The 72,089-nt window shown below is 37.4% G+C and overlaps 1 pseudogene; it reads right to left on the reverse strand.

Annotated features, from left to right (window-relative positions):
* Nucleotides 1-31,167: 31,167 nt before the first annotated feature.
* On the reverse strand, nucleotides 31,168-31,398 carry LOC118539017 (small nuclear ribonucleoprotein G pseudogene; annotated as a pseudogene).
* Between the last annotated feature and the right edge of the window lie 40,691 nt (nucleotides 31,399-72,089).

Below are 72,089 nucleotides of genomic sequence, written 5' to 3' on the forward strand. Positions count from 1 at the left end.
GAGGTACAGGTCTGTGATTCAACAGTCTTACACAATTCACAGCACTCACCATAGCACATACCCTCCCCAATGTCTATCACCCAGCCACCCCATCCCTCCCACCCCCTACCACTCCAGCAATCCTCAGTTTGTTTCCTGAGATTAAGAATTCCTCATATCAGTGAGATCATATGATACATGTCTTTCTCTGATTGACTTATTTCGCTCAGCATAATACCCTCCAGTTCCATCTACGTCATTGCAAATGGCAAGATTTCATTCCTTTTGATGGCTGCATAATATTCCATTGTATATATAGACCACATCTTCTTTATCCATTCATCTGTCAATGGACATCTTGGCTCTTTCCACAGTTTGGCTATTGTGGACATTGCTGCTATGAACATTGGGGTGCACGTACCCCTTCAGATAATCCTCATAAGTTTTTAAAACTATCACATTGTATGTATATTTTGTCCTAAAGTCATGTAAAAGACCTACTTTCTGGACCTTTTAATGATTACTTAAAGATAATTTTTGTAAACGTGTAATGATTTTTCTTTGGAATGATACTAAGGATTATATTGTTATAATTTGTATGCTATATTTGAAATAAGATAAATTTTAGAATATAAAAAAAATCCTCATTTTAATCTCATACTGTAAAGAGCTGGTACAAACCTCAAACAATTCAGAGGAAGGAAGGAAGGAAGGAAGGAAAGAAGGAAGGGTGAGAGAGAGGGAAAGAGAAAGAAAGAAAGAAAGAAAGAAAAAGAAAGAAAGAAAGAAAGAAAGAAAGAGAGAGAGAGAGGGAGAGAGGGAGGAAGGGAGAAAGAAGGGGAAGGAAGGAAGGAAGGAAGGAAGGAAGGAAGGAAGGAAGGAAGGAAGGAAGGAAGGAAGGAAGGAAGGAAGGAAAGGAGGGAGGAAGGAAAAATATCTATTTTATTTTAAGTGACTGATTTGATCATCTTCAAAAGTTCCTGCCTATAATTTACTGGAGGTGGGGAAAAACTTTTAATCTTAGATTTCAAATGTGGCCCAATCTTGTCACCTAAACTTTTCTGACAGGCATTGTTCAGTGTATTATGGAAAACAAATGTTCAGCCACTCAGTCTCCTTAGATGGCTTCCTGCACACGTTTATCTCCCCTAAATGACAGGTTGAAGTAGGGAGTAGAGAAGGTTTATTTATCTTCATTACAGCAGAAGAGAGGGGACCTCTACCTCCCTGTCTCCTCCTGCTGTCCCTTGTCCACCTGAGTTGCTCTGTGCAGCTGAATCTCTAGCTGCTGTAACTCTGACCTGGTTATGAGCTTCGCCAATCAAAGACAGATGGCCTTCCTCAAAACCCAGCTCTTGCGAATGCCACAGACCCTGGAATCTGGCTGCCACTCTCCTCTGCCCTAGCTCTCATGGTCAGCTCTGCAGATGCAGGCACAAAGTCAGCTCACCTCATCATCACACCCTCACTTGGAATCCCTGAGCCAAAATGCCTGCTACTCCTTGTCTAAAACCCATGAAATGAAAGGAGACAGGAGATTGCTAAACCTCAAGGTTTCCCTCTGCCACCAGTAATACACCATGAAGTTGGTAACCCCACCTCCCAAGCTGGTACAGGGGCTACTTTGTGATCACATCCTTTCAGAATTCTTAGAATCAAGTGGACACAATCCTTCAACTCCAACACTTGTCTAACACAATTCTGTCTTGTTTGGGGTAAAATTGAGACACATATCTGATCATTTTGCTCTCCAGTATTTTTCTTCCCTACCCCCTTTTCTATCTGACCATCCTACAGTTCAGCCCATTGCCCTTGCAACAAATCTTCTTTCAATCAGATACCTTAATCATGGACAGGGGTCTCTTTAAGGTCAGATAGAGATACAAAAGTTGGGGGAGAAATTTTCTTTACATGGCACCCTAGCTTGAGGGTCTCTATCCAGTCTTATAATCTAAATTTGAATATGAAAAATCACATTTTACTAGTTGTTTTTCTCTATTTCACCAAATCCTTGTTCCTGCTCTGGCAAACAGTTACCTCAAGCGTACTAGGATTAAGGTCTTATGTATAAAAAGGTTAAAAGAGAAAAGCACAACAAAATATGAAACTCTTACTCCTTTTCTCTTGTTCATTATAATAGACCGTTTTTGAACACCCTTTATCAGGTACAGCAGGGGAGCAGTGACTTAGAATTTCACTGTGATAATTTGCAGTTCTTATTTTTTGCTACAGTGATTTATGAGTAGACAATAAAATGTTGTTTGTCTCTTGTCTTTTATATGAGCACATAGCATAAACATCTTTTAATGGATAAATTCTTTTCCCACAACCAAATATTTTAAAAGATTATTTTTTCTAAATTTTATGTTTAGCATATTGAAGAGAAATGACAAAAATCAGAGAACCATGGAAATTTTAGAGCTGACAGAGACCTAAGACATAATTAAATTTAATCTCCCTCCCAAATATTTTATTATCATGTAAACATCATGGATAAAGTCCAAATTTCTGGGTTGTTAGCCAGAACTTTTTTTTAAAGATTTATTTATGCCAGAACTTTTAAAATGTAAGCCCAGAGAATATTAACAAACTTAACTCATCAGCCAGCTATACTGAGTATGAGATTCCTGTTAATATTTTGCTATATTTAATATTTTGCTATATAAAATCTATATAAATATAAATATTTTACTATAAATTCTAGACTACATAGAATATGTGATGGATACAGTAAGATCCGTTGAAAAGGGAATAAAGAAAAATTAATATAAAGTAGCATTGAAAGGAATGCACCTACCTGATTTCTTTTAAGAATACCTCTGATGAACACTGGGTGTTATACGCAACTAATGGATCATTGAACACTACAACAAAAACTAATGATGTACTATATGTTGGCTAATTGAACTTAATAAAAAAATTTTTTTAATTAAAAAAAAGAATATCTCTGTATTGAGATGCCTGGGTGGTTCAGTTGGTTAAGCGTCTGCCTTGCTCAGCGGGGAGACTGCTTCTCCCTCTGTCTGCCACTCCCCTGCTTGTAAGCTCTCTCTCTCTCACTCTTTCCCTCTTTCTCTCTGGCAAATAAATAAAATCTTTTTTTTAAAAAAAAAGAATACCTCTGTATTTACTAGTGGCAGTGAAAAAAATTTCAGTTGTACTAGTTCAGAATCTAAACAAATGTCATTCCATAAAATATGTGATCACTTATAATTGTGGGTGAGAAAAGGACAAAATTCTGGAAAGAGTCTTACTCATTGGAAAATGAAGGAAGGCACAGCTAGCAATAAAAGATAATCATATATCATAGGTTGATTGTACCACATTTGCAATAAAAGAAATTATAAGGAAGTTATTTTCCATTTTCCTATAAAATATAAAATAAATACTGAAACTGAATTCTAAGCCTTTATCTAAGTCATAAGTGCAAATCAGAAATATAAAAAGAAATTTGCTGATGAATTTACAGTTTTAAATTTATAACATTGCTTTCAATAGAAAAAAGTGCAGGAAAATATGTCAATATATCTCCAAGCATATATCTATGTTATATGTTATATACTTTAATAGGTTCCAAATATAGATTATGTAATGACAACACAAATTGCAAATCTCATTGATCATATCAATAATGTTATTTAATCCTCTAGTTCCATCCACGTCATTGCACACTAGAGGGTATTATGTTAAGCGAAATAAGTCAATCAGAGAAAGACATGTATCATATGATCTCACTGATATGAGGAATTCTTAATCTCAGGAAACAAACTGAGGATTGCTGGAGTGGTGGGGGGTGGGAGGGCTGGGGTGGCTGGGTGATAGACATTGGGGAGGGTATGTGCTATGGTGAGTGCTGTGAATTGTGTAAGACTGTTGAATCACAGACCTGTACCTCTGAAACAAATAATACATTATATGTTAAAAAAAAAAAAAAAGAAGAAGAAGAAGGTAATAGGAAGGGAAAAATGAAGGGCAGAAAATCGGAGGGGGAGATGAACCATGAGAGACTCTGGACTCTGAGAAACAAACTGAGGGTTCTAGAGGGGAGTGGTGTGAGGGGATGGGTTAGCCTGGTGATGGGTATTAAAGAGGGCACGTATTGAATGGAGTACTGGGTGTTATACGCAAACGATGAATCGTGGAACACTACATCAAAAACTAATGATGTAATGTATGGTGATTAACATAATAAAATAAAGTTTAAAAAAAGTAAAATTAAAAAAGAAAATAATTAATGTAACATACTGCATTAACAGAATAAACAAAAACCACATGATCAGATAAAGAAATGTTGAACAGTCATTTGGAAAATGACCATACATTTCCTGTAAAAACCCTCAATGAACTAGGAATAAAAGGATTTTTCTCCAAAAAAAAAAAAAAAAACAATAATAATAATGTTATTTAATCAATTTTTTAAATTCATAGTATTTGTCATAAATGGTATTAAAGCCTGGGTCTAGATCTATGTCCTCATGGAGTTTATGAAATAATAATAATGCAATGTAATAAGTATACTGAGCAGTTAATCATTTAAACTAATGATCTACCTAAAATGTTGTCTTTGAAATCTCAGAGTTACATCAGTAAGAAAATAATTTAGATTTGCTAAAAAGTTGGACAAATCAAATTGGCTACGAAAACTTTTTTTAAAAATGAAAGCAAGTATATCAAATCATCACATTATACACTTTAGGTATGCACAATTTTGTTTGTCAATTATATGTCAATAAAGCTGAGAAAAAATAAATAAAAACATTTCTGTGGTAAGTGTTTCACTGATGTTTTCTATTCTTTTCTCAAACCCAGTGAGTATACTTACAATTGTTACTTTAAATTCTCCATCAAGCATGTTACTTATTTCTTACTTTTTCAGACTTTCTTATTCTTTCATTTGGGACAAACCCAAAAATGAATAATCCAATTTAAAAATGGGCAGAAGACATGAACAGACATTTTTTCAAAGATGACATACAGATAGTCAACAAGCACATGAAAAGATGCTCAACATCACTCATCATTTTAGGGAAATACAAATCAAAACTACAATGAGATATCACCTCATACCTGTCAGAATGGCTAAAATCAAAAACACAAAAAACAACAGGTGTTAGCAAGGATGTGGAAAAGAGGAACCCTCTTGCACTGTTGGTGGGAATGCAAACTGGTGCAGCTACTCTGGAAAACAGTATGGAGATTCTTCAAAAAGTTAAAATAGAACTACCCTATGATCCAGCAATTGCACTACTAGATACTTACCCAAAAAATTCAAAAATACTAATTCAAAGGGATACCTGCACCCCAAATGTTTATAGCAGCATTATGTACAATGGTCAAATTGTGGAAACAACCCATGTCCATCAACTGATGAATAGATAAAGAAGAGGTGGTAGGTATATACAATGGAATATTACTCAGCCATAAAAAAGAATGAAACCTTGCCATTTGCCACAACATGGATGGAGCTAGAGAGTATTATGTTAAGTGAAATAAATCAATCAGAGAAAGACAAATACCATATTTTTTCACTCATATGTGGAATTTAAGAAACAAAACAAACAAGTAAAGGGGAAAAAGCGCACGAGAGAGAAGCAAACCAAGAAACAGAGTCTTAACCAGAGAATAAACTGATGGTTACCAGAAGGGAGGTGGGTGGATTGATGGGTTAAATAGGTGATGGGGATTAATAGAGTACTTGTTATGAGCACTGGGTGTCATATGGAAATGTTGAATCACTATATTGTACATCTGAAATTAATATTACACTGTATGTTAACTAACTGGAATTTAAATAAAAACTTTTAAAAAAACAAATATTAAGGGTGTTCCTTGACCCTCTCTATGGTGTCACATGAACAGGCACCAGGTACAAGGAATGATAAGGCTCTCAGAAACATGTTCCACATGCATTTCAACAAGATGCCATATTATATTATTTTCCTCCTTAAAGACATAAAATATTACATAAGAATACAAAAAACAGCACCTGCTTTCTGCTAGAATCCTACTTGCAATAAATCTGAATCTGACAGATGAAGACTAGGGACAAGTGTAAAGTCTCCAGGAAATACGAACCACCAGATGTGCTGGTTGCCAACACTTCTATCCCACAAAACTCTTCTCTGACTGCTGAAATCACCATCCTCTGAAAACAATGGCTCACTAAGCATCTGCTTGGAAATTAAAATTATAATCATACAAATATTACTTATTCTAGTCTTCTAAATATTGAGAAATTAATTGGCTGACAACTGTTCAAATATAACTATATATTATCCCCATAAGAGAGTTCTGTAGATGAAAGGTGAAAAGTTTGATTTCTGCAATTACAGACATGATCTCAGAAAGATTTAATTTTTGAATATTCCTATTTAAAAATCACTGATTGGATCTTAAACCCTAAATTTGTTGTTACATTCCTAGTTTTCCACTTGTAAGTCCATTCTTTGGTATAGAATTAAAACTTCCAGCAGGTAGTAACATGACATGAAAGATAGTACTGGTTGGAATTTCTCAGGCAAACAAATGCTGAAAGTTTTGCTGATACTGCTCTTCAGTCTTCTACTTTTTCCTATGTGAGTATTCAAATAAATGTAGAACAAAATTAAGTCAATACTTCAGGTCTTTATTAAGAATGTCTAAAATGGGATATATTCTGTATTGACTGCAGAAACACTGTAATTGATTTGCATCTCGACATTCATATTGAAAAAAATTTCTTTTCTAATGTTACACAATAGAGTGTTGAACATGAACTTCTCTTGAAGAGACATAATTATTTCCATATGCAACATACATCTGGTTAGGAAATAGAATCTTTCTATGCACATTTATCAAGACCAAGGCCTTCTATCGACTGGCTCCTGAATTTTTCCACGTTCATCTCTCGTTACCACCCAACATGCCCATTGTCTTCTACTTACTATTCAACCAAAGGGAATGAGTAGTTACTGAGTATGATTGACTGGGGCTTGGCCTATGGCTGTAAGGCATGTTATGTCTGTGATGATTTGCCTGCCCTCATTTCCTCTTGGGAATAAATGCTAGAGAATAAAATTAGCCTAAGAGTGCTATGTCTGTATGATTCAGAGTACAGTTTTGCCTTTCATGAAACTTGTTTAGAAGTCCAATTTCTTGAAATTTTCACATCCTATAATTTTAGTATTTTCAGTGTCCTAGCAGCATCTGATACTGAGAAATGATATTAACCACCTCCAGACTCACACAGGATAGACTACATTAGTTTAGCATCTGGAACAGGAAATAACAACAATAATACTACCATTAAATATTTCTGCATGATCATAATATATGAGACACCATGCTAAGATCTTTAAATACATTTTATTTTTATAATTTGTATGTGAAATAGGTAATGGTTATTTGCATATTATATGGAAGGAAACAGGCATAACTGAGGCAGTAAGTGTATAAATAATTTAATTAAGGGTATATTGTTCAGAAACAGAAATACCCAGATACAACCTCAGATCTTTCTGTCATCAAATCCAGACTTTTAATCATTTTACTATACTACCATCCCTACCTTATAACCTCCATCTCAAACCCAACATATAGAATTACATTTTCTTATGCTTATTTAAAAGTTATTCATTGCTAGTTAACATTATTTTAATATTTAACAGGTTTTTTAGTGTCTTGAGGATTATATTTTCATTTTCTATTGTATTAACTTTTATTTTATTCTTTTTTTCTTCTATACTAGAATTCTATTGTGTCATTACTACTGAGACTTAGTAAAAATGTCTTAGCTAATGCATTTTACTTCTAATTACTTTTATATTTTAATCTTTTTATATTTAATAATTCAATTAATTTAGCTTCACTTTTTCTTATAATTACATTATTTTTCCTGGTGATTTTAGATAACTAATGACTATCAGGTAATGGGCACACTAAAAGGGGCAATGACTTTATCGATGTATCTGTTCCATCATTATCCACAAAGCCCAAGTAATCTAATATTAATTATTTTAGCTTCATAAGTTCTTTAACAAAAGGTAGCTATAATTTGTTGAATGTTTAGCAGTATTAATTATATCAAAAGGCTTTATTTTCATTGAATCCATTGCTTATAATTAAATAGCAATTAAGTAGTAACAACTCATTTATCATATGAGGAAAGAGGGGCCATAGCGTTTAAATAACTCATCCAAAGGCATTTAGCCAGTAAGGACCCAACCTAGAATTGAACCTAGATGGATTTAAATACAAAATGTATATCTTTTCCAATACATGGAACTGTCGTCCTGGTATCATGATAGACAATATTTTCTACACGGAAAGATTTTAACTTTCAGGCTAAGAAGGTACAAAATTTAAAGAAGTTGTCTGTCACTTTATAGAAGTCATTCTGATACCTGATATTATGATATTTAATCCTGAATATTAACAAATTATGATATTATAAAATCTGACTACAAGTGTCCAAAGGTGTTATAATGCATGCAATAATGCATCACTATTCAGATGGTAGATTAAGCAAAAGAGGCCCTAACTTAGATCTGCATTAAGAAGTGAGAACTTCTTTGAAATTGACATCAGCAGTCCCACAGTTTGGCTAAAGCTCACTGGATACCTCATTCTTTTCTTTGGTGTGTGAGACCATTTGAAGACCCATGACACTAAAGACTAACAAAGTGAAAGCCATCAAAAATTCTCTGACTTTCACAAATCACAAGGATAATCACAAAGCAGAGTAAAAAATAGTAGAAAAATAAATTTTGTTATCTTATAAGTATCAAACTGTCCTGATGTTCATATTGAAGGTATTGCTCTGGAACTTACAAATAAATGCTAAATATGAAAATGTTGTGAAAAGAAGGGGCACATGCACCCCAATGTTCATAGCAGCAATGTCCACAATAGCCAAACTGTGGAAGGAGCCAAGATGTCCTTCATCTGATAAATGGATAAAGAAGATGTGGTTCATATATACAATGGAATATTACTCAGCCATCAGAAAGGATGGATATCTACCATTTACATCGACATGGATGGAACTGAAGGGTATTATGCTAAGTGAAATAAGTTAATCAGAGTAACACAGTTATATGGTTTCACTCATATATGGAACATAAGGAATAGTGCAGAGGACAATAGGGGTTGGGGGGTGAACTGAATGGGAAGAAATCAGAGAGGGAGACAAACCATATGAGACTCTTGACTCTGGGAAACAAACTGAGGGTTGTGGAAAGGAGGCGGGTGGGGGGGATGGGGTAACTGGGTGATGGGTATTAAGGAGGACACGTGTTGTGATGAGCACTGGGTGTTATACTGAACTGATGAATCATTGAACATTTTATCAAAAACCAATGACGTACTATACCTTGGCTAATTGAATTTAAATTAAAAAAATCAAAAAATAATAATAATAAAAAGAAAATGTTGTACAATAGTTGTCCACATAAACCTGAAAGGAAAAGAGCATTTTCATTTTTCTCCCTAAAAGAAAAAAAAAATGTAAGTACTTCTTGATATTATTTATCTGTCTATAACTATAAAATGTAGTAAATTAATAAGTTAATAAGGAAATAGAAACAGTTGCTCAATTAAAAACATATATACCCACTGTATACCTGCTAGAATGACTTAAAGCCAAAACACTCACAACACCTAATGCTGACAATATTGAGTAACAAGAAATCTCATTCATTGCTGGTGGGCATGCAAATTATACAGCCACTTTGGAAGACAGTTTGGCAATTTCTTACAAAACCAAACACACTTTGGGGTGCCTGGGTGGCTCAGTTGTTAAGTGTCTGCCTTCAGCTCAAGTCATGATCCCAGGGTCCTGGGATCGAGCCCTGCATTGGGCTCCCTGCTCCGAGGGAAGCCTGCTTCTCCCTCTCCCACTCCCCCTGCTTGTGTTCCCTCTCTCTCTCTGTCTATGTCAAATAAACAAATAAAATCTTTAAAAAAAACCACACACACAATTTTAGCATATAATCCGGCAATTGTGCTCCTTGATATTTACCCAAATTAGTTGAAAACTTAGGTCCACACAAAACACAAAAAAACCTGCACGGGATGTTTGTAGCAGCTTTATTCATAACTGCCAACCTTTAGAAGCAATCAATATGTCCTTCAGTAAATGAATGGATAAATAAACTCTGGTAACTCCATACCATCAGTACGTACCTCAGAGTTAAAAAGGAATGAGCTATCAAGCCATAGAAAGACATGGAGGAAACTTAAATGAACATTACTATGCGAAGGAAGCCAATCCTAAAGGCTGCATGCTGTATGATTTCAACTATTTGACACTGGAAAAAGCAAAACAATGAAGGCAGTAAAAAGATCAATGGTTGCCAGAGGTTGGGAGATTGGGTGGGAAGAGGGATAAATAAGTGAAGCACAAGGGATTTTTAGGGCAGTGAAACTATTCTGTATGATAGTATAATGATGGATACATGTCATTATACATTTGTCAAAGCCCACAGAATGTACAACACAAGGAGTGAACCCCAGTGTAAACTGTGGACTTTGTTTGATAATGGGTCAATGTTGATTCACCAGACTGTAACAAATATGCCACACTAGCTCAGGATGTTGTGAGCAAGACTATATTTGTCTGGGGCGGGGGGTATGTGGGAACTTTCCACACTTCTTAATCAATTTTGCCGTGAACCCAAAGTTGTTCCAAAATATAAAGTTTATTAATTTGGGGGCACCAGGGTGGCTCAGATGGTTAAGCATCTGTCTTTGGCTCGCGTCATGATCTCCAAGTCCTGGAATCAAGCCTAGCATCGGGCTCCCTCTGTCTCCCCCGCTGCTCATTCTCTCTCACTCTCTTTCTCTGTCTCAGTCTCTCTCTCAAATGAATAAATAAAATCTTTAAAAAATATATAAAGATACAAATGAGCTAAAAGCAAAATGTGTATCATATGAATACTAATCAAAAGAACACTGGAGTGACTATATTAATAACTCCAAATCATGGGGCACCTGGGTGGCTCAGTCAGTTAAGTGGTTGCCTTCAGCTCAGGTCATGATCCCAGGGTCCTGGGATTGAGCTCCATGTCTGGCTCCCTGCTCAGCAGGGAGTCTGCTTCTCCCTCTCCCTTTGCCCCTCCCCCCACTCATGCTCTCTTTCTCTCACTCCACTCTCTCTCTCAAATAAATAAATAAATAAATAATCTTAAAAAAAGAAACTCCAAATCAGTGTTCAAAACAAACACTATCACCACGGATAAAGAGTTTCAATTCATAATGATATGGAAGACATAACAATCCTAAGTGTTTATACATGTAAAACAAAATACTATTAGAAAAACAAGGAGAAATAGACAAAATTTCAATTCCAGTAGGGAGATTTTGACACCCCCTTTCAATAATTTAAAGAACAATTAAAGACAAATTCTTTAAGGATAGCATTGGATGTTATACACAACTAACGAATCATTGAACACTACACCAAAAACTAATGATGTACTATACGTGTGCTAATTGAATTTAAATTAAAAAAAAAGATTGCCATTTGCAACAACATAGATGGAACTGGAGGGTATTATGCTGAGCGAAATAAGTCAATCAGAGAAAGACATGTATCATATGATCTCACCGATATGAGGAATTCTTAATCTCAGGAAACACACTGAAGGTTGCTGGAGTGGTGGGGGGTGGGAGGCATGGGGTAGCTGGGCGATAGACATTGGGGAGGGTATGTGCTATGGTGAGTGCTGTGAATTGTGTAAGACTGTTGAACCACAGACCTGTACCTCTGAAACAAATAATACATTATATGTTAAAAAAAAAGAAGAAGATAGTAGGAAGTGTAAAATGAAGGGGGGGGAGATCGGGGATGAGAAGAACCATGAGAGACTATGGACTCTGAGAAACAAACTGAGGATTCTAAAGGGGAGGGGGTGGGGGGATGGGCTAGCCTGGTGATGGGTATTAAAGAGGGCACGTTCTGCATGGAGCACTGGGTGTTATACGCAAACAATGAATCATGGAACACTACATCAAAAACTAAAGATGTAATGTATGGTGATTAACATAACATAATAAAATTTAAAAAAAGAAAAGAAAAAGAAAGGATACAGAAGCCTTGAACACCATTATCAACCAACTTGACCTAAGTGATATTTACAAACCATTCCATACAATAGCAGAACATAGATTATTTTAAGTGTGCATGGAACATAGATCAGAAAAGACTATATTATGTGTCATAAAACAAGTGTCAGTAGATTTAAAGGCTTCAATCATATACAGTATTTCTTCATACAAAGCATTTTTACTGTAGAATTAAATTAGAAATCAGTAACAGGAAGCTTTCTGGAAAAGTTTCAAATATTTAGAAATTAAATAACACACTCTTATAAACCATGGGTTGAAAAGAAACCAAAATAAAATTAGAAGTCACTTTGAGCTGAATGAAAATGAAAACACAGCACATCAAATTTGTTGGATACAACAGAAACAGAGGAAAACTAATAACCTTAAATGCTTATACTAGAAAAGAAAAAGGTCTCAAATCAGTGACCTCAGCTTCCACCTTAAAAATTATAATAAGAAAAGTAGAAGAAGTTCAAAGTAAGCTTCAGATAAGAAGGGAAGTATAATATATGAAAGGAGGAAAATATGAAATATTAAAGTGGAAATCAATGAAATAGAAAAAAAAAAACAAAACAAACCAAAAGGTGATTCTTTGTAATGATCTATGAAACTGATAAATCCATAGCCAGACTAATCAGAAAGAAAGAAATAGACATCAATTTTCAATTTTAGAAATGAGAGAAGTGACATAATGATTTATTCTCCAGATATTTAAAGTATAGGAGGTTATCATGAACAACTTGATACCATTAAATTCTAGAACTTTGATGAAATGAACAAGTTCATTAAAGGACACACATTACAAAAGCTCATTTAAGAAGAAATATACATTAGTAACCCTATATAGACATATGCAACTGAATTTATAGTTTAAAAACCTTTCTACAAAGTTATGTTCAGGCCCAGATGGCTTCACTGCTGAATTCTACCAAACTATTAGGGAAAAAAATAAAAGTTTTGTGCACCAAAAAACAAACACAAAACCAACCCCTTAGATCTATACCTCCCTTCACCAAACTTAACTCAAAATGTATCATAAACTTAAATGTAAAACTACAAAACTTCTAGGAGAAAATCTTTATGACTTTGGGTTAGGCAAGTCTTCTTAGGTGTAACATCAAAAGTATAATCCATAAAAGAAAAAAGTGATAAATTGGAGTTTATGAAAATCAAGAACTTCTACTTTTCAAATGACACTATCAAGAGAATAAAAATACAAGCTACAGACTGAGAGTATATATTTGCAAATAACATAATTGGACTTGTATCCGGAATACACAAAGAACTCTCAAAATTAAAAATAAGAAAATAAACAACCTAATTTAAAAATGAACAAAATATAAGAGCATATATTTCACCAAAGAAGATACATGCATGGCAAATAAGCACATAGAAAATATTTGACATCATTAATCATTGGGGAAATGTATATAAAAATCACAGTCAGATGCCACTCTACACCTACTTAGAATATCTAAAATTATAAACATTGAACAAATCAAATCTCTGTGAGGACGAGGAGCAATTGGAAATCTCAAAACCTGCTGGTAGGAATATAAAATGGTACAATCACTTCAGAAAACACTTTTTCTTAAAAAGCCAGACATTGGCATGCCGGTCAGTCAAGCACCCTAGTCTTGGTTTCAGCTCCTGTCATGATCTCAGGGTCATAAGATCAAGCCCTACCTCAGGCTCTGTGCTCAGCGTGGAGTTTGCTTATAGTTTCTCTCTCCCTCTTCCTCCGCCCCTCCCCTTGCTTTCTCTCTCTCTCTCTCAAATAAATAAATCTTTAAAAAAAAAAAAGCTTGACATATACCAACCATATGAGTCATACATTTCATTCATTTATCCAAGATTCATGAAAACATATGTACATAAAAAGACTTATACAGAAATGTTTATAGCAGGTATCTGTAATAGCTGAATATAGAAACAACTCAAATGTTTATCCTCAGGAAAATCAATAAATTGTAATATATCTAATCAATGGCATACTACTCAGCAATAAAAAGGAAAGAATTATTGATATACTCAACATTGTGGATGGATCTTAAAAAAAAAACTAAAGCAAAACATTGGAAATAGAGGAAGTGAATCCAGTTCATAAAGAAAACCTTTCAAGAATTTTGCTATTAATGGGCGCCTGGGTGGCTCAGTTGGTTAAGCGACTGCCTTCGGCTCAGGTTGTGATCCTGGAGTCCCGGGATCGAGTCCCACATCGGGCTCCCTGCTCAGCGGGGGGTCTGCTTCTCCCTCTGACCCTCTTCCCTCTCGTGCTCTCTGTCTCTCATTCTCTCTCTCTCAAATAAATAAATAAAATCTTTAAAAAAAATAAAAAAATAAAAATAAATTAAAAAAAAAGAATTTTGCTATTAAAAAAACTGGAGAAATGGAGAAATGGAGAAATGGGAATACAGGAAAGTGAAGACTAAAAGAGTTTATTTTTAAGGTAGGAGGAAAAGCTTAGATAGATGCATGACACCATGAAAGAATCTGCAGGGGGGGGACATATTATTGATGCAGAAGACAGAGGGTAGCATTTCTCAGCCACTTTCAAAGCAAGTGAAGCTATTGGCCTTAAAAAAAGACAAAAGATTTATCTATAATACAGGAAGGTTAGACAGAGTATGTGGGTACATGTTCCTAGCAGATAGGTAGAAAAGGTGGTTAGAGATTTTAAAATGTCTCTTCTGATTTTCAATTTTCTCACAAAAATTAGAAAGATGGTCATCAGGTAAGAGTGAGGAATGAGAGAGAAAGAAGAGAGGTGTTAGATTTTGAGAAGAGAAGTAGGGAGTGGGAGAGTGGATGGACTAGATATAATAATTGTCAGGAGTTCAAGGAACTGAGAGACCATTGCTTTGGAAGTGTTGGCCTTGCGTACTGAAATCTCCAAGAGGAGGTTTTAGAGTGACAGTAAATCAGAAGCAAAAGCTTTCAAAATGCAGAACTAGTTGGAGTGGAAATGGTAGGTTATGACCTAACAGTAGCTACATTGTTAAAACAATGAAGGTAAGGGATAATATTGCCTGGTACGTGAAATTCAAAGTTAACGGGTCTTAGGGAAGAGGAAAGGAGAATGGTCTAAAAAACAGCAATTTATATCAATGAGGACACTTGCCTCACTTTCAGGCTCAGTGCTATGAAATAGGACTATGGAGGTAGCAGTGTTCTCAAAGGAGATTTGAATTTGTTAGAGCAGGAATTAAAGGCAATGTTCAGAAAAAGTTTGAAGATACAGGGGATTTTCTTTTTCTAATACTGTTCTATGTGTTCCAGAAGACTCAGTGGAAGGCTTTCAGAAATTGGGGGCTGGCTGAGAGATAGAGAATTGCAAATGTGCAGAGTCACTAGGAGCTAGAAGTCATAGAAGACGAGGATGGCTTGGGAATCTAGGCTTCTCGTGGCCACCTGTGTGATCAGGACAGAGACATGTCAGTATCATTTCTAGTAACCTAAAGACAAGTGGAGGTGAGGCCATGATACTTGGAGAAAAATTTGGGATTAATAGAGGCCAGGGGGGCTCCTCTCCATTCTTGTAGGAGGAAACACAGTAACTAGAGAAGAGGTGTGATAATTAATAATGAAAACCTTATTTAAAATGGAGTCAGGAGGTCAACTGGGGGCACTCTCACGCCCTACCACTCCTGGTCATCCAATAAGAAGAGTATCTTGCTAATTGATACTACCTATTCTAGTTACTGTTTTACTCCCCTAGCAGGAGGAAGAAAGGTTTTCTCCTCCCCCAGCAATACCTTAGCCAACTCAACCAATGAAAAGCCACTATACTTCAAATTCCCAGTTCATTCCAATGGACCTTTTGTTCATAACAGCTCTCTACACTCTCCGCTTTGCTCTATAAAAGAGCGTGTTCCTTTTCTCTGTTCTCTGGACTTGCCCGTGGTTTTGTTGTAGCTTGCTTATCCTGAATCACAATTCTCTGCTCTTCCTAAATAAACTCATTTTTGCTGGTAAAATAACTGGCAGTTTTATTTGTGAGGTTAACAGGGGCAATCATGTCTGGAGGCTTTCCTTGACTCCTATGGATGGAGGCTGAGATGTCTGGATGGAGACCTTCCTACTTTTAGTCCACAGTGCCTATTCTTGACTTCTATAGACAAGATTAATTTCCCTCCTAAGTGACTCCAGTACCACTGCCTGAATACATGACGGACTATCTAAATGGTTCTTTCTCGTCTCCAGTGACCAAGTGGTAGAGCCGGGACTTCTGTTAGCTCCACTCAGCAATTACAACCAATTAAAAGTCTTCCTAGAATTTTTATGATTATTTTTTCATTCTGTAATTTTCTTTATACTGATGTAATAAACCTAGCTTCTTTTACTTATACAATGTCTAAAAAAGATGATTTAAATTCAATGACTATTCAGCAAAAAATTCTAAGCTGGCTGACATCTTTCCAAGATACAGTGCTCTCGGATAGAATCAAAGACCAAATCAGTATACCATGTTTTCTTCTCTGCTGAATGGAATATAATTGTGTGGATATCAATGAATGGTAAGTGAGTTTTAAAGATATAATGCCTTAAACATGAGAACAGGTACCTATATATATTTATTTAATTCAATGACAATATTACCACCAACACATATGTGAAGCACATTACAGTTTATACTGTAATTTCATGTTTGATTCTCCCATAATATTGTGCACATGTTATTTTTACTGCTTTGTAGGTAAGAAAAAATGGATTCCAAAGAGGTTAAAGGTGCACAGGTGGGCTGTGCTGAAATTCAAGCTTTCCTATTACACTGTTCTTTCCTTTTCAGAATAGTCAATACATTGAAAGAAGAAACTGAACTAGAGTCTGAGTCTTTGGAATCCTAGTCATGAGTCCTTAACCTACATCTCTGTATGCAAAGGACAATTTGGAACATTTAAATTACTGTTTTTCTTTTGGCTTAAGTGGGCCATATGTATAATATTCTCTCTCTCTCCCCTCTCTCTTCCTTCCCACATAAGCTCTTTCCTGTTATGTTTATTTCTGCCTACTATATTCTATTATTTTGATTTTAAAATGCAAGCTATGGATGTGAACAGTAATAGACAGAAGGATTCTGTTTTTCAATGCCTCTAGAAATTAATTTAAAAATCTCTGGAGTGACTGATTTGGTTCACCACACTAAAATCATAATGTTAGTCATACATGTCTCAGAGGGTGAATATAATTTAGAAAATGTTGACATGAAATTTGCATATAGACAGTATTTGGATACTAAATATACTTAATTACATTCCATGAATATATCCCCATTTCACTTTATTTGTGGCAAGAATATGAATATTCTTGCACTGATCGAGCACAAAGAAAACAGCTAATCCCTTTTTTTTTATTTTACATTACTGCAAATCGCGGAGAAATATATCTAAATACACTTACCAGTGAGTTAAATAAAAAGTAAAATAAAATTTTATGATGAAGTTTCCTGGATTTATCTTGGTGTAAAAGTTGCTAATATATAACTACTGCAAAATTTGAGAACACTGATGTCCTATTAAATGTTAAGGAGAGTACCAGGAAAAGGTTCATGGTAGTAACCTACAAAGAAAAGGAATACATTAAACAGGAATATCACATCATGGATTTTTTTTTCTCATAAAACTGTAAAACTAATTCATTCGCACTTAAGTAGTGAGTAAGTTATTCATGAATAGGGACTTAAAGCTCACTCCAACCTGAATATTTGGGAAATAAATTAACACGTAAACTATTGCTAAATCAGAGAGATGATTAGATTAGTTATGGAGGAATTTTAGTTCCAAAAGGTGAGAAATATATGCAAAGTATACGAGCTCTTGATATAATTAATTTTGTTTCAAATCCAATGAGGCTTCATAGTCCCATTAGAATATTTCTTGGGTAGTAAAAATATATAGGATCTCCATTTTCTCAAATATTTCATTTCCATAGCAGTATCAGGGAATCACAAGCATTAGATTCAACCCATGGGGAGACTCTTACAGAGCTTTCCCAAGCTATCCATTTGGATACATTATTCATATAGAAAAAATACTAATTTTTCTTCTTATTTGGGAATACTATCTTTTTTTCGAATGCTCTTCTGACTGCTTTTCCTACACCTAACTTGGCCACCTTAAAATAAACCTAATAGAATGAGTAATAATCCCCCTTGGGACAATGGGTTTACAGTATGTATATAACCATCCACAAGGAGGGATATGATGTCTGCTATTTAGCAACAAGCCAAAGATGATAATAAAATCATTAGTTCTGTCAATATAAATGCTAATAGAAAAGGCAAATTGGATCCATGCCTGGTATCACATTTTCTCTGATAGGAAATCAGAGCAGAGAAATCGAATCTGACAAATCTTAACGTTTATAGACCAACATCAAAATTGTAGTCTAGAGTACACAATAAATGGCAGAATGCTTCTTAATTAAACTGTGCTTTTGTTAGGTCAGGATGAATAGCTTCTGCTTGGTCAACAAAGTGATCCACAGTCTCCCAGAGGGATCCTTAAAAAATATAGTACAAAATAAAGGCCATAAGGTTGGCAAAAATCAAGCTGACAAGCCTGCACTAATTATCTTTGGTATTACAACACTGCTAATAGAGCTGCAGTCTGAAAGATAATAGAGGTGAACTCATTAGCGGTGCCTTGAACTAATGTTTGTAAGGGGAGCATTTATTGTCTGCTAGTCCTTGCATAGTTCAACATTTTACAGCAGCATATTAAACAGGAATCTCACTTGATTTGTGAGCATTTTTTTAAACTCTTGGTATAAATGACTTCATTTGGGGAGAAACAAATTTCAGTAAATTGGGGAGTCTGTAAGACTTTAAAGGCAAAGATCACACAATTGATGAAAGAAATATATTTAAAATGTTTCACTTTTGATAAAGGACTTAAAGGATATCCAAAGTCAGTCATGGAAATCTCCCCATTAAACTTTACCTATGTAAATGGAGGGAAAAGTCTATAAAAGATATAGAGATATATTTTAGCATTTTCTACAATTTGATTATTTTTAGTGAAATTTAACCTTATTTTAGTAACACTAGTAGAAATGATTTCCATTGTTTTATAAGGAGAAGTGTGTGATTTTTGTGTTTGGAAAATAACAATGGAATAACCAGTGCAACCAGGCTTTTGCTGGTTACTTTAGTTTAGTTTGCTTGCTTATTTGACTGTGGGGGCATGACTGAATTAACTGGGGACATAATCTTTTCTATTTCTATTTGGCCATATCTATTCAGTCCCCTCCTCCCATCACTTGCCCATCCCATATAGGCCCATCCTCCTATGTAAGATTAAGAATCTGTATGTATCCACCAAGATGCCCCATCACTTTTGAATAGCCACCATTTGCAAATGACTGTGTAATGTCACTCCAATAATGGTTTATTTCACAAATGTTTCCTGTATAGGACTCTCTCTATTTGCCTGCAGTAATTTCCTGTAGAGATTTTATTCAGTCAACTCATTTTATTCAAACTACAGTTTTAACTAAGGAATTAAACCAAATTATAAGTTTTGTCTCTCTGAAATTGCATTTCAATGCCCATTTTTGTATGGTAAATTTTTGTCAGAAATATGCAATTTTAAAGACCCTAATGTTATCGAGGGCCCCATAAAGGAGAAATAAATGTTACCTTCAGGTAATTATCTTTAGGTAATTTTCAATTTCTATATATTTCTCAAAAATAAAGTTAATGTGTGTTTTTAAGTAATATATTCATATTGTATGGATATTAAGGAAAATTAGCTATATTTATAAAATGTATCATGCTTCTTTAAAATTGTCCTCAAATCATATTGTTTAAATTAACCCCACTCATTTCAAATATATTTTCCCACTAGCCACTTAATATCTAAGACAAATGTTAACATACATCCACAAAAACAAGCAAAACAAACATTATAAATACATAGCTTTATATAAAAGATAATGTAGAAATTTAGTAGCTGTGTTTCAGAGCATTACATATGTATATTTTTTATTTTTATGTTTTGAGTTTCTGTGTATGTCATATCTGTATTCATAGGTGCACCTGAACTTAAACATTTTGTAAATGGGTAGTTACAAATTTTGGTTATAGATTTAAGAATTTTGTAGATGGATAGAATTCATATATCTGAAGTTACACAAAGTCTGAGTTGAAAGTGCTGGAAAATGAAAGCAAGAAAAGTTACATAACCTCTTCCTAGCTGGTTAGTAAAATTCTAATGACCTTAAAATTAATGTAGAATTTTAGGGTGAGAATCTAGGAGAATTATGACCTTGAAAAAGTACATTGTATTACTCATCCTACTCCTACTACTCCACACCTAATGAGAGCAGCCGGATGAATCTAACCTCAACCAGACCCAGTGGTTTTCTCTGACATACGACCTTAAAGTGCTCTGAGAAGGACAGCTTGTCTGTTTTCCACTGTCTGAGAGAATGTGTCCACCTATGAGGAGAAGTTTTTCTATGTCTCAATACTATCTTCTTTAACATAGATTATCAAAAATAAATTTTAATTGATTAATTTCTTCTGTAAGTGGGTGGCTTTATTATAATTCATTTAGTAGATTTCATTTTTTTAATTTCTTTTAATATATTTCAAATCCTTTAGATGGCTTCCGAAGACCAGGGAAAAAGAAAGTAGAAGCAATAACCAGACATTGAGGAATACTGCTAGTACACATAACATACACATAAACACACATACACAAACACACACATGCAAACTTTCCTTCAGCTGCTCCCAGAAAAAAGTACATGTTGGGTGCCTCTGTCATAGTCCACATCTAAATACGTTAGTAAAAACCAAACAATAAGAACCAACAGCAGCAACTTCTTTTTTAAAATAAAATAAAAACAGAACTTGAATGTCCAGTCTTTGCAAATCAAATATTTTATTTTGCCTGTGTACCTAAAGTTCCACTTGTAATTATCTCATGTGACTGAAGGAAGAAAAACACTAAAACTATCTAATGAGTTTGCTGGATAGATTAATGCAAAGTAACTAAAGCATTTTGAAAACATGGCATGCCTTATGAGTGCAAATGAACAACCAAGATGTCACTAATTAATAACATGCAAACAAGTTTATTCTTTTTTTTAGTAAATAAAATTGCCAGGCATTCAGTATATTGCAAAGCAAAAGAAAGTTTAAGTATGTTTACTTTTGGCAAAACTTTAAAGATTACTGGACCCAAACAGAAATAGTTATCATCTGTTGGAACCTGAGAAAACTCATAGAGTTTTTTAGAAAAATTTTCAGTTGACCAAGTGGTCACCACATTTGTTTGTTCGTTTGTTTGTTTGTATGGTTTTGGACACAGAAAACACACACCTCATTTTTACCATTGGGACAGAAAAATTTAAGATATATAAAACAGAAGAATCAGTACAACACAGAGAGATCCTCCAGACCTCCATGAGGGCATGTGAAAGGACAGAGGAAAGGAGGGAAGACTGGCCAGGAGGGGTGCAATACAGTTTTTTTTCAAGGTTATTTTAGCCCAGTTTTGAGGTGCCGGCCAGAAGGCTGCAGTGCCCCTTCTTGAGCCGCTAAGTCTATACCCGGACCACTTGTTATTGGGCTTTCACATACTGGCTTATACACACTATGCATCTTCCCTAATATACCCAGGGCCAGGCACCATGCAACTAGAGCTAGCCCCACAGCCCACAAAATTATGCAAATTAACCAATCCATGGGGATCCTGGAAATCTAGCTATCCCACCCCACTTGCCATGCTTACGCTACCCCTTACAGTTCCAACTTGCTGTTCTCCTGTCCCTGGGGGCAACCCTCTGTATGGCCCTGCTTGATGGCCATTTCTATTTTAGAACCGCAAGAAACAAAGAGCTCTGCCTTTTATCTATCCTGGTGTCAGTGTTGTGTCCTGTCATCACAAGAATCTATATCATAAGATAAGGAGTCTCGGAAATTGCCCATTAAAAGAGTCCTGGCATCTAAACATAGCAAAAATGAGCCTGCACTGGGGTCATTGTCTTGGTGTGGCCTAGAGGAGCATGACCTTGGAACAAATGAAATGGTGAATACAGAAAGGTGGCAACTGGGCCTTCCCAGCAGCAAGTTCTCTTGAAGGAGATGGAAGTTGCCCATCTCACAAGGGTGATCCCAACCCTACTCCAAGGACAGATTTTCAGTTAATCTGTGCATGAAATTCCTCTGTGACTGTTATTGGTGCAGGAGTAGACTCGTGGTTTCAGTTGGCCATCAAACTGAAGGAAAGAGTGGTAGTCCACGTCTGTGGTGGAGTTTCTCCTCTCTCCTTCCAGCCATCAACAAAAACACATATATTCTCAACTGCCACTGTTGACAGAAAACTATTAACCATGAATGGAACCAGCATCAGGATGAAGCCCATGCTTTGTGGTGACACTGGGAGCCTGCCTGCCTCTGGACTTCAAAGTATGTGTAGTCAGAATCTGGGTATCTTTCAGTCCTCTACATCAGGAAACAGTCTACAGAATTTCATTTTTAATACTTTGCTCATATGGGTGCATGCTTTCACCAATATAAGGTAAAAGTACCCAAACACTCAAAGCAATCTAGTCAGTGAAACCTCAAAGAAACTTCAATATGGCATTTTTCTCTCTCAACAAATGCACTTCAACCAGCTCTGTTTGTTCCTAGGTGGATTGAGGAGACAAACAGCAATGAAATACATTAAGAACAAAGTTTACAAAGAAATCTGATCTAATAAGCTCTTCTAATCACTCCTGCAAATATTGGCATATTTTGACATTGTAGTTTTAATAAATGCAAGAATCTGCTACAGTCGATTATCTGCTTTACATTTGAAAAGTGTATCGATCACTTGACTTGAATTAACGATGCAAGTTTCTTAATTGGACAATCAGGATCAGGAAGCTGGATATATGTTCAAGAAGAGCTTCTCGTTTATTGACTCCCTCATAGGAACTAATGAGATTATCATTTAGGGTAATTTTGCTTCCTCTACTGATTGAAATATTATGATTGTACAATATTGACTTTCCTTAATAATAAAACGCAATTGGATTATTAAAACTTATTCTAATGACTTGGGATTTCATTCTTGATTATTTTAAGAAACTATATTCTTTTTAATTCCTGAAAACTTTATTTTCTACATAGGGTGATCTGAGTTACCTTGGCTTTTTTCATAAAGTCAAGACATTTAAAACTTAAACTATAGAAGACACTGAAACCTTCTTTTAAAAGGAAATTCCAAAGATTTCCTGAAAACTGTGACTGGTTAAGGTCTTGACGACTAGGGAAAAAAGGAGATATGTTCTGAGGAAATTAGAAACCGTAGTACTGAGGACAATGCTTACATAATCTATAGCATTTTTTATTGCATATGCATTTTCAAAAGCTCCACCTGTCTAATTTCATTTGTATTCTGAGACAGGTGTTATTTCCTAAATCTTGTAAATAAAAACATTGAATTTCAGGTAATTTGATATTTGTTCTAAGTTAAAGACTTGGTTCATGGCAGACCCGGAATTAGAATCTATTGCTCTTTTCCTCCCTAGATTGCTTCATGGTTCAATCCAAACTCAGACTATAAATTAATTAGAAAATTATTAATGCACAGGCTTGTATATGCATAATATGTGTAACATATTTATATGATAAATTTTGAAATAAATATTGTTATTACTATTACTGGTTGATTTCTCCAACCCATTTTAATGTATATTCATTTGTCTGAGCTTCTCATACCCCGCATTTACTTTCAGAAGTTATTTGAAACAAGTAGATAGAAATAAGGTTTTCAGGGGCCCCTGAGTGGCACAGTCCATTCCGTGTCCGACTCTTGGTTTCAACTCAGGTCATGATCTTAGGTCCTGATCTCAGAGTCATGAGATCGAACCCTGTGTCAGGCTTGGCACTCAGTGTGAAGTCTGCTTGAGATTCTCTCTCCCTCTTCCTCTGCCCCTCCCACTTGTGCTCTCATGCTCTCTCTCTCTCAAATAAATAAATAAATCTTTAAAAAGAAAAGAAATAAGGTTTTGCTATCCCTTCTTTTAAGAAGGCCCACCATTATGGAATCCTCAATGAAATGCCTTCTCCAAATGATAATCTTTTCATTTGTTTCTTTTTTGTTGTTGTTGTTTTTGTTTTTAGTACAACCATAGCTACAATATCTGGCACAAAGGGCAAATGAGGATTTGACATAAATTCTGGGATCCTAGGGTCCGGCACATGTTCCCACAGCATAGGGCAGACAGGAAATTAGTTCATTACTTATTCTATATGTGCATCCTAGAAAGCTGAAGGATCTAGGGGAATCCTGGACTGTTCTAATTGCTTTCCAGTTTCTACTGTTTACTAGGTCATAATTATTTCTATTAAACATGCATTCATTAAATCACAGAAATTATTTCATGGGGCTTATGATGAGGACCACTCATCCACTAACCACACTGAGTTCTTTCCAGAAGAAGCTAGGTAAGTTAATAAATGTTCCTAAAACACAGAATTAGCAATCTCTGAATCCAGCTTCAGTATCTGAAGTCTTTGTAGTCAGTCAGTGATCCCAAATGGGATGAAAAGTAGCCCCAAATAAAATATTAGTATAATTCAGCCCCAAATTCAGAAAGAGTTTACTCAGACAAGGTGTCTTCTCTCGTATCTGCCAATAAATATGTGATTTCCCGAGATAGGAAGGGAGAGCAAGAAGCTCATTCTTTTTCTGTAGACTTCACATATTAAAGATGCAAATGTGGACAGTAGCATTCTCCCTCTTTGACAATCTAAATGATAAGAGGGAATAAAAAACATAGATTTTCTCATTCGTAGAAAATCTGAACCATTTTCTGGTTCCTTCTGCTTAATGTGTCATCTTTATATTATTCACATTAAAATTTTGTCAGTTACCACTTCTTTAATTCTTTGTACAAATGCTTCATAGGATGGAGTCCCCAGATATTGAATATCTATATGGCAATGCAGTGACCAAAGGACTGCTACCTTAATAGAAAATCATCTTCTTTGCTGTTATATAAAAGCCAAAGTCAACTTATCATGTAATAACATAGTTTATTGGAATGACTTGAATATTCTAGAGATTAAATGCCATTTCCATTCCTTTATTTTCTTAAGATTTTATTTATTTATTTATTTATTTATTTATTTATTTGAGACAGAGAGAGAGAGCAAGAGCAAGTGGGGTGAGGGAGAAAGACAAGCACTCTGTCTGCACTGAGCACGGAACCCAATGTGGGGCTCAATCTCATGACCCTAAGATCATGACCTGAGCCGAAATCAAGAGTCAGATGCTTAATTGACTGAGCCTCCCAGGTGCCCCCATTCCTTTATTTTCCTATTCAACAAATATTTATTGAATGGCTACTCTGTTCAGGTATTGCTTGAGATTAACAACTGAATAAAACAAAAATCTCTCCTCCTTTTATGTGAAATATATAAAGACTAGCAAATTCATGTGGGATAAATCTAATAAATTACATGTTGACAAAAAGGTGGTGTGCAGACCATCACTTTGTCTTTGCTGAAAGCCCTATATAGACATAAATAGGGAATTTCTAGGTATTGGGAGTAGGTATAGATAATGGAAGGTGGCATAAAGTGTCTTTCAGATGCATCAAAAGGAATATTGCATAAATACGGTATGTCAAGAATTTCAGGACTTGAAAATCCCCAGATATCTGGACCTTCTTGACTGGACTTCCTGAGTAGCAGTATAAATGATCACTTTATAGAGCATAGATTTTTTTCATGCATGATGACCTGACCATTCCAGCTAGTGTGAGGGTAGCCATTTGTTCAGAGTTCCTCAGACTGGAAGTTTACTCATCCTGCTTGGCTTGATGACCACTGGCACTTTCATCTGAGAGACAGAAAACAGACTCAAGGAAGCTGCTCTCACTCATGAATGCCAACACAACTGCTTAATAATGCCTATCCATGGAACTAATTGAATCTAGAAATTTCTTTGCCACCATCCTCAAACCCAGTCCCAATCTTCTTGGACCCTTTGCATAAGCAATAGAGTTAGTCCATCCTCCAATTCTAATGTTGTAAGGAAGATGTTTAGAGATATTTCTTCCCTTGACTGTTACTTCTTTGCTCTATTTTCCTTTTATTTCTGGACCTGAGCACCATTTTAGTCAGTATACGCCAAAATGTAATCATTTTCCGTATATTTCCATTGGAAATATAATCATTTCCATTCTATATTATTTCCATATTATATAAAATATAATCATTTCCAAGTACTCCTCTATATCTCTCATGAGTCTTGTGTTTTATTTGCCTTTCATGTTCTTTAAAGAACTGGGTTCTGTTTAATTACAAATAAAATTTTGTACAAAGAACATTCAAATGGGATGCTTCATATTTCCTGAATAATAATGGAATATTTACTATTAATAATAATGGGTGGAATAGAGAAAGTCCCACAAATGAATGAGCAAGACCATAAGAAAAATAAATGGCAAATTTTGGGCGCCTGGGTGGCTCAGTTGGTTAAGCGACTTCCTTCAGCTCAGGTCATGATCCTGGAGTCCTTGGATCGAGTCCCGCATCGGGCTCCCTGCTCGGCAGGGAGTCTGCTTCTCCCTCTGACCCTCCCCCCTCTCATGTGCTCGCTCTCTCTCATTCTCTCTCTCTCAAATAAATAAATAAAATCTTAAAAAAAAAGAAAGAAAAAAGAAAAATAAATGGCAAGTTTTAATATAACTGCCACAAGGGAGTGTTATTCCTTTTTAACGGTTCAGAAGCAAAGCCCACCAAATAGGCCTCATACTCTCATTGCATTGTGATCTACCTTCATAATTCTCCTATATTAAACCCAAAATGACATTGGGATAATCCTTCTCTTTTCAAGCTTTTAGGATAATGAATTTGTTTTGAATTTCAATTCAAAGGGAATCTTCACAATTCCCATTGAAGCAATCTTGCTGATCAGCAACATTTGGTGCAAATAGTAATCAAGCTTCAAAATTATGCGAAACATTCCCTATTTCTCAAGAATTTCACTGAATTATTTAAAACTCAGTGTTGGAAACAAGCACCAGCTGTGGTGTGAAGGGGGTGGGGATTTGTAACTATGCACAAAGGATTGGAAAGCTCAATGAGTACGATTCACATAGCTGCATGTCCTTCTGGCTGGACTGCGGTGAAATCACACTGAAACCTAACTGCACAACACACATCAATTACCCAAAGAGGATTTTTTTTTTTTTTTGTATTCAATTAAAAAGTGTTTTGTCACAATACCTTGCGATCTGCCTAAAACTTTCAAGAAAAGTTACATACCTCGAGTTTAGTGGTATGGGCTGTGTATTCATATGATATTAATTGTATCAGGCGCTACTGGCTGAAATGTATAGCAATGGCATAACCCCAAAAGGCACCAAAGCAAGGATAAACATCGTTGTCTTCCCAAAAGATTGTCACTTCATGAGTAACAGTACATGATAATTTGGTCAATAAAAATAAAGTCATAATAAAGACTAAAGCAAAAACCAAAATAAAAAACCAAGGGGTTATTAAACAACTAAATATTAATTTCAGTTATACTTCAAACATACCGGAGACGGCAGAGACTTTGTTGTCATGGTACATCTGTGTTATATGGCAGTATCGGACCAAATTCCTTAAGTCAAAACTGCAACTATTGTGATGCTTCTACCTTTGATTCTATCAAAACCCTAAGAAGAGTGGCGCCTGGGTGGCTCAGTCGTTAAGTGTCTGCCTTCGGCTCAGGTCAAGATCCCAGGGCCCTGGGATCGAGCCCTGCATCGGGCTCCCTGCTCCATGGGAAGCCTGCTTCTCCCTCTCCCACTCCCCCTGCTTGTGTTCCCTCTCTCGCTGTGTCTCTCTCTGTCAAATAAATAAATAAAATCTTTAAAAAAAAAAAAAAAACAAGAAGAAAAGGAGGAAGAGGAGTAGGAATGCATTCTTGATCTGTTTGCTGCAATAATATTACCTTATTAACCTTTGATCTAGAGAACAACCTATCAATTATGCTTTAAACAGGACAGTAGTAGGCTAACATTCTTGATCTTTCTTCCCCTTGATCACTGCATTCTCTTACCAAAAGTAAATACTATTTCTATGATTCACATCTTTCTCTTGAGCTAGGAGATAAGATAAACTCAATTTAATGTATATTTATCAGACTTCTATTATGAATTCTTAGAACTTTGAGATATCCAGAAGAATAAAAATGATCCCTGTCCAGAAAGAATTTAAAATGTTATTAGTTAATAAGTGTGATTTACCCATCTAGACACCTGAAGCTATTGACCTTTAAGGAATGCCTATATTACTCAAGAATTTCATGATAATAAATAAATATCTAAAAAATCAAACCTCTGAGGGCAACTGGTGGCTCTGTCAGTAAAGCATGTAACTCTTAATCTTGGGGTTGTAAGTTCGAGCCCCATGTTAGGTGTAGAGATTACCTAAAAATAAAAAATCTTAAAAAAAATTAACCTTCTGAGTAATATATATTAAAACAGATATGAGGGCATATATCTTTCTTGTTGATACATTAGGAAATTGCTTCCTCCGTGAATAGGTATAAGCCCGTCCAAAGAGGTGATGAATCTTTTCAGATCTCTTCGTACACTGGGGACCATGAAAGGAACAAATAGTCAAGCTTAGGATATTACTCAATTAATTTGAAGACAATTGTTTTTCCTGGCCTGAGTAGGACTTGCCAAAGGAGCTTCCTGCTTTGTGCCTTCTTTCCCTCAATGGAGGAGACAAGAAAAACGAGAAGTTGTGAGGAAGACTGAGGAAAAAAAAAATCTTTATTGGAAAAGAAGTAGGCACCTCAGACATCTTGAGTGGAAAAAAAGGCAGGAAGATCTGTTAGCAAAGAGAGTTTGGGACAGATCCTAAAAATTGGTAGATATGAGTTCAATGGTAATTTAATTAGCTCGATTCCAAAGACTGTCAGTTAAATAAAGAAACTCTTAGGATACATTTTTTTTTCTCTTTCATGCAATGAAAGGAAATGACTCTATTATATGTTTTCTTACAGAGCATGTGTTTGGTCATATTCTGAGTAATTTTGCTTGAAATAATGCGGCTTTATTGAAAACACGAGCAGGAAACAAGAAGTGTTTATGTCTCAGATGAGGATTGTCATGAACGTTTTGCACAATTTCATTGTACAACGTGTCCACGCTAAGCGTATGTGACATTCTAAACTGCCTGTGGGAAAGCATGAAACCAAAGAGAAATTAAAGTAATTCTTAAACTAGAGGAAAGGACTAAGCTTTCACTCATTTTATTTTAGTATTATGAATAAAATTGTGTTGCTGTGTTGATAAATACAAAGTTATCCAAAGCAAGAGGGATCTGAGCATTTTTGTTTTATACCATTGTACATTTAATGTGTGCTTTTTTCAACCTTTAAAAAATAAAGAATAAGGGCACCTGGGTGGCTCAGTCGTTAAGCATCTGCCTTCAGCTCAGGTCACGATCCCAGTGTCCTGGGATCAAGCCACACGTCGGGCTCTCTGCTCAGAGGAGAGTCTACTTCTCCCTCTTCCACTGCCCCTGTTTGTGTTCCCTCTCTCGCCGTCTCTCTCTGTCAAAATAAATAAATAAAATCTTTAAAAATAAATAAATAAAAATAAAGAATAGACTTCTATGGGCAAAATTGTGAAAAATACTTAAATTGATATAGTATGTTAACATATGCAGATTCCTTTTACCTTCATAAAGTAGTTCAATCATTATACCCACTGCTAAGTGGGTATCAATGTCTTAGTTTTACAGAGAATTGAAGAGATTAAATGATTTTTTTTTTCAAAGAACCATAACTAGAAACTGGCAAATTCAATATGCAACTCAGGGCTCCTGATTTTATGTTCAGTACTCTTTTTCCACCACAGATGTGTACTGTGTTGCTCTCTTTTCTTCTTTATTTTCTCTCTCCCACTTTTAAGCAAGCAGGACTTCTGTTAACTCTGTTTTTTCCCTCAATCTTTGCAGACTTTACCCCCTTGTGTCAGGCAAAGTCATCTAAGTAACAGATTATTTGAATACTCTGACCCTTGGCCAACTCAAGCATGGTACTACTAGAGGAACCTTATGCCTTTATTGAGTCCCTAATATCTTTAATGTTAATTACCTAAGAATGTCAGAAGAGGCCTGGCCTAGTAGCCGTCTGGCTACATGAACTCCATGTTCCCTAAGGAGATACACACTAGTGGGAGAGGCAAGCCTTAAATTCTGAAGGCCACAGCGTGGCTAGTCACACTTATTCAGAGCTGTAAACCTCCCCCCTATATTATTTCTTCTTTTTATTCTCCCTAGTTTCCCACACAGTCCCTCCAGATGGTATTTTTCTACCTTTTTAATACCTTTGATCCTTGTTTTTCCCCAAAGACCAGTTTTGTTCTGTTTTTAATCTGTTTCTAAAAAATAACTTCACATACTAATATAGTATATTCTCATTTGCTTTCTGTTACACTCTTTCCTCCAATCATTGATTTAACAAATATTTGCCATGTAGCCGAATATGGGCTATGTCGTGGTGTACAAAAATATGCCATCTTTTAAAGACTTTTTTCCAAGACAACTTTCTCTAATTTAAAGAGAAATATAAGTACAAGTTGTGCAATTTCTTAATAAGCAATTCAAAAAAAAAAAAACCTTCAGGAACACAGTAATGGTAAGAACATAGTGAGACAGTAGGTGTGGATGGGATGTTAGGAGGGTTAATATTTGAACTGATTTTAAAGGTAGAATCAGGAGATTGAAAACACCGTGGCATTCCAGAGAAAGGTTGCACCATATGTAAATCACAGAATATGAAATTGCATTATGAATTTTGAAGGAAGACTGGACTGTAGATGCATTTTTGGAAGTAGTAAAAGATGAAGTTCAAAAGGGAGATAAGAGTCAGATTGCAAAGACCCTTTATGGCACATTAAGGAGCAGAGCCTCTACCTATGGGGAACAGGGACCTACTCAATGATTTTTTTTTTTACTATTATAAAAGTTTATTTAACAAAAAAGTTCAATATGGAAATGCACACGACCTGATTTTTATATTGTAGTAAAACAGGTACTATGGAGGGGACATGTGGAAGCAGTTGATTTCTTCTGATCAACACACCCATTGTTTATACTCGCTCCAAGACTTCTAACATGATGATACTATTTCCTTGTATTACCGCCATTCCAATATTGTTCTGTTGCCCACTAGTTGCTATCTCCACACATTTATCTATCACAAGATTCATAAATGGATCGAACCCCCGCAGTATTCCTTGGACATGTCTGCCACCATTTAATTTCAATGATAATTTCTAATCCGTAAATTTTTTCAACTCGGGAGGGTGAGCTTTGCTCATGGTGTCCACTCGGCGAGCTCAAAGATGCCTCCAAAACCTACTCAACGATTTTTAAAAGTAGAGTAATGTAATCAGCTATGTGTGTTTAAAAAGGCATGCTGGTGACAGTGTAGAAGATGAATTGGAGAAAGGAAAAGATAAGGGGCAGGGAGAAAGAGGAAGTAATTATACACATCCAATTATGTCATGATGAGAATCTTAACTATGACAAAATCTAAACATAAGTGCTATATCAAAGCCATAAAAAGAGAACAGAAGTGTGTGCAATATACATAAAGGACACAGAAGATAGGTTTGCTGATTCTGTCCGTGGAAAGGATGGGTTCAAAGAGGAAGTCGCAAACTATAGGAAATTTATAACTTAGTGGGATTGTCAAAGTGAATGGTGGCTACTGAATGGCATTAGAGTGGTAGAGAAGAAAATGTGATAAAGCTGTTCTGAAGTGGGAGGTGTCATATGTCATCTAGGAGGGTGCATTGAGGAAGGTGAAGCTTGCAGGTGGTAAAACAATGGTGAGTCAGAAATTCCTGGTTTCTGGAGGAAAATGTCTCAGTAACAGAGAATGCTGTCTTTTGTGGAATTCTCAGACCCAAAGGGAATCTGACATCTCCTCACTGTCTCAAAGGCACCCTATGGCCACAACATATTTGTTAATGCATTAGAGCTCAGGGTACCATCAGCTAAGTTTCCAAGAGTTAGGATTGCTCAGAGTTCTCCCCTGAAGAGAGATGCAAGTTTGCACCTTCCTTTACACAGGAACCACAGAACATAAATTATTCATTTAAGAACAAGACTGAACATAGAAATTAGAAAGACACTTGAGCAGATGATTTAATTCAGGAATCTTATCCCCCATAAAAGTGGTCTCTCAAGAGTCACCAACAGAAAAATCTGTAAAATATCTTAAAGCATTTCAGGAGGTAGCTGCCAGTGTGAGAGCTAAAAATGAGATTGCTGGGATAATCATGTCAAGAAGTCGGCTCCTGCAGAGAACCCACTGAGGCAAAAGCAAAACAGATGTGTTTGACAGGTTGGAAAATGGCAGCAAAAGAATGAAACATTGAATTTGTAAATTTATAAAAAAAAAAAATCAGCTTCCCTAAGGGTTTTTCCTCAGGGACCTCTGAGTAAAGTAAAAGAACTTGTTAGAAAGAAAAATGTCATTGTATTTTTAAGGGTTTAAGAAAAAAAATAATTAAATAAATGAAGCCAGTTTAAAATCATAGACTTTGGGTAATTAGATGTTTCCCTGGCATCACTGAGTCCACCAATATGGAGCCCATATGACGCAAAGAAAAAAATTAAATGGGGCAGGGGAGAAAGTTGATATGTATTAAACAGCTACTACAGCCTGAACACTTTGCTGGATGTTTTACACGTGTTTTCTCATTTAATCTTCATAAAAGTCTTATGAAATAGGAATTACTCTCCCTATCACAAAGGGAAGTTGTCTGATGTCGAGAGAGGTTAGGTAAATGTATTTATTTACACAGCTTCAAGAAAAAAGACTTCTGGGATATGAAAATGATTAAAGATACCTACGATATGGCAAAAATGAAAATAATAATAATAATAATAATTTTGAAGTGGATGAGATAGATGCTAAAAAAGAAAGGGTAATACGGAGCAAAGAGCATATAAAACTGCATTCCTCATTAGATCTAAAAGTGGCTTAGTTGGACACATCTCTGTGATACTTAATAAAGAAATGTGATACTTCCTCTTTTTGTGTTTCTAATACTCTCAAGAGAATTATTTTTCAAAATTTCTGGAAGGTGACATTAGCTGGTGTAACCTCTCTAGTCCTTTGTTCGTGAAGTTCTTGTGGGGATCCTAGATTCGGTAGGAAAGTCACAGAAGTGCTGTAGGACCGGTTATACTTAACCATGCACGTAAAACAAGCTGCCTTTTAAATAAAGTTTGACAGCATTCTTGAGAAGTCTATGGTTGATAGGTGGATAGAAATAATATTTGGCTTTAGGGCAAAAATTTCTGTTTAGAATAGACAGAATTCCTGTCTAGAACAGGAATATTAAGGGAAAAAAATTCATTGCTAATTTTAGGAGGCATTTGTGTCTGATCTATCTATGGAAAATAATGGACTATGAATAAAGGGAATACTAAAGAGTTTGTAAGACTGGTGTATATATATATATAGAGAGAGAGAGAGAGAGAGAGAGAAGAATCTGGAATTGTATGTCAAAGTCAAGAACTCAATATATCGACTCTAAAATCATGAAAGAAGGGCTTTGAAAAATGACTAGGTGTGAAGTGCTCAATGGGAGGTGCCAGCATTTTTAAAAAGCCTACAGGGACAAAATTGGGGGCATAAATGAGTTAAGTAAACCTGAGAGAAAGAATTAGAAAGTGGTGGGTGTGTAATTAATGGGAGGAGGTGCACTTGGCTGGCTGCCTCCACCAAGATTTAGCAGAGGGATCTCGTACCAAGGATAAAATAGAGACAAAGCCCTCTTCACTTTATCATTTACAATGTGTAGGGTATATTAAAAAATTTACTAAACATATAAAGAAATATAACAAAATTAAATTAAAATATAACAATAATAAAATCTTCAAATATTTGGAAATGAGCAACATACTTCTAAATAATCCACGGGTCAAAGAAGAATTCACAAGGGATATTAGAAAATACTTTGAACTGAATGATAATGTAAACACAACATATTAAAAATGATGGGAGACCACTAAAGCAGGACTTAGATGAAAAATTATAACTTGAAATTCTATATTAGGAAAGAAAAAAGTTTTTAAATAGATGATTTAAGCTTCTATCTTAAGAGGCTAGTAAAAAAAAGAAGAGCAAATCAAATTCAAATTAAGTAAAAGAAAGGTAAAACGAACAAACAGAAAAGCAACCGAACCAGGAAAACAATAAAATTGGAAACAAGCTAGAGAGAAAAAATCAACAAATCAAAAATTGGTGAAAATATTAATTTAATTGATAAACTGCTAGATTTTTCAAAAAAAAGAAAATGCACAAATTGCCACTATCGAGAATAATAGAAGTGACATCTTTACAAAGATTTTTCAAAAAAAAGAAGAAAATGCACAAATTGCCACTATCAAGAATAATAGAAGTGACATCTTTACAAATCTTAAAGACATTAAAGAGGGAATATCATGAAAGATTTTATGCAATAAATTCAACATTGTAGATGAAACTTATCATAGAAAGAAAGCTTTCATAAGTAATTAAAAATCTTCACTAAAAGAAACCATTAGTACCACATGTCTTCACTAGTGTATTCTATCAAACACCTAAGGAGGAAATAAAGTTGATCTTACACAAACTTCTTACATAAACTCTTTTTGAAAATCTAAGAGGCAGGAATACTTCCCAGCTTGTTTTATGAGGCAGACAAAACCTGACAAACACATTAAAAGAAAATCAATTAATGACAATATCAATTAGAAACATAGAGGCAAAAATCTTTAGGAAAATACCAGCAAAACAAAGCCAACAATTCATAAAAAGATAATAGACCCAAATCAAGTGAGGTTAATTACAAGAGAGCAAGATTGGTTCAATTTTCAGATATCAATCAGTGTAATTAACCACATTAAAAACTAGAAGAGAAAAATTATATTATAATCTTAGAATTAAACACCCAGTGTAAAGAAATAGTTAAGTTAGGAAATGATGCATTCAAAAGGTGTATGAGAAAAATGCTTCTGTCAGAATTCAACAATTGATTAGAGCCTAAATAGATGATGGTAAGGGGTGCCTAGGTGGCTCAGTTAGTTAAGCCACTGTCTTCGGCTCAGGTCATGATCCCGGAGTCCCAGGATCGAGTCCCACGTCGGGCTCCCTGCTCAGTGGGGAGTCTGCTTCTCCCTCTGACCCTCTCGCCTCTCATGCTCTCTCTCACTCTCTCTCTCAAATAAACATATAAAATCTTTGAAAGAAAGAAAGATGATGGTAAATTATGGGGGTTGAGGAAGAGATCAGGAATCTGGAGAGAAGGACTTTGTAATCTGAATGGAATGAAAGCTATAAGAAAATCTAATAATAATGGAGGTGGCAATTAATACAAAGAAGGCTCAATGTCTATAGGTGTTCGAGAAAACTTAAATGTTAAAGGGCACATGTGCATGATAACAAAAAGCTAAAATCATGGCTTATTTTATCAAAAGAAAAAGAACTTTGCCATTTTATTATTTCAAAAGCACAAATGTAAAACAGCAAATCAAAACAGTTTTTTCTAATGTCCTATTTAAAGCATTTAATTTAAAATAATATTTAGTCTGTGAAGACCTAATATTATTGTTGTTTATATTATTGTTGAATATAAAATGAAAAACTAATCTTTTTATCTATAATAGCATATGGCATGTAGGTGCCCAATAAATGTGTGTTGAATGGATGAATGAATTAATGAGATTTGGAATATTTTTATGGTAAGCTTTATAGTATAATTTTAGAACTTTAAAGCATAATTAAACAAAATATGTTGAACAGCTTTTTATCCTTGGAAAAAGATATATATGTATATGTGTGTGTGTATTAACTTAATTTTAAAATTTTATAAATTTTAAAATTTATATTATATACATACAAACATATGTATATATGCTTTCTCTGTTTTTGAAGAATAATTGAAATACAATGTATTAGTTTCCAGTGTATAACACAGGAATTCAATATTTATATACGTCAGGAAATGGTCACCACAGTAAGCCCATTTACCATCTGTCACCATTCAAAGGTGTAACAACTGCATATACTTTACTTCCAATGCTTTACTTGCCTTGAATTTAAACTTATCATTTGTATGAACATTTTGTACAAAGTAAATGTACATTTTGATAAAAATACGTATGGTTATTATGAACCTATATGCTTCTTTTTACTATTTTAATAAGATTTATTTCATTGTTTTTTATGTTAAATACAGAAGAAATACAAACTTACATCAGTAAGAATTTTTATTATAAACCATTTAAGGCTGTAGTCCAGAAGGGAATCTGTAAGTCCATATTGACTCCACTCCAGTGTAAGCTTCATTTCCCCCAATACACAAATGCATATGCAATACAACATAACTTCTATGAAGACAGGATGTTTTTTGATGTTGCTCTAGTTTCCCAGAACAGTTCCTCAGAACAGTTCCTGAAACATAGTGATACATAACAAATTGATATGCTAATAAATTGAATAATTAAAGAATGAAAAATAAGCTTAGACTGTACATTTGCCATTAGGATTCCAACCATCTGAGAGTGTGCAAACTTTGTTTTGTTTTCTGTTGGGAGGTCAGTTTTGTCCACGGAGATGCAGCCTAAATGGTGAGTGAAGACAGGAATTTAGAGAATCCCTAATAGAGATTGTCTTTTAATAGTTCTATTTGTTTAAAAGAACTAAAAAAAAAAATAAAGGGCCAAATAACATAAACTTGGGTTATGAAACAGTTAGGGGTAGAGGAGGGAGGGAAGATAGCGGAAAGTCAAGAAGATAAAGGCAATAGAGAAATTTATTAGTCTCCTAGGAGAATGTAATTTTAGTTTATTGCTGTACCTTTCATATTTGGGCCTTCTGGGTTTGTTATTAAAGAGTTTCTCTGGAGAGGTAGGGTCATTACTCTCTTCTGTTTATGAAAATAATATAAAGTTTTTTAGATGTGTCCAAAAGAGGTTGCAGAAGACATATACATTTATTTTTACACTTAAAGTATCCGTGCTCTCCAGTAGAAATTTTTGCAAGTTGGAAATACTTCACATTGTCCAATATGGTAGCTACTAACTATATGTGGCTATTGAGCACTTTAAATATAGCTATTGAGGAAATGAACTGTTGATTTTAATAACTTAAATTTAAATAACCACATGTGGTTAAAGGCTACCAAATTGGACAGAGGAGCTTTAGATGATCAAAATAAGGCAAATCTATTTTATTTTCACAATAGTCCAATACAGTATTATCATAAGGCAGAGTGTGAAACATTTCTTCCAACCAGCAAATCAGTGTAAATTTAGCCTCTGGAATGACCACAGACTCCAAAATGAAATGAGTATCACAAGAAAATGGGAATGTAGCAACCAGTTGGGAACACAAGAGTAAACCGATGGAGGTGGATAGAAGTAAATATAAAAGTGGATAAAAAGAATCATTATTTTCATAATAAAATAAATTGTGTCAGTACATAATTTTATGCAATGGGTCAAAATAAATGATTCTCTAACAAAAAATGAAATACAATTTTTGATCAAACTTTCAGGCTAATTTTAGTAATTGCTTTACTTAAAGCCTATAAGGTTTTTCTTAAGAAACCTACCATATTACAGAGGTTTAATATAATCTTTTGCTTCAAAGTATAACATTAAGAGCTTGATTATTAACTGATAAATATGATGCTTTTCATTCTTTTAATTTTGCAAAATTAAATTTTGACTGCATTACTATGATTTCGATGACTATTCATGCTAGTAAATGTATATTTACAATGCATATTTACTTTGAAAACCTTATATTGTGAAAGGGACTTCAAAGATCACTGAATACAGTCTGCTACTTCTATGAATAAAGAAATGGAAACCAATGAAATCTGAGGACTCTGTTTGTTCATTTGTTTTTAAACCTAATATGTTTAAAAAAAAGTATATTTAAAATCCAAATGGATGCTACCTTATGTTTACTTGCAAAGTCTTTCTTATGAGTAAAGTAGTACACAAAAACCTTGACCTCATTGAAGATGAAACCGTCTGCATGGTGACATCACAGATTCCTCACATTACTGGTAAATATTTTAACATTGAACTGTTGCTGCTGACAATCATCAGTTTGATTGTAACTCAGGTATGTTTTTTAAGCATGATTTTTTTTTCGTATAAACAGCCATGAATCTGTGCCAATAAAATCTATATACCTCATTATATTGTTAACTCTCCCAAATGGGAAAAAGAATTATCTCCTCATAAAATTTGAAGTCTTAGTATTGGGAATAGAATTCATTGGAAGAAAGCATACCTGAGCATTCCCTAAAGGCATACTATGTAGGCTGTTTGCCATTTTCTTATACTGCACTTCTTACAACTTCAACCCACTTCAATCACAGAGATTAGTTTCAGGATGGGCAGGCTCAGGAAGGAATAATTCCATCCTGCCTCAATACAACCTATTCGTTATGACAAGAATTGTTCTTTATTGTTGACATATTCCAGTCTTCTTCCCCAAACCAGAAGGCTATATATAAGAAAGATAGTATGATGTTGGGAGGAAGCAGGGATCAGGGAACCACATTCTGAAACTGTTTTTAGATCATAATCTTCGGTATTTCTAAGAAGAAAATCATCTTGCTGTGGTTTCAAGACCTCTTTGAAAAAAATACATTTCAGAAGTCATCAGGGAAAAACATTGCTACACAACATTGTTTCTTCTTCCTTTTTTTTTCTTTCCCTAGCTAATTTTTTGCTTTCTTCCCTGGAAGAAAAGCAATATGTAACAGCTGTATGATTTATGCAATAATTGATGCAAAACTACATTGAATTCCCAGGTCATTCACCATATCGTTTGCCAATTAATATCAGTAAAAGCGGTGTGACTTGATTTCTCAAACATGCAAGTGAGATCACTTTCACCGCTCTGGAATGCCAAGTGAAACCACAGACTGGTATTTCTGCATTGCCTCTCTGAGTCTGAAAGCAGGGAACTGTTGCTGTTTCTTTTTCATCACAATGGCAATGAAATTTTACTGATCTGTTGACTGTTCAGAAGTATCATACCTTTTGCCTGATTCTTGCCAGGAATTAGAAGATCCTTTCATGTTAGAGGACAGGTTGAAATCCATTGCTAATGTGAACCATATTTAAAATGAGACTTCTTGGTAAAGGCCGGAAGGCAGCTATAGTTCAAGAGTTTTGGGATGATTCCTCGTGGCACAACACAACTGATGCTCTTACGTGGCCAATGCTTACTTGATTCTGGACTTGTAATGTCTTCTCCCCTCAGCATTAATAATCAGATTATTTTCAACCACAGTTGTAAACTCTCAAATATCCTGGAAAAACTCCTTACGTTAAACTCACTTTCCCCAATTAACAAACAACTGAAAAGATGTTTAACACCTGCTAAACTTTAAGAATTATTTATCTTTTAAAAAGTTAAATTGTAGGAACGCCTGGGTGGCTCAGTCAGTTGAGCATCTGCCTTCGGTTCGGGTCATGATCCCAGAGTCCTGGGATCGAGCCCCGTATCGGGGGTCCCTGCTCAGCGGGAAGCCTGCGTCTCCCTCTCTCTCTGCCTGTTGGTCTCCCTGTTTGTTCTCTCTCTCTCTCTCTGACAAATAAATAATGAAAAAAAAAGTTAAATTGTAAAGGAGTATACTCGTGTTTCATCACTGGCTCTGGGAAGTCTTCACAGGCAAGTTTCCCAATAAAAAGCAATCGTTGTCCCTGCACCCAGCATGCAAATCTATGGTGCAATCCTTGGTCCACAAAGCATTCAGGGACAAGCTCACCATAGCCAGGCAAACCTTGATGTACTTGTGAAATTAGAATAATTGCTATGACCACCACCACCACCACCCTCCCAGCAATTCCTGAGGTCACTACACATATGAACTAAGGCAAATGAGACTATAAGCAAACACCTCATGACTTGAGACAAACAAAAGATATTGTTAATTATCAGTGTGTACCAAACGATTTCACTCATATGTGGAATATAAGAAATGAAATGGATGAACATTGGGGGGAGAAAAGGAGAGAGAGGCAAACTAAAAAAGACTCTTAACTACATAGAACAAACTGAAGGTTGTTGGAGGGGAAGTTGGGGGGCGGGGGGATAGGCTACAAGAGTGATCGGGATTAAGGAGGGCACTTGTGATGAGCACTGGGCATTGCATGTAAATGATTAATCACAAAATTCTATTACCAAAACTAATATTACACTATACGTTAACTAACTGGATTAAATAAAAATGTAAAAAGGAAAAAAAATCAGTGTATTCCTTTCACTCTATTGCAAAAACTCAGTGCTAGCCATATTTTATCCAGCTAGAGGATGTTTAAAAAGCTTTAAAGTTCAATTTTTATAATGAGCACTCTGCTATTGAAATGGATTTTACTCAGTCTCCTTTTGAAAGCAATAAATTCTCTAGGATAAAGAAAGCTTCTGTGTCTCTAGCACCTCAAGGCAATTCCTTTGATAAATTCAGAATTGATAAAAAGGGAAAGAGAAAGAAAAAAGAAAACAAGAAATAACAAGAAAAAATAGAAAGTTTTTAATCAGTTGTTCCAGATTCCCCACTTCTCAACCTTGAGTAGCTTCTGCCAACTCTACAGATATTTTGCAAGTGTCATTGTTCAAAATAAATAAAACTTAAAGCCAAACACTCCTCAAATATGAAGAGAATTACATAATTATTGTATTGGAGCAAACAACACTTATGATTATAGTTTAGTCTTGAATCACAAACCATATTAAATATTATATCTTCTGCTTTAAGGATATTCAATACATTAAACATCTGGATTTGGAAGAAAATGTCACAGAAAATTAGAGATAAGAGGGACTTCAAAGATCACTGAATATAGTCTGCTACTTCTATGAATAAAGAAATGGAAACCAATGAAATCTGAGGACTCTGTTTGTTTATTTGTTTCAGCATTCTGGCTTCAACAGAGCTGGAGAAGCTGTGAGTCATCAGAAAGGAATTTAGAGGAGAAATTAATCAAGGTTTAGTCTTTTTTCAAACGGCATGTTGTATTTCAGGTATTTGGGGATTATTCTTATTTTTTTTCTAGAGGTTAAATGAAGGTCTTGGTCAAATAGTGAGCAGCAAAGTAATTAATTTTATCATTTAATTTATTAAAAGATTTACTAGAGGTTACTTTTAAATATGAGCTTGTCAAGTGAAAACATACTTAAATTTACAAGATTATTTGCTCATAACGTTTCAGGAATGTATCTGTAATATGAAATGTAGTATGTCTCTGGAGCCTCATTATACAATGACCAACATCTTAACAGCACCCTTGCTAAATACAATAAAGAACTTGGGCCATTTTTTTATATCATTCTGAAATCAATGCCTATGGTTATTACCTCCAAATGCGTTCCCAAAAGCAAAGTTTAGGTGATGAGTTAATAGACAAAAATAATGCAAGTATGGCATTTGGTATTTATTTAATACAAAGGTAGATTGTAAATTATCTAGAGCATGAAATTTTAACCTGTAGTTCATGGACAGAATTAACAGGAACATGAATTCACTATGTATGCATACTGTTGTTTGATTTCAGGAGGTGCCTGAGACTCTAAAGAATCTGTTGTAGAATAATGATGTCCACAGAAATATAATGTAAGCCACAAATGTGAACTAGCTACGTCATTTTAAATTTTGTAGTAGCAACATTTTCTAAAAAGATAAAAATAATTTTAATATATTTTATTCAACCTCATATAGCCAAAATATTCTCATTTCAACATGTAATAGATATAAAAATTATTGATGAGCTATTTTACATTTTGTTGTTGGTACTGAGTCTTTAAAAATCTGGTGTGTATTTAAGACCTACAGTACATTTCAGTTTGGACTTGCCACATTTCAACGGCTCAAGAGCCACACGTGGCTAGTGGCTACCATGCAGGACAAAGTAGGTCCAGAGAGAAGATGCACAATAGGCATCAGGCAGCACATCATGAATAATATTTCTTATGTTGATCTATTGACAAGTATTTAGTGGCACTGAATTCGAGATAATCCTCAGGTAATTACTAGTATTTCTGTGTTGCAGATTAAGTGATAATACAAAAGATTTAATGCTCAGTAGAAAATGCCATCCTAAGAAAGAAGGGTGCCTGAATGGACCACCCAATCTCCCACAAGCACTGAGGAAGAAACGCCTAAAGAGATTGAGAAGATTTTCATTGTTGAAAGGGTCCTTATTTTCACAGGAAAGTCGTCACGTGACAAAATGTCTTCGTGCAATTGAGTATCCTTTGGATATATTTTAAAAGATAACATTTGAGAGTTTGTGGAATCTTAGTAATTAAATAAGAAATGCTCTTCTTTAAAATGACATAACAGACATTTAAATTAAATTTTGTTTCAATGCAATTGTACTGACGTACATGCAATTTATTGTGTATGTGACAAAAGCCAGAAACTGTTAGTGATTTCCCCTGAATGTCTCATATTGTTATAATCAACTCTCTCAAAAGTTAACCTTCTTCAATACTTACTGGATCTTCTTATTTCATAGTCACAGTGAATGGAGGCTCTTACAGAATCTGATGACAGTATCTTTCTTCTTCCTTTGTAGAGCCCATATAATTAAAAAGGCCAACAGAGTTGTCAGACCAAATAATACCGTTATGCTGTTCTTTTAATTGCAATCATTTCTAACATTACTTTATTATTTTTTAACCTCAAAATATCTTTGAGTGGTAATAATTCCTCTTTTTTGTACTGCTATATTTAAAATCCAGGGGTGTACTGATGTGGTAGTATCAGTGGAGTGTTTATTTCCTTTACATCAATTCAGAAAGAGAGAAAAGGATGTATTCCTTAGGTATTGAAATTGTAAGGGAATATCCCTCATCATGTAAGAATTCAGCAATAAACTGGTTTTCTATCTTAAAATTTGTGGCATAAAAGTCAAATGCAGGTAGAATTATTGCCAGTTCATAGAACTGTGAAACACTTGCTTGGCAAGAGGAGAGACTGTTTTGTTTTTCATTTGATCCCAGTGACAGACAAACAAACAAACAAACAAACAACTCTCACTGGTGATTGCAAATCCACTGATCCATGCAGTGGGTAGAGGAACTTTAAAGGGTGCCACTGAATTGGTCGAAAGGGAGCTACAAAGGTACGGGTATCCCTTGTTTTTTGAAAGTTTACTTTGTGTCACTTGCTTTTACGAAAAGATCTACATTAGTACCTGTCTTTGAAAACCAAAGAAATCTGAGGAGAATTTTTGCTTTTATGAAAAAAAGGTGAAAAGCTAAAAGAACGTTCAGTGTTTGTTTTGCAGCTAGCCTTATAGTAGACAGCTTGCACCAGCAGCAGGGAGAGGGACACTCCAAACTCCTTCCCGGAGAACCACATTCAGCATCTCAGCATCAGGCTGCCCTAGTTTTGAATTGTGTCTGTGAGCGTCTGTGCTTTGTCTCGACTTAACTTTGTACATCTATTAGCAAGATATATCCCAAGGTATCAGAAAAAGCTAAAAGAGGTTTGTGTTTTGGGTGTAGGTCTGGGAATCCTAAAACAATTTTCCATATAATTTAATGGTAATTGCTTCTTTATGCCATTTCAGTTTATAAAGGTTTTCATGGGAAAGCTCTACTTTTGGAGATAGCAGGGCAAACCTATAATATAGATATTGCAGAAAAGCATCTGAAAACTGGGAAAGAGGGAAAGAATAACATGGCTTCTCCCTGTCTTCCTGCTCTTTACTCTACCCCCAGTACTTTTCTTGGACCAAGCCTATATGTAGATTTATGTATTAATATAAATGGAGGAGGAGTTGAAAAGTACTCAGGAAACCTGACCAATGCTGAAAGCCAACCTAAATAATTTAGATGCAAGAATATTTCTTTCTTCTCATGAGCAGGCTTTTATTCCTAATATGTTTGGGCAATTTTTTTACTCCCAGTTGAAGACACTGTCACATTCTTCAAGTTTGCCAACAAGTGAGAATGAATCAGCTTATATTACATGGCTCATATTCATGAGAGGCTTTGAGGTATCCTGACATTTTAACGTCATGTCAGCTCAACTCATCACACATTGATTTCCAAGTTAACATATATTATTTACATCATGATGGCTGCATACATGTCTCCTATACGTGTTGCTTGCCATTTTCCTAAAGTGATCAAAATGCTTACTCTATATTTTTTTCCTCACTCCAAACTACAATCTCAGGAAGAGTAGAATTGTATATTGTTACCCTTATTTTTCACCTTAAAAAAAAAAAGCTAAAATGAAGAGAATTTAAATCTGATCACAGTGATTTAGTCACTTGCTGATATAATCCATATGGTATTTTTTTTCCTGATTCAAAGTGCTTTTAAAATAAATTTTATGCATTATTATCTATGACTACTTATTAGTTTTATATGTATGCATAAGTATATGCATTTCTTGCGTATTGCTCACACTTATATGTAGAATTTCATTCCATTAATAAAAATTTTAACTGAATAAAGCATGAGTCAGCAATGTAAATGATCTTCTGTCTTATTATTGGCTTAAAGCACAAACCTCTGACTAAAAAAGGAAATATATTTCCCTTAGATACTATAAAATATTGCTGCTCATGAGAGTCTGTCCCTCCACTGTGGAGATATTAAGTAATGAACCATAATGAAATAATACTCATTTAAACTTACCACACTGGAAAAATCATATGTTTAAAATTACTTAAGCATTTCTTCTAAAAAGGAGAATGTGAGACAATATAAGAATATTCACTTATACGTTTTTTAGTAAACACTCGTTGAATATCAATATATGTCAGTCACTAAGCCGGAAATTCCATATAAAAAAAATTAGATGAATAATGGTTCCTGCCTTTAAAGAGGTGAAAATCTGGTAATAAAATCTGGCAAAGCTGCCCCATAAAGACACCAAGAAAATACTGTGTGCACATGCACACACACTTACACACACTCACAGAAGAAATTGTGATGAAATAAAGAAGTCTACTTAGAGAAGAGCGTGCAGGGATGCAGTTGGGAAGGACTTTATAGAAGAGGATGTACTTGGACTGAGTTTTGAAAGTTGAAAAGGTGGTCATCTGGAGAACATTTAGAAGTATAGTTCAGGCCAGAAGAATAAGATGTGTAGGGGCACAGAAGCAGGAAATGGAGGGAAGCGCTCAGGATGGCTGAAGTACAATGGAGTGGGCAGTGATGAATGATGAGGTGAGCAGGGGTCTCAGCAGAGGGCATCTGAGGGCACCTTCCTGAAAAGAGATACTGATTATTATACTATATCTTTACATTTCGAGTAGGTCTTATGCATGAGTCCAGAAAGGTTGTCTATTCTCTAGGATACTGAGCTTATATAAAAAGGCCTGGTGAGTAATCAGTTCTCAGATCACAGCCTGTACCCAAAGAATTTTAATTCATGGATTTAGGACTTAAGAATTTAGACAGTAGCTGAGAGGTTTCTTCTTCAGTCCAGGACTTTCCAGGACCCCCGCATGTGGGGTCTATTCAGAGTACCTGCTAATATAATTCTCTTGTATCTTTGAGATTTTCCTAATTTGAGATTGAAAATTCCATGACAGCTGATGGATTCTGCACCATCCTGACCAAATGTCTAAGACATTATGAAGTATTTCAAGCCTATTCAGAAAGCTCTGTGGTAATGTGTGAAACCTGAATGCAACTGCTGGATGAGGAAAGCACTGTATCCTCCCTGAGACAGTAATGGGTTCAAATGAATTCTATTTCATTTCAGATAATTGTATTTGAGTCACTACGGTGTGTTAATACAGTGAAGGGCTATGTAGAACACAGTGTGGGAAAAAACACAAGTAAGACCCTCAAGGCTCATGACCCAAGTCAGTATGGATAGTGGACCCAGATGCTTGACCCTCATGGTCAGTAATATTACAGCTGGAAAGCAGTGGGACAAGGGATCTTTTTTACTTTCTTTTCTCTCTTGTGTTTATGAAAATAATAATATTCATGAAGCAGAGGAAGTTATAGTGAATCAGAGCAATGACATATGGATACAGTCTTTACCCTTAGCTATATTCTCTTCCAACTGTAAGCCTTAAATGATTCTAAAGTTTTCTAGCCACGGTCTGTGGACTTGTAAGAATGAGAAAAAGAAGAGACTTCTGTAAATGACAGAAACAGGCACATCAATTCATCATTGCTATATAATAAACTATCCAGCACTTAGCTGTTTAAAACAATAACCTCTCCTCTTTCTTTTTCTTGGCTTACAGTTCTCTGGGTCAGGTGGGTAGTTAGCTGATCTCCATTGGGCACACTTATGCTTCTTCAGTTAGCTGGTGGGTTGGTCCCTCGCTAATTTAGGGTAGATTTGTTACGGAACCTGGACTGGATGGCCCGACGGAAGAACCAAGCGGCACCTGGAGATCTTGGAGGATAGGAGATTTATTTAACACCAGTGGGCTCAGAGGAGAGTGGTCTCCAAACATCTGAGCCCTGAGCACAAACAAAGGGGGCAATTTATACACTTCTACTTCCGCATACTTGGCACTTTTGGTGTGTGCGCGAAGCGGGGCAGGGAGAAGAACCTGGAAGAGCCCTGGGGCAAGGACTGGGACTCTCTCACTGGCTTGGTCAACCATCTTAGGACACAGATTCTCCTTATCATTCCCCCCTTTGATGCCCCTTTAAACACCTAGTTTAGAGGGCATTGTCTTCATCTTCTAAGGGACAATAGTGAGTAAGGAGTAACTGGAGTCTGATTTTAGCAATTTGAGTAGAGACAAACCTACTAAGGGCATTAAGAATACAAGGACCAAATGCTACTATGAGGAGAAGCAATAGGAGGGGGCCAACAAGGAGGACGAACCAAGGGAAACATTGTGAGAGGGTATCCCACCAAGTTGTCCGCTAGAGTGTTTCCCACTGGCAATGTACTCATTCCTGTAATTGGGTCAGAGTTTCTTGGATCACCTCCGACTCATTAGCACTGAAACAACATTCCTCCTGTAAGAAGAGGCAGAGCCCCCCTTGCATGGCCATGAGCAAGTCGAGCCCGTGCCTGTTTTGGAGGACCACTGAGGCCAGTGAATCCAGTTGGCACTGCAGGGCCGGGGCCAACTGAGTGAGGGAGGAAAAATCCACCATGAGTTGTTGAGTTAACCCCTGGTACTGAACCTGAGAAATCCTGACATCAGCGGTGCCGAGGGCAACACCTGATCCGGCCAGCAGGCTCACAATAAGAGGGATGGCCATGGGGGAGCATTGAGGACGGCTAGGAGGTCTCCATATGAGTGGGGCATCACTCCCGGGGAGGACTGAAAGATCGGGTAAGAGACTGACAAGTGTGCATGATTGATCGCACAGGGTGATGCAGATGTATACACCTTGATCATAAGCCAGAAGAGTGTTGTTAGGTGCACAGACCCAACTGTGGCCCGTGATGGGAGTGGAAGAGTTGCCATACAGTGGTACCAGAGCCAGAAAGGGATAATCTGAGGTGGGAGGTGACACGGTAGATTGGTTGAGGATGACACCTAGGTATTGGATGGGACTGGGCTTTATACAGATCCAGCAGTCAGATGCTAGGGGTGGTTTTGAGTGGTTAAGTGCTTGGTGGGAGGTGTTAATCATACCTAACAGTTGCACTATAGATGCTTGCTGCATGTGGATGGGGGACCCAGGAATGCGCCAGGGAGAGTTATTTTCTGTCTGACTCTGGGGGTTGACTATAAGCCTTGGAGTGAACATGGACTTAATCATAAATTTGGCCATGGGGTTGGTCCCCATAGGGATATTGGCCCAACAGGAGAATGATTCCTGTAGCCCATGATGTGACATTGGGTTCTAAGACTGAGAGGGTGAGTGGTACACAGTGATTGTTAGGGCAAGAGGATGGGGTGGCATTGGGTTACAAGGAAATCTGGATGTCACTGTGCTGTTTGAGGCACCACCTGGTGGACCATCGTTCCATTCCCAGCCAAGTCACCACCCATAACTCACATCCCCAGGCTTTCGAGCAGAACTGAGGACAGGTGTTTGTCTGTTGAGGCATAGGGCCCCCACAGATGTAGCTATCTACCAGCTGGTAACCTGAGTGAGGGCCATAGTAAGAACACCATCTATGAGGTATCAAGAAGCTGACATCCATCAAAATGGAGGTTAACCTTTAGTGTGTGCCCATCCCAGGTGGAAGAAGTCAGTGGGGCACTGGTGCAGGATTGAGGGGGATAAGCTGGAAAGCCCATTTGCCAGTAGTGGTGATATGAGAGTTTGCCCCCTTGCCTGGGCAGGCAGTGAGGAGGAACAGCACACCAGGTAGCAGAAGACTGGGACTGACTGGGGCCAGGAAAACCATGATGACATGTGCTCAGGAGTAGACAGCAGAGGGCCAGTAAAAGTGGGATCTATGACCTTAGGTAGAGGGAGCCATCATGGCTAACCCGCCAGCAGATGAAACCTGTGGACAAGTAAGTGCAGTAATATACCCTAGGGACACCCAATAAGCAATGACAATAGTAAGCCTCTGGGGGAAAGTCCAGTCAGGAGGGGCAACAGTGTAGAGTCTGACTCCCAAGATGAGAGAAATCATGCCAATGAGAGCCAGGGACCATGGTGAGCTGGTGTCCATCAGTCGGTGGGGTCTCGTCGAAGGTGAAGCCAGAGTGGGTTCATGAAGTCTGGCTGGACTCTCCACTGGTACGGCTCCTCGTCTGAATGATGAGCTTTTTTTATTCTGGAGTGGTGGGCCCATGGGGTGACACCTGAGACCTTGAGGGCAGTAGAGGCAGTTAGAACAACAGTGTGGGGCCCTGTCCACTGCGGTTTGAGGGGGTCTTTCTTCCAATCTTTGACTGAAACTGAGTCCCCTGTCTGGAAGGAGTGTCCCCTGAGACCCTAAGGAGATTTTCTATATCTACCAGATTTCTATATCTGGTAGGTCCAGGGCCCTCTCAATGGTGTACTTTTGTAATTTATTTAGGGTGCCCCCAGGGCCTGAAGTTGCTCCTTTATCCCTTTATCTCCAACTTGATGTAAGTTTCCTGGAAGGCTTCCCAAGCACGGGGGAGGCAATCCATATATTAATTCAAATGGGGAGAAACCTGATGTCAAGGCATGCAGCGAGCATGCAGGAGAGCTAGGGGTAGCAGATCTGGCCATGGGAGGTTAGTCTCCTGACAAAACTTTGCTAAGGTTCCCTTGAGGGTGTGATTCATTCACTCTACTTTACCTGAACTTTGGGGCTGGTAAGCGGTGTGGAGTCTCCAGGTGATGTTGAGAGATTTGGTCAAGACCTGTACAATGTCTGCCACAAATACGGGTCCATTGTCACTATGGATTGTTAATGGCAGGCCGAACCGGGGCACAATCTCCTGCAAGAGGACTTTAGCTACTTCCTGGCTTTGCTCTGTCCTGGTTGGGAAGGCTTCGACCCACCCAGAGTATGTGCATACTATTACTAGGAGATATTTGAACCTCTTGCTCGGCTGCACATCTGTGAATTCTACCTCTAGATCTTTGAAGGGGGGTGCTCCCATCCTCTGGACACCTGGCAGGGGCTGTGGTGTAGACCGAGCATTATTTTTAGCACATGTTATGCATCGTTCACTCGGTGCTCTGCATAGTGTTGGCAGCTGACTGATGTAGTAGTGCTTCTTGAGAAGGGCCTCTAATGCAGTTTTTCCCAGATGAGTGAGTCGGTGCTGTTCCTTGACTAGATGCCCTCCAGTTGCTGTTGGAACAAAGATGCGCCCGTCTGGCATCATCCACCATACCTTTTCAGTCAGAGTGTCTCCCTCAGCCATGGCCCATTCCTTTTTCTTTTTAGTGTAACTGGGTGGAGGGACTTCTTCCGGGAGTGTTAGGGCCATGGTGAGGGAATGGGCTCTGTCCATGCCCTCACTGGCTGCGGTCTTGGCTGCCTCATCTGCCAGATGATTTCCCTGCGCTATGGGGTCATCTCCTTTCTGGTGTCCCTTACAGTGCAGGATTGCTACTTCCTTTGGAAGCCAACGACTTCGAGGAGTCTCAGTATCTCCTCTTTGTTCTTGATAGCTTTTCCTGCTGCAGTTAGGAGGCCCCTTTCCTTGTAGATGGCTCCATGTATACGTACAGTAGCAAAGGCATACCGAGAGTCAGTATAGATGTTGACTCGCTTGCCTTCACCGAGGGTGAGGGCTCGGACTAAGGCATACAACTCAGCCCGTTGAGCTGACCATCCGGCTGGTAATGCCTTAGCTTCTAGGACTTCAGTGGTTGTGGTTACTGCATAACCCACTTTCTGGGCACCCTCTTGTAGGTAACTGCTGCCATCACTGAACTGCGTGAGCTCTGGATTCTTTATGGCTTGATCCTGAAGATCTGGACAGCTCGCATAGACTTCATCAGTCACTTCAGAGCAGTCATGATCTGGTTCCCCCTCTTCCATGGGTTGCAGTGTTGCTGGATTTAATGTCCTTACTGTTTTGAGGGTGACCTGTGGGTTTTCGCAGAGGAGCCCTTGGTATTGTGCTAGCCGAGAGTTGGAAAGGAAGTGGTGTACCTGTGTGTTCATGAGGGACACAACTGCATGAGGGACCTTGTCGTTAAGTTCTTGCCCCAAGATAAGTTTGTCCGCCTCCTTGATGAGTAGGACTGTGGCTGTCAGCGCACTGAGACACGGTGGCCATCCCGCTGCCACGGGGTCCAGCTTCTTTGACAGTTAAGCAACTGGCCATTGCCAGGGTCTAACAGTTTGGGTTAGTACACCGAGCATTATTTTTTCCTTTTCATGCTCAAAGAGACTGAAGGGTTTTTCTATATCTGGTAGGTCCAGGGCTGGAGCCTGCCCCAGGGCAGTCTTTATCTCTGTGAAAGCACCTTTTGCTTCCTCAGTCCAGGCAGGGAGTTCTTGATTTGGTCTCCCTAAGAGATCATAAATGGGTCTTGTTACTGCTGAGAACCCAAGGATCCAGATGCAGCAGAATCCTGCAACCTCCAGGAATTCTCATAGACCCCTTTTTGTCTGGGGTTGTGGCAGGGAGATGATGACCCTTTCCTCTCTGGCCCTAGTTCTCTCTTTCTCTCTCTGACAAATAAATAATGAAAAAAAAAGTTAAATTGTAAGGAGTATACTCCTTTTGTTTGCCTTTGAATGGACTGAACCTGATACAGGGCGCCAGATGCAACTGACTTGGATGCGCCTCCTGCAGGGGTTTAAAAACTCACCAACCCTCTTTGGGGAAGTGCTGGCCACAGACCTCGCCGGCTTCCCAAGAGAGGCCACACGATGCACCCTCCACCAGTCTGATAACTTCAGACCTGTTGTCAGCAGATTTGTGCCTTCTTCCATGAGGCTTGGCATCCTGAGTCTGTCAGGAGCTGTAGGAGGGCCTTTGTGCATTTTGTGCAGTCTTCTTGTGTATCACTGGCAAGGAGGAGGTCATCCATATACTGGTGGAGGGTGCATCGTGTGGCTCTGGGGAGCTAAGTGGAGGCAGAAGAAGGCATCCTTCAAATCTAGGCAAGTGAACCATCTGGCCGACCCTGGGATTTGGCCGAGAAGGGTGTATGGATTCGGGACCACTGGGTGCACAGAGAGATGGTCACCTTGTTGATGGCCCGCAAGTCTTGAACTGGTCGGTATCACCCTCCTGGCTTCTTGACTGGCAAGAGTGGGGTATTCCAGGCCGACTGTCACTTGATTAGAATACCTGCTTCTTTGAGTTTGGTCAGATGTTCTTGGATGCCTATCTTAGCTTCTTGTGGAAGGGAGTATTGCCTTTGCCTCTGAGGTTGAGCTCTTGGGATCAGTTCAACAATGAACTCCTTTCCTCTGTGTTAAACAGGGTGTGGAATAACTGTTGGCAGTCTTTCCATGTTAGCCGATGAGTCTGAAAGAGGGATTCTATGAGGTCTACCATAGCCTGTGGTTTCTCAGAGTAGGATGGGGTGTTATGTTTCCAGTTGAGGAGGTTGGTGGTGGAGAAGGGCTGATAATACATCATGGAATGGCCGGGTTGGACCGTCCCGTCTTCATCACGCCTCTCGGGTTCCCGCATCTCTCGTACCGGCATTTGGAGGGCACTTGCGCCTGGCCTGGGGTGCAGCCTGGCTGCTGGTCCTGGAGAAAGTGAATCTTTTGGGCCTAGGGGCACTGGTGGATCCTCTGGGCCTGGGGGGCACCAGTGAAACCAATGACAGCAGAGTGTCTGTAGCTGAAGGGCCAGGTGTAGACAGTCTTGGAGTTACATATGGTGGGGGCAGAGTCAGTTCATCCTCAGGATCTCCAGCTAGGATTTGTGGAGATTGGGGCTTTTGCTGAGTTTCTTTAGGTCGCTTGGATGAGGCGATTAAGACCCTGGCCTGTCCCTGCCTATTGCAAGCAAATCGCACCCAGAAGGGAAGGGTCTGAGCAATTCCTAGCCAGGAGTCAATGTAAGGAAACTGGTCAGGGTGTCCTGGTTCTCCTGTTACGACTCGCCATATTCTATGAATCATTGGGACATCCAGTGTCCCTTCTGAAGGCCACCTGACATTAAAGGTGGGCCATTCCAATTCACATAGGGTTCTCAACTTGCTGGGGTTCATCCTGACTCCATAGTCTCCCAGAAACCCCTTCTTGAAATTTTTGATCATGGTCTCTAGAACTGGAGGTTTACTCTGCCCTGACCCCATGGTGATGTCCCCGTGTATGGTGACGCAGAGACAGACAAAGTGGGTTTGCCTCCTGAGGTGAAGAGATCAATCAGATGCCCATCTGGCCATGTCCCGAAGGAGTTTAGGTGAGGCTTAGTGGTAGTGGTCTCAGCGTTGTGACTTATGATCAAAAACTATTCCGATGCCACCATAGACTGTAGCCATTCACCACGGAATCACAGACGGGCCCACTCAGACTCCGTAGGCTTCTGGGGACCTTAAGGGTGCATGCCCATGGAGTCACAGAATCAGTCCACTTGAGCAAGCCAAGTCAGACTGCACATTCACGCACACATTCACATTCCAGAAGTTATTACACCCCCTCCTGGGGAATTCCTACCTGTGAGACCTCTAAGAGGTCTCTGGGAGGTGATTAGGCTCCCCTTCCACCCCAATGGGGGTGGGCTTGTCTGGGTCCTGGGGCCCCAGGTCTTACTGGAATCTGACATCGGGACCAGGTCCTCACCTGCCAAGTCTCCTCAAGTCTGGCGGGAACAGCGGAGCGGGGTCAGCCCAAGGCAACCGGGGTGGGAGACTGCTGAAAATTAGGCAGGGCATACCCTCTCCATTATAATCCCTCATTCCATCACCACCCCAAACCGGTGGTCACAATGGGCCAGCGCTGTTGGGTTCCTGGTCAGGAAACCAAATGTTATGGAACCTGGACTGGATCGCACAACGGAAGAACCAAGTGGCACCCGGAGATCTTGGAGGATAGAAGGTTTTTTTAACTCCAGCAGGCTCAGAGGAGAGTAATCTCCAAACATCTGAACCTCGAGCACAAACAAAGGGGGCAATTTATACACTTCTACTTCCGCATACTTGGCACTTTTGGCACGTGTGTGAAGCAGGGCAAGGAGAAGAACCCGGAAGAGCCCTGGGGAAAGGACTGGGACTCTCTCGCTGGCTTGGTCTGTTATCTTAGGACACAGATTTTCCTTACCAGATTTACTCACCTGTATGGCAGTTGATATATTTTTGACCAAGGTGACAGAAATGACTATATATCTCTCATCCCTCAACAGGCTACCCTAGTCATAGAGTTCAAAGACGGTGAGGAGACCTCTGAGGCCCAGGTCAGAACAACATTCTTTAGTCTCCTCTTTGTTCTCCAGACTTAAGATCTTGTACTATAATATCAAACATCCTATGGCTAATCTATAAGCCTAGAAAGAAAAGTTTCCCTTTCTAATGTCCCCCACTGAAATTCCAGCAATATGGTCAGCTGCCTTCTTAATGATTACTTGCCATATCTTTTCTATATGTTTCTGTCCATTCTGACCATTAAGAGACACCATGGCGTGACTCTGAGGATGTAGCATTAATGTTGCCCATGTCATCAGGATACTGACTGGAGCCTAAAAATGAGAGCCCGCATTTATCACCAGATTCTTCCTCCCATGTCTGAGACTGGACAGACTGGTAACACTTGGACTTTTGCTAAGAGTCACTCATTTCAATCTTTCAGTCCTGCAGGTTGGCAGAAAGGCTGTAATCCCACCCTCAGTCTGGAAGAAGCCTTGCTGGTGGCCACAGTTCAGTGATGGGAGGGCAAGTCAGGGATGAAGATTTTGAGCATATGCTGGAGCCAGTTGTGGTGGGAATAAGGCAAGGCTTTCATTGCCCTGTGGATCCTCCTGCGGTGGGATGAACAAGATTTATTGCAAGCTCCATGGCCCCTTCAAAACAAGCCAGCAAGCTCCATGTGTTCTTTTCGTGATTGAAAGCATTGAGTCTACAACTTGGCCTAAGTAAACTAACTCAGCTGACCCATATTTACATTTAGCAGCTGGTGTCCTAAATACAAGCAGGATGGGCCTGGTGGCCAGTCTTGACACACAGAGCAATGTTTGTGTTTTTCTTTCCTTGGTGCCCCCGACTTTCGCGTTCCTTCTGATTGGCATTAGCGTCTGCAGCTGTTCCTGCTTGTCTGGTGGTCATGACTCCCCATCTTGTGCCTCTCACTGATGGCCGTGTATTTTTTTCACCCATTCATTCATTCACTAGACAGGACTGGAAATCTACTACATACTGAGATTTTTTTTTTGAGCTTTCAAGATATGAATATTTTCTTCATTTTCTATGGCAGATAGACATAAAACTAAATAAATGTGTTCTCTCAATTCTCACACTTTGCATTTGAGACAACAGAATTCCATGAAAGAAGTCCTAGATGAGACTGCGAGATGATTTCACACCACCCCGAATGTATTAACCCAGGGACTATGAACAAAATGCAGCTTCAATTCCATCTCTCTCTGATTGTAACCTTCTCTACCCCTGATGAAAACTCAGACAGCTCACATGGTTCGTGTTCTCACTCACTCCTAGAAAACACAACATTTTACAATCTCTGTAAGTCAAAGTCTCACATCAGTATGTAGAATGTCCATTGACAAAGTCTGAACTTGGCCTATCACCAAGTCTTCTCCTCTTCCCCTCCCAGACTGGCTTCAGACTGGAAGCCCAGGGTTGTTGCTCTGCCCTCCACTTGTCCTGGTCAAGATCTTCTCTCACTCACTAGTTGCAGTGAATGAAGAGACTTAGATGTTTCTTACCTGGACTGGTGCCATCACAGGTTGACTGTCCTCTCTGGCCTTGAGGGATGATAAAAGTCAATTCTTGGTCTCTGCAGAGTGTCCCTTCTGGGATCCGATTTCCTGAGGACTCCTTCACCTAGGGGAATGAACCTCTATCCTGGGGATGGCTTGCTGCTGCAACCTCAGCTTCTGGGCATTCCACAGTGATCTTTCTCTTTCTGCTGAGGTTTCCTTGACCTTGAGGTGGCACTGTGGGACAGGACCCAAAAGTCTCATCTCGTGTTGGCTCTTCCAACTTTTTTTTTTTTTTCAGAGAGAGAGAGAGAGTGAGTGAAACTGGGGAAGGGGGAAAGGGCAGAGGGAGAGGGAGAGAGAGAATCTCAAGCAGACTCCATGCTGAGCTCAGAACCCCACACAGGCTCAATCTCCTGACCCATAATCAAGAGTCAGAAGCTTAACTGACTGAGCCCACCCAGGTGCCCCGGCTCTTTGACTTTCAATGGTCCACCCTGGTCTGTAAGAAATAGTCATAAACTGTGCACACTCTGAGAGTTCAAGCAATCCCAAGGCAATGCTCTTCTGACTCTACTACCAAATATGGAGACAGCATATCAAGTGGTTTTCTCAAAGACCTTCTCACTAGTCTTGGGCTTAGAAATTAGCATGCCCCAAAATTTCCTCCAAAGTGGGGGGGCTTTCTCCAAAGAAATTTTTTCCTTACCAATCTTTTCCTTTTCCACTGTCTCTGCTATCTTCTTATGCCCTTGTTCTGGCAGAGGGGTGTGAGAGTCCCTTTTTCTATACCATTTCCTTTAAAAATCAGCATATGGGGACAGAGATGACTGCCTACACTCCCTGCTATCTGATACTTTTCCTTATGGTACCTCCGTTGAAACCTGAGGCAGGCACAGTCCCATACTAACTTCCTATTACACTCACTATATAACTTTGCAACAACAATTTAATTTTTCTGGATCTGTATTTCCTCTTTCATAAAATGAGAGGGTTGAAACTCAATCTCTAGGGTCCTTTTCAGCTCTCAAACTTGGTGGTTTTGTAGTTAAGTTTCTGTAGACTGTGCAACACAATGGAAAACACATGGAGACAGTTTCAAGAAATATAATCCCAGCTGTAATCCTATTAACAAGTTGAACAACCTTAAGTAGGTCTCTTAATTTTTCTGGGACTCCCTTTTCTAATATGTAAAGGTGGAGTTTAGACTGGATGACATCTAAGTGTCTCTCTCAGAGCTTATTTTATTTATAACTTATTGTTTTTGAAGATTTACCAAATTACACACCCTAATTTTGCCACACACACAAAATAAGATTTTAAACTGGAAAAAAAATATTGCAATTAAGCGCAAAACTTAGCTGAGAAACCTCCTGGTTAGCAAAAGCATAATAAAAAATGCAGGATTTAAGGTCATTATTATTTGTTATTTTAGAAGGCTGTGGGTGCTCTTTGCTTCTTCTCCAGGTATATGAGCATAAATATATCGTCAAATATTTTCAAACTTCATTAATAATAATAAAAAGAAGAATGCTTACTTAATAGGGTTGATTAGAGGATCATATGACATAAATTTGTAAGTGATTTTTAAAGGAAAATATGAAACAAATGCTGGTTTTTATGTTTAAATACACTCAATAATGTAAAAACAAAACACTTATTTTTCTTCTTGTTCAGAATGGTGATGAGAGAGAAACTTAATGATTATCACTGGGATCTGCAAGCCCATAATATACCCAGAAGAAGGAGAGGTGTGAAAACTGTGCCCCAGAGGGTGAAGTAAATCCTGGATGTAGTGAAGGATATATTCCAAGACCTTTGTGAATCTGCTAACTAGAAATATTTGTCCAGGCTCTTGGTTTTTTCTCAAATCACATTTCAGTCAAGCCACATGTTTCCTGAGAATAATCCTTATGTGAGTGGTTTGAGCAATTACTAGAACATTCCAGTCATACTTTATCTTATTTCCACCACCGTGGGGTATGCTTGTTCATATCATTGGACCAAGTCTTCACTAAAACAGACATTTTACTCTCTAATATACCTAAAACTCCTGCTGTCTGGATGAGAATCATGACCCTTTTAGACTCCTTGATATTTGCTTCACTTTCAACCTCAACACAAATGCTTTCTTTTTAGGCGTAATATAAAAAGAAAAAAAGTTCTATTTTCTTGCTAGTTTTTCTTTAAGAATCTCTCTAAAAGAATTGTTATGGAAGCTTATTTACTACCTAGGTGGGACACTTTCATTTTTTTGGCATGTGACTCAAATTCATGCCTTTGCAAAATGACAAATATCCTCTAAGACATCTTAAAATCTTTGAAACCCTGACCATTGAATTCTCAAGTGCCAAGGTCTATTATCATACCCAACAGCCTTACCATAAATGCTTTTTTTTCTATTAATTCAATTTCCCTCTTCCTGATCAATTCAATTTCCCTTTTCCTGATCAGACTATTTCACACCTCTGTCTTCAAAACTCCAACAACCCTGCTTTCTCCCTTTCGTGATAATCTCACTTTTTAATTAACTGAAAAAAATGGAAATGAATAGACAAGAATTCCACCATGCTCTCAACACCAATTACTCACCTACCCAGTGACTTCTCTCCTGAAACCACCCCCTCCTGCCTGCATCATCTTCTCCTGTGCTCTATTGGATCATGACCATTAGCAGACAAACAGGCTGAATTAGTTCCCATCTGAGAAATCCCTCATTTGGCCATATATTCCTTTTCCTTTCCTGCCTCTTTTGTCTGTTCCTCTTTTTTTCTAAACCTGTTGCCTCTGTTTAGTATGTTTTCTCCTCTCCTACACTCTCTCGAACCCACCCCCAGACAGGCTGAAATCCCTACCATGCCAACAGTCTGCCCTGGTTAACAATGAGTACCATATTGCAAGTTCAGATAAATGCTTTTTTACATCCTCACATTTCTCAAATGATTCATTCTTAGTCAAATAGTATTTTCACAGTTGACTGTCAAGTTGCTTCTTCAAAATGTCACGTCTCTTGGCTTCTGGGAAAGCACCTTCTCCTAACCTGGAATGTTGGCTATTCTTTCTTGGCCTTCTTTTTCTCCAACCTAAATATTATAGTGGCCAAGAGCCTGGTCTTATGGTCTTTCTTTTCTCCATTTGCACATACCTCACCCACTACCTTGACTTTAAATAAAATGCAAATGTAGATGTAAATTAATCTTAAGTCCCTTTCTCTGCACTGAGTCCAAACTTATAAATCTAGCTGCTACTTAATGATTATAATGAAAAATATAAAATAGGCACCACAAATTTAACATAGCAAAACCAAGGTTGTTTTTTTTTTTCAACCCAAAGCCATTTCTTCCTAGTCTTCCCATCTCAGTAAATGGCACCCCTACCTATGCAGTTACTTAGAACAAAATCTAAGCAGTCATCTATGACTCTTCTCTTTCCTTCACATTCCACATCCTGTTCACCAGCAAGTCAAACTGGCTTCATTCTGAAAATATAATTTGCTCATTTCTCTCCATCTGGACTATGCCACTTTAGTTCAGGCGCCTCCTTCTCTTACTTAGATTTCAGCATTAACCTCCTAACTGATATCCTTGCTTCTACCCTTTTCCACATTCAGCTTATTTTCCATTTAGCATGTGTCTGATGGCATAACTCTCCTAGTGGCTTGACATCGCTTTTAAAATAAAATCTGTGCAAAATAAACAAAATCAAACTTTCCCACACGAAAAAAATATCTATTTTTGTTAAAGATCAGAGATTATAAATAAATATACCTGTATGTTTATATGGGCAAGCATACATACACATACACATAGCAAGTGAATGGATAATTGAAATAAGTAAGTCAATGAAACAAAAAAATTAGTTTTTATTTCTTATAATAAGTTAATATTTTTAATTTAAAGCCAGCTAAGAAAAAAAGAAGAATGAAAAAACTGTATAAAATGTTAAGCTAACATGATATCTCTAAGGGGTTATGTGCTTAGAACTAGTTTCTTCAGATTATGTGCCCAGATTCCTAGAAAGGGCCATTCCTTAACCCACCTAACCCCCGCCAGAAGAACTTGGATATGAAAATATGTATATATATTAGAAGTAAGGATAGAGGGACCTGGATAGGAAAATATGCATATATATATTAGAAGTAATGATCTGTACTCAGTGAATTTCCTTATATCAATAATCAGTCTCTTTTTGCTAGGCCCCGAATCAACACTCTTCATGTTGTCTAACAGGCAAATGAAAGGGAACCAAGGAGTGATATTTTATATTATAAAATTTTCAAATAAAACTAAAATCCTTGTTTACTTATTTATCCCATGCATGGCCCCTATAAATTGATGTCAAATTTATCAAAGCAATCAAGCTTTCAAGACATCATGAAGAGTGTGAAAATCATTACTCACAATCTGTCTTTTTTTCCTTCATAGACACTTCTTCATAGACAGCTCCTGGTGAGTTTGAGCCCCTTGTAATCTTCCTGAGTGTATAAATAATGTCACACTATTCAGGGTTAGAAAATTCTACTTTCTCAGGCATCTCAATTTGAAAACAAGATAGTGTTCCAGTGTTTGTTTAGTGACCATCAAATGCCCCCAGTACTGGAAAGTATTTCTGCACTACATCTTGCACTGGGCTTTGGGCCAAAATCCTCCTGCATTAGATGTTACCACTGGCCTCTATAAGGAGGGAATGATTTTACCCTACACTTTAATTAGCAAGCAAATGGTCATAAAACTGTTTAGCCTTTCCCTCTATGCTGGATAAAGCAAAAAAAACCCACCACATCTCTATATGGATAAAACTCTCTACCTAAAATTTTGCCATTGACTACTGAAGTAATAAGAAAAATTTCCCTCCTGGTAAGCCTTCCCCATCTCAGACTCCTTACCCTCATGGGGAATGGGGCCAACCCACCATGAAGCAAACCCGCTCTCACTCTCCTGCTACAACAATTGCTGGTACAGAGCCATGGAGGGAGCATTGGGGGAAAGCAATCAAGACAGCAGAGTGAGTTAATTTTCTGCTGTCAGGATAAAACTTCATAAATCACAGATGTGAGGAATTGACAGGAAAACTTACAGTCAAATCAGTTTCTACTCATCCAAGAGTCTCCTTATCCCTGGAAATGATAAAAACTTTAAACCCAATCACAATCAGGTTCATTTCCTGTTGCCCAAAGAAATGTCTGTTTGCAACATATTCATTTTAATGGTTTTAACATAAACATTCTCCTCACCATCATAAATTCACCCATTCTGATTTGAAAGATAAACTCTATAACAGTGGTGAAATAATTTGAAAGGATATTTTTATAATGTAGGAGGAAGCTCTGTGTGCATATGTCCTATGATCCTATGGGAGTGGTGTGTGTGTATGTGAGAGAGAGAGAGAGAGAAAATGAGGTGGGAGGGAGGGTGGAAGGAAAAAGAAGACAAGTGAAACTTCCTACAAAATGGAAGAGTTTGGTAGGCTAGACAGATTTCCCAGATTTCCAAGTGAAATCAGACATAACTAAATTTCAAATGAACACCTCAATGGGCAACTCGGAGCCCTCCGAGGCTGATATGTCATCTCCATACCATCATCCTCATACCACTCTAGTACTCATATAGCCAAGATTTTCAGAATAGGATGGAAGCAGACATCCTGGCTAAGAAATCCTTTCCCAGTCAGTACATTCCCATTGCCTAGGAAGACCATGCATTTTGGCTTGTTTAACTTGATGATCAGCTAGTGACTATTTTTAGTTTACCATCTCCTCCTTGTGACTAAGCAAAAGTATTGCCAAAATTAATGGCAGAATAGCTGCATAAGATATGTGGCCCTGAGATGCAATAAAAGTCGTGTATTGAAATGCCCACGATTATGACTAGCGTCCGAAAAGTACTCGTGAATATAAGGTTCAAAGCAGGAGCCCTATTACTTTAATTATACATGACAGTATAGACAGCTAATGGTCTGAGAACACTGATTATTGCCATTTTATGCTTTTTATGGAGCCTAGTAAATTTCCCGTTGGGGGTTAAATGTAAAGAGAATAAATTATAGTTCTTGCTTCAATTTATGATTAACTAATTATATAGATAGATGTATATATATTTTAGCGTAGCTTCTTTGTAGCTCAAGGAACTCCATCTGTACCATGGTTTATAAGCTCCACTTTGTCTAAATTCCTTATTCTGAAATGGCCAAAATAATAAGCAGTGCACATCTATATTTGATGCTTTCTGGTCTAAAACGCAAATATAATCACTGGAAAGATATTTTTGCAGGGATACAGAATTGCAAGTACTCAGTGAGAAGGTGGCAAAGCTGGTTGCTGAGTTATCATAGTAGCTGCTTGCACATATTCCATGAATCTTCCAGATGAACAGAGACAACCTGGTCGATTCACTGAGATCCTCCTTAGGACCACACATTCAGTTGTCAGTAGTGCAAGTTTCAGAGGATGTGAAAAATATATTGGCAAATATCAGTCTGATAAATGCAAATCATCCCTTTATTTAGATTGCTTTTCTGTACAGCATTCAGCTACAGTATAAGCCCACTCTAAATTTGGAGTGAGTGTATCCGTGAGAAAAAATATTTTAACAAATTAAGTTTATTCTGGGTTAATTCTATCCCAGTCCTTCCTTTCAACCGAAATGCACTCTAGACAAATCCTTTAAGGTTTGCTCCATCTTTGTTAGAACAGCTGTAGTAAAATACGATCTGGGAAGAAGAAAAGAAAACAAAAAAACTTTTTCCCAGAATCATGCTGACATGACGTCAGTTTTATAGAAACGCAGACACATTGGTATGTAAGCTCCAGTTTGGCTAAGTTGAGTGAACTCAAAGATGGATGAATCCTGTCCCCAACCACACCTTAAAAGTTGTCACTAAACAAAAAACAGATGTGTTGATTTTAGCTCTTTTCAAAACATTTATAAATTCTTTATGAAGTTTTGTTTCAGGATCCTAAAGAAAACAATAATGTTTTAGTTAAATCCTAGATATTTATATGATTTACTTAAAGTCAACAGGCCACAGGTAAGAAGTACATATGAATTATAAGAAGAGAAATGTGAGTGTATGTGAGAATAGAATGTAAAAGGAAGTTACAGGTCTTAATATCAGGTCAATCTTACTGTTTTTTAAGTCATAAAACTTGTCCAGCTACATGTCTTTCCCCCATCTTTTGCTCACCACTGTTAAAAAGTGTGGGAAAACAACTGCCTTGTGTGGTTTTAAAGGCAAGAGAATTACTGTATCTCACAAACTCTGAAGAGACATGTAGTAATGTGTAGACAGCATTTGAGTTGATTAATTCTCCTTTAGATGGTTTCAGTCTCTTTTAAAAGCAAACTTGAAAAGAAAAGAGAGGCCATATAGTATTTCATCAGGCTGTTGTACACACATTAACACATCCCACATACAAAGGATAACCATTGCATTAAGGAACACAACATTCGCTGTTCTGTATTTAGATGCAACACAGCCTGTCCCTTCAAAAGAAGTTCACAGTTACTCAAAACAATGAGATTGGAAAGTAAACCATATTCATTAATTGCCTTACAAAATTGTTCTTTCATTTAAATTTTAGAAACAGTGTGATGAAAAAAAAGGCAACACTTGAGAGCACTTTAAAAAGAGTACTAGGGGCGCCTGGGTGGCTCAGTTGTTAAGCATCTGCGTTCGGCTCAGGTCATGATCCCAGGGTCCTGGGATGGGGTCTCACATGGGGCTCCCTGCTCAGCGGGAAGCCTGCTTCTCCCTCTCCCGCTCCCCCTGCTTGTGTTCCCTCTCTCTCTGTGTCTCTCTCTGTCAAAATAAATAAATGAAATCTTCAAACAAAAAGAGAGAGTACCAAAAATCACACCACCATAGATTTCTCAAAATCCATTTATTTGGTACACAATGGAGTGGCACTTATACACATTCAGCTTTTCATCCTGTGTGTCTGTACTCTGAGGGGTGGGTGTGGGTGGAGTGTGTGGGAAAATACTCTTTTATTTATCTTTTTACCCTTCTCCCCAGGTTATGAGGCTACAGATTTAATGCAAAGAATCCCACTCTGGTGATTTAATGGCAGTGAAGGAATTTTTCAAGGATAATTTTAAGTGTATGTGATTTTTGTATTATGTCCTTACTTTAGAATCTTACTTTCTCATTAGATGTGAGTCCACCCTATTCACCCTATTATGCACTTACCTCAAAGTATTCTGCTAAAATTCTTGCTGCTTCTATTTGCCATCTCAACTGGCAGAAATTATTTTTGACCAATTGCTTAATGTTAAGATTTGGAAAATAACAAGTCTTTAAACAAAGTCTTACATTAAAGAAGCCCCTCATGTTTCAGGTTGTAACAGAATGTTTTAAATGTAACTCCTTTGTCAGATTCTTGGACATCAGTGTTCCCTCTGGTTTTCAGGAATCACATCATATTTTTAAAAAGTTTTTATTTATTTATTTATTTATTTATTTATTTATTTATTGAGAGAGCATGAGCAGGGGGAGGGGCAGAGGGAGAGGGAGAGGGACAAGCAGACTCCCCGCTGAGCAAGGAGCCTGACATGGGGCTCGATCTCTTGACCCTGAGATCATGACCTGAGCCAAAACCAAGAGTTGAACCCTTAACTGACTAAGCCACCCAGGCACCCCTTCACATCACATTTAAAGGAAAATAAGCTAGATTCTCTGTTTCAGGAGATATAGGGAGCCCAGTTTCTCTCCCACTACACATGACAGGTGAGGCGAGAGCAGTTCCTCATCATCTTCAGTTCTTCCTCTACTAAATTCTCTATTTTTCCTCCTGAGGGCCTATTTATTCACCCAACAATGGGATGCTGGTGAGACATCCCATTCCTTTCTTTTCCCAATGTCCACCAACTCGAAGCCATGTGAACAGGAATCTTATACAAGGTTTAGGACAAAATAGAATTATGCCACTAGTGAAGGACAGCAAATACCTTAAAATTTAATATTAGGCATCCTTTATTTAAACTCCCAATTACTCTCTCCTCCAACGAATGCTTATACTTATTGCTTCTACTTGATTTCTAGAACATCTTCCTTTCCCCTGCTCCCCATCTGCTCCTCCAACTTGAAAATTTTTGATTTCTTATAAAAGACATTTTTTGCTGTCTCTGTGTGTATCATTCTTGGCTACCCAGCCATTTCCTGGGGCCTAATAAGCTTAGAAATGAGAGGAGAGAGAACAGTACTTCCATAATCAAAATAGTTTGTTTCAAGATGGTTGGCTAAACATAGAGAAGTCTCTTATAAATGATTTGAATGTCTACAGGGGCTAAACAGGGACAAGATAAGTGGGCCACAGAGAACTGGAGCTTCTACACCCCACCCAGAGGAGTCAGTGGTCTGGATCACCAGCCCCAGCTGTTCAATTCCCTCTGAATTTGATCCCCCTTTGCTAGTGTTTACCATTTTTCAGGAAAAGGCCAAAATTTCAGGGTATTCTGTGAAATCTCCCAGTTTTTAAATATTGGAAACTAATTCTTTTAAGTGTTTTTAAATACCATACAGAGCAAATATAATATGTTTACAGTTTGTATCTAGCCTGTTGGATACTGTTTCAAGAGGCAAAGCTGTTCACGGTTATCGTAAACTTACATACACGTGTGAGTTGAAACTTCCCAATGAACAGAGACACTACTTATTATCACTTTAATTGCACATGACAGTACAGATGGCTAACAAGTTTCGAGACCTCTCTTATAAATACACAATTTTACCCTCCTAGTTACACTATTTATAAACCTCTATTTCTCATCTTCTGAAAGGAAGAAGATCAATTTAAAGTAGAATTATGAGGGAGAAATACATTTCGTTTGTTTTCCCCAAATCCTCTATTCTTCTGGGTTCATTTTCATAAATATCTAAATTAAATAAATCAAGTCCATGTCCCCCATGCTAAGGGACATTTCAGAATTCCAAGATTTTTCATGATTCCCCTGGGGAATTACAGTCATTGTCCTCATCAGCTCTTATGATGAATTGTAACAGCCGATACTGGCTATCCTCTTTTTGATCACTATGCCCCACACAAGGCCTTCTCCTTCATTCTCCAAAGAAACAATAAGACAAGGCCATTGCATATATGCTTAGGATTAGATGAGAGAGAACTCCATATACTCAAAATAGGAAAGGAGTCTAAAAAAATGTGGGACATTATTTTCCTTGGGTTCTTCTTAGACTTTGGCCTTTATCATGAGTTGGAAAGAAATTCCTTTGGCTTGTTTTGTTTCTCTCCAGTTCACCACTTCTGACATTAGCATTTTAAAACATTCATATTTTTTTACATTGATAATCTTGTCTGTGACAAAACCCATAGTAAACAGAATCCACAATAATTTAAGGAAGATGTTTTGCCATGAGAAAACTTTAATAATTTTGTTTCACATGGCAAACATAGTTCCCATAAAAACTCACATCAAGACCAAACTAATACAGTGTTTTAAACAACTGGATTTTTGGGGGGTCACAAGTCAAATGAACCAGACTTTCAAATCTCAGCAACATGCACCTGTAGATTAAGGAAAAATGTTGATGCCATTGTTTATTATTTCTAAATAATTAAATGCTGAGGTGTTATGGTTTTGAGTGAACATGAAAAGTTGTTTCTTTGGATTATTAACAGAATCATGATGCTGTATTTAAGAATGTTTTGTAAACAAGAGAAATGAAAGGTCTTTTGCATAGAAACAGAGATGAGAATGATATAGATTTAAATATTAAATTATCCCAGTAGATGGATATTAATAAATTTGGCATTGAAAATCACTGTGGCATCTCAAATTCATCTTAGATGTCAACAGATCATGAACACTGCATCACCAAAACTTTCCTGGAATGTTTTCAAGATTGATCATACACATTTCTGCCTTAGCACATCACAGATGGAAAGAATATATGGAATGCAATTCCCTTCTCCAGATTTAAGAGGCAACTGGTCCTTGGGGTTTCTGAAGCTTCTTCACACGGAGGAGAGTCATCCTACAGCTCAATGCTGAGACTGTTCTGAAAGGGGTTTTGGCCTGGACCTCTGTGGGGGTAAAAGAGGCCTTTGCAGAAGGGTGCTCAAGAAAAAAGAGAAAGAAAATAAATTTTTTTCAGCTGCTAACTTCCCAAATACTTCAAAAATCCCCATTAAAGAAAACAATGTCTTTCCAAATTGCTGTCCATAAGTGTAGGTTTATATTTGTGATGATAACCTTTCCTATCATTTGCTCTACTGAAGCTTTGTGAGTGAACACAGGATAAGAAATGAATGATCCCAGGGGCGCCTGGGTGGCTCAGTTGGTTAAGCGACTGCCTTCGGCTCAGGTCATGATCCAGGAGTCCTGGGATCGAGTCCCACATCGGGCTCCCGGCTCAGCGGGGAGCCTGCTTCTCCCTCTGGCCCTCTCCCCTCTCATGCTGTTTCTCTCTCTCTCAAATAAATAAATAAATAAAATCTTTAAAAAAAAAAAAGAAATGAATGATCCCAACAATTTACTTTCCTATACACCTCAGAAAGGCAAACTTTTTTTCCCCATGTAAAATGTAATCATTTGAATTTGGAATTAAACACAAAAAAACAGAACTTTACGGTATGATATAAGAAGACAGGATCGGCCCACCTGCCCAAAACATCCTCCTTTTACTTGAATTGTCACTTCCACAAGTGTGCTTCCTAAAATTCCACCATATTTGCATAATGAGCACTTATTTCCAGTTGATGAGTCTAATACTTATTGTTCAGGATACACACATATACCAAGTCTGAGACTTACTTGAACATTGCTTTCAACATTTATATAGATAAGAGTTAGTAGAAAAATAACCAGAATGATTTAATCAATCAAGAGTATTGCAAAAGTAAGGCTTTTCAAAATAATTTAATAGTCTGCTTTAATCAAAGTATCAATACCAGAAAAAAATTCTTTTTGTATTCTTTGTTGACCAGACCACACTGGAAAATTGGACTAAATTTTGAGAAACATGAATATATGTCTTGTAGATTTAATGATTTTCAAAAAATTATTTTCAATTTTATGTTCATCATAAACAAGTTTCTTGCTAAATACATCTTTCTGTAAATCTTATCAACCATTGTTTATCATCTATTCTAGACATTTCCAACCTGGAATGCCCAAAGATCTAATATTCTGGAAGGTATTAAGGTCAACCACACGAACTTGCCATTTTTGTAGCTCAAAAATGGCCAAACATCAGCAATTTCATATTGTTCAAACCAGAGTAATAAATGAGAGTAGTTAGTAAATTCAATAAAACAAATAAGTGATTTTTACTATTTTTGAGTTTTAAAAATTGGCACATTATGGGCTGACAAAAATTCTAATTATTTTATGGTGATCAGAAGCTATAAGCGTTAACTGAATTTACTTTCACTTATTAAATCTGAAAAATAATCATTTAATAAATACACTTTGATAAATATAAAAACTTCATTTAGCAACCTTAAGATTTGTCATAACAGTAGTTCAAACAATTCAGATAATCAAAAATAGAACTTTATTTTCCTCTTAATAAATCCACATAATTCTCAAGTACTCATTTCTTTCAACTGGAGGCAACAATCTAGATAAGAAATATGTTCACTTCCTGTTTGTATAAAAGTTTCTTTTTGGATAGAGAGTTCTCTCCCTCTCCATTCTCCTTTTCTGGGAAGTAATCTAAGCTTCAGAGTCTTACTAGCATGACTTTGAGGAAGGAGAGTTCACTTTGCAGATTCTTATTGTAGGGGACAAAAAAGTTTCCCTCGACCCTCTTAGAGTCCCTGGCTAGGGCTGAAAATTAAACTAAGACAGATTAACAGGAGAAAAGTGTACAACTTTAATTGAATTTTTACAAGTACACAAGAGCCTTCACAAGAGAATGAAGACCAGAAGAATTGACCAGTCCAGGCAGCTTTTATAGCTTTTAGACAAAGAAATAATAGATTTGTGAAGAACTGGCTAAACAAAGGGGTTTGGGCAAAGGGTAGTAAGTGGTGAAGAAATAACTAAGAAGATAAGGGTGAGTTTGACACGGTTTATTTGTATAGAAAGGCTTTGTGATAATTTCTTTGCTCCTCCTGATACAGAGAGAGTGCCTTTCACATGGGATTTTTATAATTTGTTTCAGAGAAGAAGAGTGAGGGGGCAAAAGTCAGAATGGCTGCTTCTGCTGGTTTTTAAAATTCCTCTAGCTTATGATATTTAACATGCTCAGCCATATTTTTGAGTAGTGTCCTGCCCCATCATGATCTTCAGGTAATCATTAGTGATTAATTCCTCCACTCTTTTCCCAGCTGGGGAAAGACGGTATGACAGTTATAGAATACCCAGCAGTCTTGTCTGATTGTCCCATCATTCTCCTCAGCTCCCACATCCTCCCTTCAGAAGCCAACTAGGCCTTTTGTCCCATAGCCTCTATTAAGGAGTCCTTCATCCCTTACCATGACACGTCCTTGGCAAGCATAACATCTTCACCTCTTTCTTTTCATTCCCTATTTGGCTTTGCTATGAATATTTCCAGATCTCTTCTATATCCAGTAGAAAATTTAAATGGTGAGTGGAAACAGGGGATAGATCCCTGAACATTTTCTAGGTAGACATGCTCTGCTAACATTTTTTCTGCATTGCAATGATTCAATGTTAACATAGAATACTCCACAATGATAAATTTTGTCATAGTTCCAGACAGAATCTGTGGCAAGTATCACATCCATCCACAGATTCTCACATCTAGAAATTTCCATCTTCCCCACTTGGAGGGTAATGGTAGCAGAGAATGACAGGGAAGGGAGCTCCATGCTAGTGGTTAAATTCTGCTTTCCTTTCTCAGTCTTCTCTAAACCTCTCCCCTGAGCCCAGAAATCATTGTTATCCTTTTTTTATTTTTTTAGTGTGGAAGTATAACTAAGTATGTGTATGATACAAATATTTTTCATTCATTTCTGTTCATTCTTTTGTTTATGATATAAATATATGATCTGAGGTTTCCAAATTTGCTTTTTTTAAAAGATTTTATTTATTTAGAAAGAGAGAGCACAAGCAGGCAGAGAGGCAGAGGGAAATGGATAAGCAGACTACCCGCTGAGCAGGGAGCCCAATGCGGGCTCGGTCCCAGGACCCTGGGATCATGACCTGAGCCAAAGGCAGAAGCTTAACTGACTGAGCAACCCAGGCGCCCTCCAAATTTTGCTTTTGATACTCAAAACCAAATCGAGAAAATCTTAAAAATTAGAAAAGTCAATATGGAAGCTTTCCTCTCTCCAGTTGCAGGCTATTTAAATCAAAAGCCATATAGAGGGTGCCTGGATGTCTCAGTCGGTTAAGTGTCTGCCTTCAGCTCAGGTCATGATCTCAGGGTCCTGGGATTGAGCCCCACATTGGGCTCCCTGCTCAGCAGGGAATCTGCCTCTCCCTCTGCCTCTGTCGCTCTGCCTGCTTGTGCTCTCCCTCTCTCTCTCAAATAAATAAATACAATCTTCAAAAAAGCCAAATAGAATTTGTGTAATTGCAGTTCTGAGAGATACACTCCTCTGCTGTAGTGAATGCAACTGAGTGAATACCAGAATAGTTGTAAGGTAATATTATTAAAAGCAAAATTATCTTCATAATACTCTCATTTATATGCTTTCTTTCTAATGTTCTTATATAACCCTGTAAGTTATATCAAGTAGAATTAACATGTTGACTATGACTAAACACTATGATTTATGATTGATATCATCGATGCTTACAAGAACACTATGCATACAGAATTGCCCCATTTCACACATAAGAAAGCTAAGGTGCCACGATAACGTCAGTGGGTATTCAATTTTATCTCACACTAAATGCTAGAGCTAAAATCTAATCTAGAAGCTTCCTTGCCTTTCCTATATCACCGTTTTTCATGTAATACCTGAAATATATATATAATCATTTAAATAACTTTTAAAATATTGGGGAAAGAGCAAATAATATTCTGAAATGATACAACTACAGGTTTTAAATTTCAAACCATTAGACCAACAGAGATGTATATTGAAAAGAAAGATTGAAATCTCCTCTAATAACTTTTGCATCACAGGACACAATTTATGGCTTTCTGCCATTTGATAATGAAAGTTAAGTTTTCTGTGCTATTACTGGAATTGGGCACAATAATTCATTCTTCAAAACCAATTTATATAGAAAACATATTCAATACTGAGATGATTGAGTTCCTGTATTTCTCTTTTGTCGTTTGGCAGCAATTTGTGTGAGACTCAAGAAGATAGAGTGAGAACTGATGGTAGTTATTTCTTCAAGATATGTGGAAAAAGACCAATGGTACTGAAAGCATGTGTCAGTTAAAATCATTCATTTTAGATTAAACTCATGGTCTGCAGCGACAGAAATCCTGAAGAAGATATCTATCTTTAAGGATTAATAGAGTTTTATCTGAGGATTATTCTCTGTCAAAAAAACATGGCTGTTGTGTTGTTGTTATTTTTTTCTTTAGTAGCTCATTTGACAGCCATTGTAACCAATGATGGCAGTAGACATTTGAATCTATTTTTTCTGAGGTATGTGAATGTTGGACTGAGCCTTTGGTAACTTTACAATTTATTTTGAAGGCACAATGGACTCTGTTCTCCAACACTCAATAAATCTGTCAGTTGCCTCTATCATTGAAAATAAAAGTTTTGTGAATGCAATAATTGTAAAGTGGTTGGCAACTCTATTTGTGAAACTGACAATTTCTATTTCTGAGCCTTAGTATCTTTTATAACCTTGCAGTTGAGGTCATAAAGTCATGGGGGGTTTTGTATATATTTCAAACTTTTTAGAGTATTTCTTCAGTAATGGACATTGGGGTAATCTCCTCAACAATCCCTGAACATTCTTCATCATGAAGCAACTGTGAAGCCTGGGTAGGATTGGGTAGGACCTTGAGAGGTCCACATCCTTTGGGTTAATGTCACATTCCTTACTACAACCATTGTCACAGCAACCCATACAGCAGGTGGTCTGGCAATCTAAGACAAATTCAGTTAGGGTGTAACATTTTCTTGGCCACTGAAATTAGTTGAAGATTAGCCCAATCATCACTAAAATTGGTAATAATGAAGAAAACTCTGGAACTCTGCCCATCTTCTAATGATGTGATTGGTGAATGTGACATCAGTCTGACAGCTGAAGGACACCAATTTAGTCAATTATGATTGCAGAGATTAGAAAAGGAACTGTGACTCTCATAATGTCTTTCTAAACTCCTGTTATCCTAAATGTAGGGATCCAAAGGGGCACATGCACCCAATGTTTATAGCAGCAATGTCCACAATAGCCAAACTATGGAAAGAGCCCAGATGTCCATCAACAGATGAATGGATAAAGAAGATGTGGTGTGTGTGTGTATATATATATATATATATATATATATATATATATATATATATGTGTGTGTGTGTGTGTGTGTGTGTGTGTATACACAATGGAATATTAGGCAGCCATCAAAAAATGAAATCTTGTCATTTGCAGCAATGTGGATGGAACTAGAGGGTAGAGAAAGACAAGTATCATATGATCTCACTAATATGAAGAATTTGAGAAACAAGATAGAGGATCATAGGGGAAAGGAGGGAAAAATGAAACAAAATGAAAACAGAGAGGGAGACAAACCATAAGAGACTCTTAATCTCAGGAAACAAACTGAGGCTTGCTGGAGTGGTGGGCAGGGAGGGATGGGGTGGCTGGGTGATGGACATTGGGGAGGGTATGTACTATGGTGAGCGCTGTGAGTTGTGTAAGACTGATGAATCACAGACCTGAACCCCTGAAAAAAATAATACATT

This window comes from Halichoerus grypus, chromosome 1 (assembly GCF_964656455.1).
Source record: "Halichoerus grypus chromosome 1, mHalGry1.hap1.1, whole genome shotgun sequence".
Classification (NCBI taxonomy): Eukaryota; Metazoa; Chordata; class Mammalia; order Carnivora; family Phocidae; genus Halichoerus; species Halichoerus grypus.